The sequence below is a fragment of the Ursus arctos genome, unplaced genomic scaffold, assembly GCF_023065955.2.
Source record: "Ursus arctos isolate Adak ecotype North America unplaced genomic scaffold, UrsArc2.0 scaffold_24, whole genome shotgun sequence".
Classification (NCBI taxonomy): Eukaryota; Metazoa; Chordata; class Mammalia; order Carnivora; family Ursidae; genus Ursus; species Ursus arctos.
Window position 1 is genome coordinate 36979678 of NW_026622919.1, and position 70853 is coordinate 37050530.

The 70853-nt window shown below is 47.5% G+C and overlaps 2 protein-coding genes across 2 annotated transcripts; both read right to left on the reverse strand.

The window, feature by feature from the left end:
* Nucleotides 1-31226: 31226 nt before the first annotated feature.
* On the reverse strand, nucleotides 31227-32942 carry LOC113268976 (C-C motif chemokine 7-like). Its single transcript, XM_026517617.4, has 3 exons — nucleotides 32815-32942; nucleotides 31944-32061; nucleotides 31227-31332 (listed from the first exon to the last, which is right to left on the reverse strand). The coding sequence occupies exons 1-3, from the start codon at nucleotides 32888-32890 to the stop codon at nucleotides 31227-31229; spliced, it is 300 nt and encodes a 99-aa protein (XP_026373402.1). The 5' UTR covers nucleotides 32891-32942.
* A 7878-nt stretch (nucleotides 32943-40820) lies between these two features.
* Nucleotides 40821-42755, reverse strand: LOC113268978 (C-C motif chemokine 2). The gene is made up of 3 exons (XM_026517620.4): nucleotides 42597-42755; nucleotides 41692-41809; nucleotides 40821-41324 (listed from the first exon to the last, which is right to left on the reverse strand). Exons 1-3 carry the CDS (start codon nucleotides 42670-42672, stop codon nucleotides 41213-41215), a joined length of 306 nt encoding a protein of 101 aa, XP_026373405.1. The 5' UTR covers nucleotides 42673-42755; the 3' UTR covers nucleotides 40821-41212.
* Between the last annotated feature and the right edge of the window lie 28098 nt (nucleotides 42756-70853).

A 70853-nucleotide genomic window follows, 5' to 3' on the forward strand; every position in this document is an offset into this window, starting at 1 on the left:
TTAAGGCTCCTTTGTGTCTTGTCATGGTTTGGTAGCTCATTTCATTTTATTGCTGAAAAATATTCCATTGCACGTTTGTTTATCCATTAATCTATTGAGGGACATGTTGGTTGCTTCCAGTTTGGGGCAATTCTGAATAAAGCTGCTACAAACGTTTTTGTGTAGGCTTTTGTGTGGACATAAATTTTCAACTCATTTGTGAGTGTGATTGCTAGATCATATGGTAAGACTATGGCTAACTTTATAAAAAGCTGCCAAAGGGTCTTTCAAAGTGGCTTTACCCTTGTGCATTCCCACGTGCAGTGAATGAGAGTTCCTGTTGTTCGACATCTTAGTCAGCATTTTGTCTTGTCAGTATTTTGGATTTTAGCCACTCTCCTGGGTGGGTAGTGGTATCTAAGTGTTTTAATTTGCAATTCCCTAAAGACATATGATGTTGAACATATTTTCATATGCTAATTTTACATTTGCATCTGTTCATTGGGGAGGGACATTGGTGAGATCTTTCACCTATTTTTAAATCGGGTTGTTTGTTTTCTTATTATTGAGTTTAAGAGTTCTTTGTACGTATTGGACACAAGTGCTTTAATGGATATGTGTTTCACAAAGATTCTTTTCCTGTCTGTGGCATGTCCTCTCACTCTTTTAATGGTATTTTTCACACAATAGTTTTTCATCGTAATGAAGTCCAATTTATCAATTTCTTGGATCAGGCTTTTCGTGTTTTATCTATGAAGTCACCAAACCCAAAGTCAATTTTCTTCTATGTTATCTTCTAGAAGTTTCATAGATTTGAATTTTACATTTAAGCCTATGATCCATTTTGAGTTAATTTTTGTGAAAAGTTTAAGATCTGTATCTAGATTCATTTTTTTTTTGCATGTAGATGTCAGAACCATTTGTTGAAAAGTTTTCCCTTTCTATTGAATTGCCTTCGCTGCTTCAATATTGATTCTTTCTATCCATGAACATGGTATATATCTCCATTTATTTAGTTCTTTAATCTTTCATTAGGGTTTTGTGGTTTTCCACATGTTGATGTTGTACATATTTTTCTTAGACTCATCTCTAAGTACTTTATTTATTTTTGGTGTTAATATAAATAGTATCACATTATTAATTTCATACTGCAATTGTTCATTGTTGGTATACAGAGAAGTAATTGAGTTTTAAATATTAACTTTGGGGGCGCCTGGGTGGCTCAGTCATTAAGCGTATGCCTTTGGCTCAGGGCGTGATCCCAGCATTCTGGGATGGAGCCCCGCATCAGGCTCCTCCACTGGGAGCCTGCTTCTTCCTCTCCCACTCCCCCTGCTTGTGTTCCTTCTCTCCCTGGCTGTCTCTCTCTCTCTGTCAAATAAATAAATAAGATCTTTTTAAAAATAAATAAATATTAACTTTGTAGTCTGTAACCTTGCTATAATTGTTTTTTAGTTGCAGGACGGTTGTGTGTATGTGTGTGTGAATATGTGTGTGTGTGTGTGTATGTGATTCTTTTTCTACATGGACTGCTTTTTATGTTTTTTACCAAAAAAGGCAGTTTTATTTCTTTCTTCTCAATCTGTTTATCTTTTTATTTCCTTGTCTTGTCTTATCACATTAGCTAGGACTTCTAGTGTGATGCTGAATAAGAGTGGCTAGAGGGAACATCCTTGACTTGTTCCCAGTCTTAGAAGAAAAGCATTTTTTCATGATTAAGAACATCGTTTCATCATTTCAGCATCAGTAAGTATGATGTTAGCTGTAGGCCTTTTGTAGATGTTCTTTATCAAGTTGAGGAAGTACCTCTCTATTCCTAGTTTGCTGAAAGTTTTTTCATGAATGGATATTGGATTTTGTCAAATGCTTTTTATTGGTATCATCATACTGATATCATCATAAGATTTTTTTCTTCCTTAGTCTATTGATGATATGGATTATATAAATTGATTTTCAAATGTTAAAGCAGTCTTGTGTACTTGGAATAAATCCTACTTGGTTGTGCAGTATAATCCTTTTCTTATGTTATTGACCTTTATTTGCTAATACTTTGTGGAGGATTTTTGCATCTACATGCATGAGATTGGTCTATAGTTTTCCGTTGGTTCTTGCAGTATGGCAGCTTTTTTATTGCTTTGGGGACAGGTGTATACCTGTCCAGGTATATACCATGTAGCACTGATCCCTGTGGGGCTGTGTTGGCTAACAGGTCAAGTTTGCATATATTTTTCATTTGGAAATAAAGTCACTGCCTTACAAAATACCCTCAAGACCTTGTTAATTTCTCCTCTGAGCTGCCATAACATGGAAAGTGCATCAATGCACGGATGACAGAAAGAGTAGTGAAAATCATAGTTCTTGGGAATCAAAAAGGGTTAATCAAATGAAGGGAATTAAGTGTCATGTCCTGAATCTAATCCTGATTTAGCCAATAACTAGCCAATGACTTGTCCAATGTGACCATGGACAAACCTTTGCTCTGTGATTCATTGTCCTCATCTATCAAGTAGGGGTTTTGACAAGTTCAGGGATGGCAAATAGCTTTCAATCATGTATTAGCTTGATAGATTTCTGGTGGATAACCAGAAAGGTTTGTTAGAAAAACCCACCAACCAACCAACCAACCAAGAGCAAGGCCTTAATTTAGGTTACCATGTAATGCCATGATTGATTACTGATGTCTGCCATGGGTACAGCAATGGGAAGTGGTACTTCCTACGTAACATAATTTCTATTCCTGGGTTAAATAATATTTAAGCTCTTCCGTAACTTAATTTGCCTATGATTATATGCAAAGGATCCAATCAGAAACCAAGGAGACTAGGATTATTGGAACTGGCAGGGCAGTGTTTTCAACTGTCAGTCCTAGGACAGGCAGAGTAGCATGGTAGTTAAAATCTGGATTTGGGTACTAGGATCACTAGTTAATATCTGTGTCAGAGAAGACACAAGTAATCTAATTTCTTTATAGTTTAAATTCCTCACCTATCCTTTATTTTTCTTATGCAGAAATGGAGATTACTGTGAATATCAAATCACCTGACAACAAAAACTTACTTTGCAGAGTGAGTGGCATATGGTAAGTGTCCAATAAGCTAGCTGTTAGCAGTAGTCAAAGAACATGAGTGTCATGTCTAGAACAAGCTAGGAAGGGACTCAGAGTGTGGTTCTTGTTCTCTTGCACAAGTTCTCCCTAAAGTTGCTTCCAAACAAAGATATGTGGTAGGGACCGGCCTCCGGGAATGCCTCTGCTGTAGATGAGGAAAGAAAGGAATCTCCCAGAAAAAGAAAAGAAGTGGGGTTCTAGGGTCCTGCATGAGCCAGGAGAAAGGAATGTTATGGGGCCTCAGAGGAGTTGGGGGTCAGATCCCAGGGTTGACAAGCCAAAGGGCACCAGGGTCTTAATTCTACAGGGAGTTCAGAGATCTTACCCAGTAAGTCATGTTGATTATGCAATTTCCCTTTCTTATTTCTTTTTCTAAACCAAATTCGAGAAATCCCAACATAAACAGTTAAAACGAAACTTTAGACCTTGCAAAGTCAGCAGCTGTTCTATCCAGCAGCTTGGCTCTGTGGTTTAAGGAAGTGGTCATTCTGCCTCTTCTCTTTCTTTTCTCCACGGTGCTTTCCCAGTGAGCATATTCTTAAAGCAGCTTTGGCACCCCACCTGCTGCTCAGGGGCTGTGAAGGAGTACCTGTGACTAGCAGGCAGGAAATGAGCCCCTTGCTATGGAAAGAGCTCTGAATTTTTAGGTGGTTCTCGAGGGATGCGATGAGATGGGAGAGCATCCTGGGAAATCAGAATTACTGTCTCTGTTCTCCAGCTCTGTCCCAAGTGCCCCCAATGGTCACAAAATTATAGGATGCCTCGGAAGAGACATTTACATTGAACGTAGTCCACTTCTCCCCTTTACAACGAGAGAAAGGATTATAAAAGTGAAATGATGTGTCAGGGGTTGTACAGCTACATGACAAACCAAGACTGGTGAGTGCGCATGTCTGGACGAACGTCGTGATGCAATCCAAAGTTAGAAGACAAGAACCAGGCAGGAAACTGCAGAGAGGTGCCGAGAAAGCCCAGGGACCTCTAATGTCCCTGTCCCCCGATCTGCCTGTAGTACCAGGAGGCTCTGGGCAATGGTTCATAAGATATGCATTAACGACTTCAATATAATGACTCAGAATCTTTGGAGATGAGGTCTGAAATCCTGTTTTTGAAGTGCTCAAAGTGATTTTTTTAGCCACATTCAGTTCAGGAGCCATCAACCTAGCTCAAATGTCTCATTTACAGTTGTGTAAACCAAGGCACAGGTGGGAAAATGATTTGCTGAGAATCATTTGGACAATTTAGTAAAGAACCAATGCCAAACCTCAGAGAGGCAGTCACCATGCCTAATTATGCAGTGAGCCTCTTTTTTTGGTGCCTGGTACAGGCAGGGTCTTATTCTAGTGGAGGCCCCAGGATCTCCGATGTTTTGTGTCTGAAAGTCTGTTTTGCCAGGAGAAGGAACTGTGGGCCCTGCTGGAATGATGAAGATTACTTGGCAGGTCTTAGCAAGAGCAGTGTGAACAGATTGTATCTGGGCTTGAAGACATGGACCTTATCCCACCAGGCTCTTGATGTCTTCATTCCCACTCAATGCCTAAGATCTGCTTGACCGAGGATATCTTCTGAGACTCAAACTCCATGGAGCTGACTGGAACTTTAGGATAAACTCCTGAACGGTGTTTGGGAATAAGGGCTGGGTGTGAGGAAGAGAGGTAAGCAGGGTCGTTGGACTTAATGTGAGGGCAAGACTGTGCTATGTTGGGAACTAGGACACTGTCTTGATAATAGTGAGCTGTTCAGTTGCTCCTGGGTCTTTGCGGGAAGCCACTGGGATGTGGATAGAAGTCTCCGAGCCTGCTCTGCCGGCTACGTGAGGGGCATTTGCTGTGATCCCAGGTTCCTGGCAGGCTTGATAGTGTGGATTCTTTTTTTTTTTTTTTTAAGATTTTATTTATTTATTTATGTGACAGAGAGACAGCCAGCGAGAGAGGGAACAGAGCAGGGGAGAGGGAGAGGAAGAAGCAGGCTCCCAGCCAAGGAGCCCGATGTGGGACTCGAACCCAGAACGCCGGGATCACGCCCTGAGCCGAAGGCAGACGCTTAACGACTGCACTACCCAGGCGCCCCTTGATAGTGTGGATTCTAGGTACTGCCTCGCCTTACTCTGTCTCTGCTGGTGACCATGGACGAGTGTGGCACAGCACAGCATCACGTGGGGTGCCCTTTACCAGGCTTCCAGCAGCTTCTTCACTCATCACTGAGTGCAGGGCTCTGGTACTGCTCCAGTCTTTCCTCACCCGGGCTGTTGGGCTTTTTATCACCAGGAATACCCTGGTCACCATGGCAGGTCAGAGACATGGAGATTCTTAGAGAAGCTCTTAAAGGCCCCTGTCTGGAGTGTCACATGTCACTTCTGCCTAAATTTTATTGATCAAAGTGGGTCATACAGCTTGCCCGTCTTTGAGATGGCATGGAAGTCTAATCCTATCCCGCAACACAAGAACAAGAACTGAAAACTTCAGAGCATGTCTCTGGTCACCACCACACGCTCCATGGTATCCACATTAATTTATCAGCTGCTGACCTTGGTAAAGAAGCGACTGTTCTGTGTGATATTCCTCGATTAAACAATTTCTATTACTTCACAGTCAAAAATAGTCCACTCTTAAAATTTTTTTTCTAATTTTAACCTGAGGCAGATTGGTGGGTCTAATTTCATCATCTTTGGTGCACCTCATAGCATTCTAAATTAAACACAATGTATTATTTTTGTCCCCCTCCCCCACCACTGACTTTTATGTGAATGTCAGGGAACTTACTAATGACTACCACTCCACCTTACCCACATCAACCCAGTAAGAGGGAACTTATTATAAAGTCTTTAATGGATACAGGTGTTAATTGGTCCTTAGGGCATTATTTTGACTTCGTTATTTATGAAGATCACAATTATGCAGCCTAAGAACTGCTACGTTAGTAACAATCGAGCACCGAGAAGGAGTCACTGTGCCATAAGATGTTCCACGTCACATACACAACAGTCACCTGTTTGCTTATATCAGGTTTTTTTTTTTTTTAAGTGGGACCATGTAGTCTAATTTAAGAATACATATTATACTCCAGAACGTTCTGGACCAAACAGGCTTTATGATCTTCGTATCAAAAATAACAGCTGGTTTTTATTTTTTAAAGATGAGAACGCAGAACATTAAGTCCATGTAGAAACTTCAGGTCGGCATAATACACACGATTGTATTCCGCCACGTGAATGTATGAATTGTATGAATGCAAATGGGAAGCACCCCCCGCAGGGCATCCGCCAACACAGGTGCGCGGCAGTGGGGGGCCAAATCGTCAGCCCCATCCCAGAAGCTCCCCTGCGCATGCCTGGGATCGCCAGTAAGCGTCTCTTCTCGCAACTTAGAGCTCCCAAGGGTTCAAGTTTAGCTGTGCGGTGTTTAATTCAATTGCTTTTCCCCTCCCCGATCTCTGAAGTGGCTCTCACCATTCAGAATGGCAGGGTTCCGATATGACTCTGATTTGCTTACCCGGGGTTTGCTGCCATCCATGGGAATATGGTGCTTCCTGCCCCAGCAAGTCGGGTCTGTCATTTGTGGAGCACGCTTCTTTCATTCATCTCCAGCCTTGCCAAGACTTGTCTAAGAACGACTTCTGGAATGTTTCCCAGGCCCAGATTCTGACATCTTCCCCAACTCAGAATAAGACACCAAAGGACTTTTAATGGTTTTTAATGATTGCACACTCTTTGTAGGAAACATAAAAAAGAAAGAGAAGTGCCTAAAGGAGGGCAGAACGTGTCTGTGTGTAGAGTGACCAACTAGGTCCTGGTCAAACCTGGTCAACCAAACCAAGTCTGGAATTTCTCGTTTTTAGCACTGCAAGTCCATTGTCCCTGGAAATTCCGCGGTGCCCTCTCAGGAGGGACAGTTGGTCACCCTATTTGTGTGGGGTTTTTTTTTTTTAAGATTTATTTATTTATATGAGAGAGAGAGAGCACACATGGGGGGAGAGGCAGAGGGAGAGAATCTCAAGGAGACTTCCTGCTGAGCATGGAGCCTGATGCAAGGTGGGGCTTGATCCCATGACCCTGAGATCCTGAGCGGATCCAAACCAAGAGTCCGATGCTTAACCAACTGAGCCACCCAGCCCCCTCCACATTTGTGTGTGTGTGTGTTTTTTTTTTAAGATTTTATTTATTAATTTGACAGAGACAGAGACAGCCAGCGAGAGAGGGAACACAAGCAGGGGGAGTGGGAGAGGAAGAAGCAGGCTCATAGCAGAAGAGCCTGATGTGGGGCTCGATCTCAGATCGCCTGGATCACGCCCTGAGTGAAAGGCAGACGCTTAACCGCTGTGCCACCCAGGCGCCCCTACATTTGTGTTTTAAATATTAAGATTGAAAAATAATAATAAATACTAATGTTGAACTTGGGCTGATATTTTTGTTCATTTTATTCATTTCTTCTCTCTTCATTTCACTGTGTGTACATATACATATGTAAACGTATTTTTGTATATATGTGTCTTTGTTTATTTACACACACCCATATATCCATTTTCCCATGAACACGTACACAGACATGATGTACATATGTTGATATTCACAGTTTTTTTTTAACTTAAAATTGATCATAGACTCTTCCAAGTCATTAAATGTCCTTCAGTTGCTTAAATTTTAAAGGCTCCATACTGGTCCTATATATGAGTGTGTGATATATATGTAATAAAGCTTTTCATTATAGTTGGGTATATATATTATTTGTTTTTGCTTTTTAAATAATTTTAATTAACATTATGATGAAAAAGCCAATTAAAAAATCTTGACCCATATCTTTATTTCTGTAGCTGTAGAATTAATGTATCACAAGGTATGAAATGCTGAAGCTTTGCATATTGCCATATCACTTTCTAGAAAGTTTTACCCTGGATAACATTTATTATTTATAGTAAGCAGAATAATGGACACCACTCTCCAGCCTCCAATTATTCTCCACTCCTAGTCCCTGGAAACTGGGAGTATGTCACCTTACGTGGCAAAGGGGTCTTTGAGGATGTGAGTCAGGGTACAGACCTGGGAGGTGGGAGAGTACCCTGAATTCTCCAGCTGGGCTTGATCTACTCACATGAGTCCTTAAAAGTGTGGACACCTTTTCCTGCTGCTTCAGTGATTTGAAATGGAAGAAGAGAATCATATTGAGGGGGACTTGGCCCACATTACTGGCTTTGAAGATGGAGGAAGGGGGCTCTGCCAAGGATTATAGCAGCTTCTAGAAGCTGGGAACAGCCCTTACCTGACAGCCATCAAAAAACGAGGGCCTCAGTCCCATGACCCAAAGGAACTGAATTCTGCCAATCACTCAAATGATCAGGAAAACAGACCCTCTTCTAGAGCTTCTGGAAAGCTACACAGCTCTGCCGACATCTTGATTTTAGTGGGATGAGACCCATGGCCTCCCTCTGACCTCTAGCACTGTAAGATAATAATTTTATGTTGCTTAAGTCGTTATTTTTGTGCTAATTGATTATGACAGGAATAGAAAAGCAATACCTCATTCTTTAAAAGTGTACGACACTTTATTAGTAAAACATTATCATGTCTACAGGCAAAACTAACCTACAGTGATAGGATTCAGCCTAGAGTTTCCCTTCTGCAGATATTAACTTGCAGGGGCGTGAGGGCATGAGGGAGACTCTGGGGTTTGGAAAAGTTCTACAAATATTGACCTGGGGGGTGGATACGTGGAGTGTCTGCACGTATAAAATTGACGTAACTTTATCAAACTTTATGGCAGGAACGTATTACCTCGATAAGAAGGAAGTGAAGAGGATATTCAGATTTTTATTATTGGTTGGTATGTTTCTGGGCATGCTCGGTGGCTCCTGTTTTTATCCTGTGAATTCTCTGATCGTCTCTGTCTCCTTAGTTCAGGAGTTCAGTTATTTTTCTTATCATAACTTCTACCTTCTGCATATCACATGCGTTGAGAACATGGTATCACCTCGCAAAGATACAGCAATTATAGAACAGGATACATATCCCTGACCTCGGGATTTCCTTTTCGAAGAAAACAGAACTGAGGCCTTGCAGGACAGCAGCTTTGTGAAGCTTCTGGGACTGTCCCTGCCGATTGCATCACACAAGACTGACCCACACACAACACGCAAGGCCACTATTGTGCTGAAAAAGTCCCGGATATATTTATTCTCCAGCGATGTGGCTTGGTACAAAAGCCAAGAAATAGAAACAGCAGTAGAAGTCCATTATGAGGATGACAAGTGAGTTTGTAGAAATGCAAACATAGTCCTGGCCTGTCTCCCAAGGAGCTATGTGACCAAACTAGATTCGGTTCGGTCCACCCTGCCTCATCTATATAATACGGGGATGCTCAAAATCAGGGACGGCGAACAGTTTCAGTGCAAGAGTCAACCCAACAGGGCAGTGGGAAAAACAGGGAGGCCTCACCTTGCTCTATGAGAAATAGTGATGTGATTCTTTACTGAAGTCCTCCGTGGGCACAGGGTTAGGGATGACCCCAGCGTGGGGACATGTGGTCCATTTCTAGTCCAGGAGATACCTAGGCTCCCCTCTATTTTATTTTTCCATGATTGTCTTCTTGCAATGGGTCCTGTCTGAGACCCAGACATCTAGGAATCGGCTGGAAAGGGTTCCTTGCTGCTTTGCTCTAGGACCGGCAGGATGGTGGTCACAGTAATGAGCTCTGGAGCCGGACTGCCAGGTTTTGGATGCTTATTTCCACCTCTGTGTCTCAGCTTCCTTATCAGTGAAATGAGTGTGAGTTAAACAAGTTGACACAGGGAGAGGGCATTGAATAGTGAGTTGTTGGCCTACGGTAGGTAATTCATAAGGTAGCTGTTATGCATATTCATAACAAGTGGGTGCGGTGATCAGAGGAGGCACTGGGTGTGGGCTATTGGACCAAAGTGTTGCCCTGGCTGTTTTCATGTTTGCTGATGAGGACTGATGGCAGAAGTGACCCTCAGCAAGACCTGTGCTGTCCGTGAGGAAATAACGAGTCTCCCAGATATAGGGAAGAATGGGGGTCCTGAGTCTTCACATGGAGAATGCTCTGGACACAGAAGGAATGGGAGACAGATCCCCAGGGAGAACAGACACTGGGAAGCACCACGGACAAGTTCTGCAGGGAGATCAAAGATTGTGGCCAGCAAGTTTCCTTGATTTCGCAATTTTGCTCCTTTGGTTTTGGTTTTAATTTGGATTGGGAAAAGCTAAAATGAAACTCAAGATTTTCCAAGTTTCTGCAGCTGCTCTGCTCCCAGGGAGGTGGTCACCCTGCCCCCTCCCTCTCTGTCCTCCTACTTTGTACTTAGCTGAAGCATGCGCGACCTCGTGCTTGTCCTCTAGGAGCTGGATGGTGAGACTGCGGTCTAGGCAATAGGTCAGTCTCGGACAGGGATAGAGGAGCACAGGAAAGAAAGGCGTCTCTTACAGTGGAAGCTCATCTCTGTCTTCTCGAGGGAACGTCAAGGTCAGGGTCAAGTGGAAGAATATCTTAGAATTAAAGGTCTTGGCTACCTTTCACAGCTTTACCCCAGATTTATCCAGAGGTCACAACATCATAGCAACAGTAGGGAGAGATGTTATGAGAAAAAGGTGAAGAGCTTTCTGGTAGGTTACAAAGGTAGCCCATGATGAGTCAAGAGTGGTGATGACCAGTGGCGTATGGGAGAATCAAGCAGGTCATCAAGACTACCATGCAAGTTCAACACAGAGCAGGCAGGACTGAAAGATGAGAGCACGAGGGAACCTCAGGGAGCATCCAGTGCCTGGTCCCAGACCAGCCTGTGCTGCAGCGCTCCAGGAAATCTAGGTAAAAACCTGAAAGAGGCATTTTTCCAGAAGGCAGTGTCCTAACCCAGCATCTCAGAATAAGACCAGGTGCAAGTGAACTCTATTTGCAGTTGTGCACGTGGAGCCCACCTCACCCCTGCCCGCCCTTGCCATGCCCTACCTTCTGCCCCAGGCCAGAGTGATTTCTGAGTATCAGGACACATGGTGACGCCTTAGTCATTTGTATCGCAACTCACTGTGCATTCCTACCCTTGGTTGGAGCTTCAGGGTCCCTCTTGATTGGTGTTCAAAGATGAGATCTTGGTGGCAGAAGGCACACAGAACTATTGGACCTGGCAGGAGGTTGCAAGAAGGTATCTGGTTGCTAAGTGCTCCCAAGACTTTGGGTATCTTTTGGCGGCTTTGATAAAAACTCTGTCTGGGCTGGCAATGGCTGAGTTAGGAATGGATTCATAGTAACCCAGGCCCTGAGTGTAAATTTGGAACACTTTTCCTTCCATCCCTTCCCCAGCTAATGCATGTGATAATGTTTTGCCAGAAGACATGGTTTTTAGAGCTGGGGGAACTTATGAGGTCACGGGCCAGATTCCCTCACTTCCCACCTGTGACACAGCATCAGTCCCCATTTAATGGAAAGGAAAACTGAGCCCCAGAAGGGGAACTTGATATGCTTCAGTACATGGCGGAGTCAGAGCTGCTTCTGTAATCAGCACCAATGTCTCCTGCTGCCCAGGCCAGGACTTTTCCAGTGCCCCAGCTTCTGAGTGTGCTGGTATCCGTGGCAACCATCTCTCCCTGAGACTGGCAGGCATGAGTCCTGCTAGTTGCTCTTTACCTTTGGTGAGGAGGCTGGTTTCCATACGAGTAGGTCCCGTTTTGGAAAGAGGAGCTGGCAAAGTTCATGCACTATGGTGGAATCTTAGGGGGCCACCCAAGAAAGGCAGATGCTGTCCCTTAAAAATCATGTCCCTAAACCTCTGTAGTTAGGGTTCAGAGGATAGTGATGGAAGAAATTTGGGTCTCAGGTGAGCATACTCCTAAAGACCACCTTACAATATTGGGGAGCTGGTTCTAGGACTTGAGTCCCTGGCCTTCCCTCTCTGTCCCCTACTAAATATCTTCAGTAAGTCCCAGTGTTTTCCATCCTTCCTAAACTGCCTCCTCTCTTCCACCCGCTCCATTACTTCTTGCCTGAAACATGACCGAGACCCACACTTGGGCCGTCCCTTCCACACCCCATCCTGCCTACAGCCGCGCCCACTTTCTTTTGCTCAGACACACTTCTGATGATGGGATTTCCCTTTCCTGTGGGTCAAACACCTCGGTGTCTTCCTCTCATCTGCAGAATTGCACCCAAATTGTCCATCTTGATGTTCCTCTAAGATCCTCTAAAACATGACTCCGAGCTTGCATCCTAAACTTTCTAGAGCTTTCTCCTATTCCTGGACCAAATCCCAGCCAAATTCTCCTTCTCACCTCCTCTTCTCATTGGCCATCTGAGCCATTGCTGAAGACCATTCTCCTCTCACCTCATCCCCTCCTTAAGACACATCCTGTTATGCCTCCTCTTCAGTGAAAAGTGTCACTTAATTATTAAGTCTGTTGTCCCCTAGCCCTCCTCTGAGATCTCAGAAGATCAGCATTTCTCTGGGGCTGAGGAGAGATGAGTGGGATCATTAGAGGTGGGGAGAACATTCTGAAGGCCATTGCAGTAGATCGGTGGGAGACTTTTGTTAGCAAGAGGGAGAAGTGGTGGGCAGCCGAGGGAAGGGATGGATGCGAGCTGGTGCTGGGTGCTGGACCAGCCCTGCTGGTCTTGAACCTATGTGGAGATGGACCACGTCAAAAGGCCACTCGTCAGAGCATGGGCCCCACTTCCTAAACCCGCGAAGGTGTCTGGGTTTGTCTCAGCCTCTGCTCCTCTGGCTGCTCTGCCTAATTTTTATAGAGTTGCGATCCATTATTTTATAAGAGGCGGAGCATTAGGGGGGAGGCAGGGGAAGCCTTTCCCTTGGCAGGGTCACAGTCATGGAATGATGAAATGAGATCTGAAAGCTGCAGCGTAGGCACTGGGCTGGGGATGACTTCCAGGATGCAAGAAAGGGAAGCCGTGGGCTGGGACACGGCACATTTTCCACCCAGTGCTGGGGGGTAGGGGTGATAGAAAGGGGAGGTGTAGTCAGCCCCAATCTAAGACCAGAAGATGTTCAGTGTTGGTTCATCTTCAGGGTTCCGCTTCCTCTTCACTGGAAAGCCCATGCTCCAGAAAAGAGGAAGGAGGGAAAGTGGTCACAAGAGAGAGGAGCTGCGCCTACCAGGGGCTCAGCGCTATGCCTGGATGCCAGCTGGAGGTGTGAGACAAACCCTGCTGGCTTTGCTAGAACCCAGGACGGTATTAAGTTAGAACTTTGGCTGGATGAAGGATTTCAGGAATCCTACAGTTATAAGGGTCTTGGATCTTAGCATCAGAGGATATCAAACAGGGTGGCAGATAAAGATTTCGGAGAGCTGTGGTTTTCCAAGTTCCCTGTAGCTGGCAAAGCCTTTCCCCAAGTGAGAATGTAGGGGGAACCCCAATCCACCAGCCAGGGCAAGTGGAGCGGTCCGTCTGATGCAGAAGTTGGAGGCCCCTGTCCCTCACAGCCAGAGCTCGGGGCAACCGCGCCGCATGAGATGCACTGATCCAGTAAAAATCCTCTTCTCCCGCACACGCATCAAGACAGGGTTTAGAAGGCCATAGTCATTCAGGAGCTGTGAGGACAGCCCCCTCGCGCTTTCCAGGTGCTGAGGATTGGCTCCCTCTAGTGGACGGGCTCCCTCTAGCTGCAGACGCGGGAAACTGCGTACTCCCGGGCACTGGAACACCGCAGAGAACACTGGCTTGGGTGCATTTTAGGGACATTTGTCCAGATACCCCTGCATTCTATGATCACCCCTGCTTTTGACTAGGATCCCCTGCCCCAGCTGACACTCTTCATTGAAGATCTATGAATGACACATGGATGTGGAAATGGCACAGGGGCTCGGCCCCAGGGGGACTGGACACCTCTTGTGGATGTCACATCCATAGGTCAAGGGCTATGGTCTTCAAATTGTGCAGCCTCTTCCCTCTAGGAGCTTCCTCAAGATAAAGGCCCAGAGCTCCTGTCCTGGGACCAGGGGAAATGCTTACTGTGTCTACTAGATAAAAGCCTGTGCTCGTCAACCATAGGATGTGGGAAAGGATGAGGAGGAAGAAGCTGGAGCTCAGTTTCCCCTTCTGGAAATGGGGCTAATGCAAGTTGTGAGGGTTAAACGGATCGATGCATGAAAAGTGTTTTGAAGAGGCACTTCTATCGTTGGCGATTTCCCGCGTCTGCACCGACAGTCCACTAGAGGGAGCCAATCCTCAGCACGGAGAAGCCAGGCTGGGCTGTGGTCACAGCGGTCCACGAGGATCGTCTTCTGTACAGTGTCCTGTGTGCATCGAGGGAGAGTAAGTTTTGTTTTGTTTTGTTAAGATTTATTTATTTATTTGAGAGAGAGATGGGGGGGAGGGAAGGAACAAGAGAATCTGAAGCCGACTCCCTGCTGAGTGTGGAACCCAATGTGGGGCTCGATTCCAGGACCCTGAGATCATGACCTGAGCCGAAATCAAGAGTCAGGTTCTTAACCGACTGAGCCCCCCAGGTGCCCCAAGTAAGTTCCTGATAAGTTTACCCATCATGACTTTTAGGGACTTCAGAAGAAGTTGCTGGGAAGGGACTCCAAGTGTGTAAGACAATGGAATTCTCACAATTCCTCCCCAAAACTGACTCATGGTTTCACACTGAGTGTGAAATGTTGCTGTGGGCATGGTTTTCCAGGAATGCCTGTGTTGTGGAAAAGGAACCATGAGGAATGCCAGGTAGAGGGAGGAGGTCCTAGAGGAGTCTGGGGATGAAGGAGTGATGTCCGAGTCATGGCTGAGTGAGTGTTGGGTGACGCCAGGCAGGCGGTCTGTTATTTTCACTTTGCGGTATCCGCCCCCAGACTTCAGCTCCATGGCCTCTGGGGAGCTTCTGCGTGAAATGTTAGTCCCTTCTCTCCGACCGCCTGGGGTTGGCAACTGTCCCATCGGGCTCAGCTGCCTTCTGCAAGGAGGCGCTGTCTGTTATCCTTCTGTGTTCTGTCTCGGTGACGTCCTGGCCAGCACTCACCTAAGGCAGATGCGATTTGAGTTGCTGCTGGTGCATGGACAGATGGAAGTCTGTGATCAGGGATGACTCTGGCGGGAGAGGAGTCCCCTGTCCCCTTTGGAAACAGAGCTCCTGGCTCCCCACCTGGTCCCTAAGGAGCCAGAATGGTTCGGTGGGTGTGCCTCCTGGGAATCCAGACTCCCAGCTTTGCTTTATGGCTCCGACTCAGAGTTCCCCTGAGACCACGCGACTGGGGCAAGAATTGAATAGGGCCTGAGAACACATTGTCTTCACCTTCCCTTTTCAGGTGGAAACAGCGAGGCCCAAGGACAGAAGCAAAATCCTTCAGGCCACGCAGGGTATGTAAGTCCTCTGTGCCCCAAAGCCCACGTCCCAGAGCCCATGTCTTTGGCTGCATTGTGTTCTCTCGATCCCAGGGCCTCCGTTCTCCCTCCATGGGAGAGAACCAGCTGGCATTTGCTCCCAGCCTTTCCCAAAGTTGCTTGGAACTCCTAGGAAGGAACGTTGTCCAAACTCATTTTCCTGCAGAGTTCCGCCCTGCAGCCGCCTTGCGGTAAATAATAAACAATGATGGCTGTTTCTGGTGCGTTTGCGCTCCATGCCAGGGACCGTGCAGTGAGTGCGTGTTCTCTACTTTAATCCTCCTGATGAGCATCTGAGATGAGTGCTCTTACGCCGCTCATCCTAAGGATAAAAGAATGAGGCTTAGAGAAGCTAAATGCTTTCTGCACAGGCCTTTGAACTCTGCCGAACACACACCCACACGCCTTTGTTAGGGTGCTGTTTCGCCAGCATCTCAAAGGATCTGCTAGCGGTAGGCGTGTTGATCTCCACTTGACCAGCGAGGTCTAGCGATTTGCCCAAGAATACACAGCCAGTCCGGGGCAAACCAGAGCGGAAGCAAGTCTAGGGAGTAGAGTAGGGGTCCCAGGTCCCCCTGCCCCCAACCCTCACACTTCGAACTAGAGTCTTTGGGGGAAGATATATACCCTAAATCAACTAATAAATATTGCTGTATGCCCGGTTGGTAAAAATCACAGATCCAGGTATCAAGAGGTGGAAGTAGGAGTGACTCTACTTCCCATCACTCCTAGTGACTCACTTGGGGGAACTTGTGTTTCCTATCCCTGCAACTGAGAGCTCTGTGGGTTCAGAAGTCCTGGTTCCCTGAAGAAGAAAAACCAGGGTTTGCAGCAGGACTCCCATTAAACCTCAAGCTATGGCTACACTCTGTCTCGTTAGGCTTGCAGCCTAAGAGATCCACAGGCAAGGAGAGGAAGGAGTCACCATCCCGGCCCGGTGATTAACCCAGGCCATCAAGAGGAGGCGGAGCTGTTTTTACCCGATGGGGGCAAAGGAGACTCTGTTTGGCGCCCAGGAGACCCACTTGGGTACCTGTTGGCACACCGTCCCCCAGTTTGGGTGCTGTCACAGCCTGAAAGGAGATTGATGACCAGGGACTGAACTCCTCGGGAAGGAGGGTCTGAGTCAACGCTGAAGTCACGCCACTTAGACCAGGGGAGGTATTGGCTGAGGTCGAGGGAACTCCAGAATGAGTGTTCGAGGAAGGAGTAGTAAGCATCTAAGATTCAGATCTTAGTTTCAGTGTGTATGTATGTGCGTGTTCCAAGCAGTTCTCCGAAATGTGCTGGGTGTTCTGCAATTCGACTCACTTCTGACACCATCTACCTGGAGATAGCATCAGATCTCACAGGTGAGGGATTCAGTCCTACAAGACGGCACACACCAGTTGCAAGTGGAGGTTTGTCACCCCTGCTCCGGACGTGCTGGCTAGATCAGAGGTTCTGATGACCCCCCTCCTCGAGTTTGATTAATGTGTACAGCGGCTCACAGAACTCAGAGAAACACTTACTTATGAGGTTACTGGTTTGTTATAAAAGGATTCACTCAGGAACAGCCAGCTGGAAGAGAGCCATAGGGCAGGGTATGGGGAAAGGGCAAGGGGCTTCATGCTGTCTTATAGGGTACCACTCTCCCCAAATCTCCACGTGTTCAACAACCAGAAGTCCTCTGAACCCTGTCCTTCTGAGGTTTTATGGAGGCTGCATTACATAGTCGTGATTGATCAAGTCACTGGCAGTTGGGGATGCCTGTCAACCTCCAGCCCCTCTCCCCTCCTTGGAGATCAGGGGTCTGGGACTGAAAGTTCCAACCCTCTTGTTGCCGGGTTGGCTCTAGGAGCAGCCTGCCCCCATTCTTGGGTGTTTTCCAAAAGCCACTGCATTAACATAACAAAAGACATCTTTATAGCTCTCATTACAGGAAACTCAGAGGGTTTTAGGAGTTCTGTGCCAAAAATAAGGTTGAATATCAAATGTATATTTCTAATTATAAATCACAATATCACAGTATTATTTACAGCCCGAAGACCAGCAGCAGCAGTGAGGAGGGGCTGCTAGTTCACCCCGCTAGCCTTCCTTTCACAAGTTGCATGAGAAAAAGAGTCTCAACAGATTCCCAGAGGAGTTTTCTAGGACCTTTTGTATAACTGAGTGGGTGAGCAGCACCAAGCTGGGGCGTGGTGGATTCCCTGGTGTGCTGCCAGATCCTCCCACCCAGGACTGGCGTGCTCCTTCCCCAGCTACCAAGTGTGTTGGCAGCCAAATGCTCTAAACTGTTCCTTTGTAGGAACTGCCCTTGGCTGATGAGGGGCTGTATTGCCTGGAGTCATGCCCTTTTCCGGGAGCAGCCTGCCTCAATGACAGATTGATGTGGGGTATCAAAGCCTGGGTCTTCCTGCCCATTTGGGTTATCCCAGTTCTAAAGCTTCCTGTGGGATTGGCCAAGACCTGCCCTGTGACTCCTACAATGCGAATTCTGTCTGTTGGGTCCTGCTTGCTGTATACCCTCCAGTACTCTCTGCAGGACAATTGCCATCAAAGAGTTGGCTCCATGAGAAACCATCTGATGATATCGCTGGTTCTGGGTTGGGCACCTGTGTGCCGTCAGAAGACTTAAAGACCCCCAATACTTGGCCCCCACACTTTCATACTCCAGTGGCAGGTGATGCTGTGCCCAGTTAGAAGTGAGTTGAGTTTAGGATTCTATTCTTGAAAGAATAGGTAGAGGGTCTGGCATCAGGGATGTGAGCAAATTCTATTTAGTTTTTCACAAATGGAAGGTACTTCTTCCCATCTGCTCTCCCTTCTTGATCCCCTCTTCAAGACTTGTCGGCGACCAGCGGGTCTGCTGACCCCAGGGAGGTGTCCTGTGGCCACATCGTTGGTGGTCTGCAGGTGCCTGCCTCCTGGACATGCTGACATTGGAAGATGTCTCCCTGATTGGCGTTCGGGGCTGAAGTCCGCTAGGTTGCAGGAGGGGCAGGGAGGCTTGCTGTCCCTGAAGTGAGGTGCAGTGATCTCTCTGAATGGGAGCCATTCTGCAGTAGTCCCTAGAACCTCTCTGCTGGCTCCTGGGGTCCATGCTTTCATCTGAGGCTTTCGCAGAGAAGCTTCTGAGAAAGGCTCGTTCAGAAAGAGAGTAGGTGTGCCCGGGACCTCGGCCTGCCTGACTTGGGAGCATGAGTACAGCCTTCCCTGCTCCAGTGGGTGGAGATAGTCATGTGTTCCAAGAAAAGTGCTCTCAGAACAGATTTTTGTGAGGTCTTTTGTTAGATTTCTTAGTTCCCTCCCTAAAACTCGATTATTCTCAAATGATGGATGGGGTAATCAAGACCCCAGGTAACATAGTAAGGGAGATAGACTCTGGGGATAAAATGGAGTTCACCTGTCCTCCAGATCAGTGTTCTTCCTAGTGCCTCAAGCTGCCATTTATATCGCCTTGTGCCATAGCCACCACACATAGTGACCCAAGGTTGGCTTCAGTGTGAACGGTCCCCCTGGAGCTATGCAGCGCAGCGACCCTGCTGGATGGAACACAAAGGAGTGGGGCATCGGCCCCCCAGACTGGCGCCTCAGACCATGTGAGGTTACACCATAGGGCACCTATGACCCTTTCCTGCGAGGGTGACCAGATGCTTTGGGATGGTGTTAATTTACATATGTTGTCCCAGCATGATTATTAATGGTGCCTCCTTTTATTCTCAAATGTGTCCTAACTGGGGTGAAAAAAATGACATGTTGATATGACATGTTCATCTTACTTCTTACCATATGAGTGGAGCCCAAACTCCTCACCTTCCTAGACTGACTGGCCCCAACCTTCCTTCCCAGATTTCCCCAGAGCTGCACCTCAATCCTAACCCTCACACCTTCCCAACAGGCTTCCACCCAATTTGATAAACACATCACATTCTCGGCATTTGCTCAAATTATACCTGTGTCCTTTCTGCCTAGCCTGAAATACCTTTTAAAAAAGCCCCAGCACTTGTCCATCCATCAAGACCTGGCGTAAGTCCCAGGATGAAGCCTCTCTCAGTGCCTGTAAAGCCTTAGTTTCAATAAATGTCTTGCCAAGGGCCATCTAGACTTCCTCTGATTTCCCAATGTTTGTATTGTCTGTGTACTTGTGGCCGGAGGGTGATCGGGAGAGGAAGGTCAGGCACAGGGAGAAGCGACAGGTTGCAGCCCCGGGCCACTGGAGAGGCTTGGGACAAGTGTGAGGTTGGTCAAGGAAGCCATTGTGATGAGGGTCCTGCTGAGTAAGTGGCTCAAGTACATGGGGTCTGGGAAACCATTCTTGGGGACCACAATCAGAGGGATGGAAAGTGTGTGTCTGGTCCTGTCAGTTTTACCCGAATCTCATTGAAGACCAGTTGAGCCAAAAGGTCATTTGTCAGGAACACAGCCCCCTCCCCCACAACCACACCATTCACCCCTACTTCCATCTTTCTCCCCACCCCCAGCTCAATATAGATTCCCCACAAATATTGCAACTGGGGACTGTGATGAAAAATAACTATTTTTATATATTCCTAAAATAAGATTTACTTTCCTTTAATTTTATGAGTCATACCCTTGGTTTATAAGAGCAGTGTTTTCTTAAAAATACAAAACATCTTCATATGGACGATCCTTGCCAGGACTTCTATAAGATTCTAGGGAGGTAGGGAGGAGAGGAGTCACATTACTCATACTTGGCAAGGATGGAGTTGGGCTCACAGAGCAGAAGGGACCTGACTGAAGCTTTATATTTTAAAAAGGACTGATACTCATGGCAAAGAAGTTTTAAAGTGTCTGTAACTTAAATGCACTGTGTTTTATTAAAATGATTAAACAAAAGCCATTCCTTTTGGAATGTGATGAGATTATCTCAGAATGAATCTTAAGAAGACCAGGGAAAATGAGTCAAGCGTTTCTCAGGCTCTGGTTTGGCTTCAAAAAGGTGAATGTTTATGGCTTTGAAGTTTGGGATCTCGGGTCGAGTACTTCACGGCGTCCTAGACACACTTCTCTCTGGGACCATTTCTTTGGCCTGTTTGGCGGGAGAGAGGGGAAACAATAAGAGGGATCCTCTTCAAATATTGTGTCCATCCAACTCTAAACCTTTCAGGACCATCTGCCATGGGACAAAGGGGTTGCCATGGGAGAGAAGGAAGGGGGCAGAGGAAGGAAGGGAATCTGGGGGTTAGCTGTCCCTCTTGATAGCCCAGTAAAGCCATCCTTGCTCATGACTCAAAGAAACTAGTGTAAGCTGAACAAGCCTCCAGGCAGAGAACTAGGACTGAAGATTTCCTGTTGTGAAAATTCATGGATTGGATTATAGAGGTCGAACTCTCTGAGTCCACGACCCCAAGTAACTCTGACACAATCCTTGTACTCCTGCCCCTGAGAAATGAATTTGGGGGGCTGGGAGAGGGTGAGTTTTTTCTACTTATATCACAGCTTTCTGTGGCTGGTGATTCTTCTGTATCTCTGTGGTCACTGGATAGAGGACCTCCTACTGGCCAAATTAAAGCAGCTGATCATTGGGATAGAAGCTAAATTTGGGGGAGAACTAAATAGAAGGCATGAGCCACTAATGATATGTAGATATTTAAACACATGACTTTGTAAGAAAGGAAGGATATTTCAGAGAAGGTAAGGAAATGTAAGGGGTTCCAGGTAGAATCCATCTGCTCTGAGGTCCTGTGTCTCTGCCTTTGATTCAGTGTCTCCAGCTGGGACGCACCCCCACCAACAAAGGTATGGGAAAATCTTGGTCAATGCAATAAGCTCGCTCTAGTTCTGTCACTATGAGGAGCTGTGTGGCTGTGTGATAGTCATAGTACTGTTCACCAAATATTCTCCATTCTCTACTTTCCGGACAGTTGGTAGACCTGCATTTCTTGGTCACCTTTGGTTGGTTGGAACCATTAACTAGTTTTGACCAATAAGTGAGAAAACAAAGTAGCAAGTATCATTTCTGAGCCAGAGTTTGTAATTGTCCATGCAAAATCCCGAGAACTTTCTTTTCCTTTATCACAGGAAGCAGCGACATTCCCGAGAGCCGCTGCTCCTCGATCTAGAATCCCAAGTCTATGAGGCTAAAGTTCTAGCCAATACATTATAGATATTTGGTACAGTGAGACACCAACCTTTGTTGTTTTAAGCCACTGATGATTTAGGATTGTTTGCTACCACAGCATGCATTATCTCATTTGGACTGATACATGCCATAAATCTAAATCATCACAGGATGGAAAAATGAGTTATGATATGAACACCTAGACCGTTTTCCTGAACAGAGTCACACATGTCACCTTGAGATTCTACTGAGACCTCATTCCCTCTTCTAACCATTGCTCATGAAAGTCGTCTTTGAGTTTGGTAAAAATTCTGGGTCTACAATCAAAAGATTTTTTTCCTCTCCACTACTGACAAAAATGGGCTCTGTGTCACAGTAACAGAGGGTCTTTCTTTTGTGGGTCTCATCCCCGAGCACTGCAAGGGCAGCCAGACCATGGACGCACACAGCATCATTCTCCATAGTCATGTCAGGAAAGAATGTGGGGACTGGCCTCAGTGGCCTGGATTTCTAGCTCTGGCTCTTCCACTCATCGTGAGGTTGGGGCACATCTTGTCCGTTCATGGGACCTGTTTTCCCATCTTGAAAATGCAGGCTTGCAGCAAGTCTTTGCAGATTCTTGCTACGCTCATCGTTCTGGAGGCGGTCAGCTTTTCCGTGGGGTGAGAGGGGCTTACCTGGCTGGGCGAGCACCTGGTGCTAAAGGAGGCCACTGAAAACAGCAGGCACAGAAGCGCTGCAGAGACCTTCGTGCTAGACAGCGAGGATCTGAGCTTCAGTGTACCAGCTGGGGGTCTCTGGGCTGGTCTCAGCCTCTCTGCAACGCTGGCTACTCTGACCACCTTTGAAAAAAAGAGCAGAGAGGGTGGAAGCTTCCAGGGAAGCCTTTGCCTGTCCCAGATCATGAGCAAGTCATGAAGACAGAAGCGCTTAACTGCTGACCAAATCCCAGGTCCCAGGAAGTTAATAGGATGTAAGAGGAAAACTGGGGTGTGTCTGTGTGTGTGTTTTGGGGGGCACTTGGCACATTTGTCATCCATTCTGGGGCTCCAAGTGTAGAATGTGTGCATATGAAATGACTGAGCTTGGACAGTAATCTGAAAGGATCGTCCTTTTTTCTTTTAAATTTTTTAATTTAATTTCAAGTTAGTTCACATATAGTGTAGTATTAGTTTCAGGGGGGAGAATTTAGTGATTCATCAGTTGCATAGGACACCCAGTGCTCATTACATCACATGCCCTCCTTAATGTCCATCACCCAGTGACCCCGTCCCCCTCCACCTCCCCTCCAGCAACCCTCATTTTCTTTCCTAGAGTTAAGAGTCTCTTATGGTTTAACTCCTTCTCTGTTTTCTTCTTATTTTTTCTTCCCTTCCCCATGTTCATCTGTTTTGTTTCTTAATTTCCACACATGAGTGAAATCACATGTTATTTGTCTTTCCCTGACTGACTTATTTCGCTTAGCATAGTACACTCTAGTCCCATCCATGTCATTACAAATGGCAAGAGTTCATTATTTTTGATGGCTGAGTAATATTCCATTGCATATACACACCACATCTTCTTTATCCATTCATCTGTCAATGGACATCTGGGCTCTTTCCATATTTTGGCTGTTGTGGACATTGCTGCTATAAACACTGGGGTGCAGGTGCCCCTTCGGATCACTACGCTTGTATCCTTTGGGTAAATATCCAGTAGTGCAATTGCTGGGTCACAGGGTAGCTCTATTTTTAACTTTTTGAGAAACCTCCATACTGTTCTCCAGTGTGGCTGCACCAGCCTGCATCCCCACTAATAGTGTGAGAGGGTTCCCTTTTTCCTACATCCTTGCCAACATCTGTTGTTTCCTAACTTATTCATTTTAGCCATTCTGACAGATGGGGGGTGGTATCTTATTGTGGCATTGATTGGTATGTCCCTGATGCCATTTGTATGTCTTCTCAAGAAATGTCTATTCATGTCGTGAGAGGATCATTCTTAAAAGCTCTGCTTTCTCTGAAATGAAACATCTGTAGTTGGGGGGAAAACGGGAAACCGAGGGCGTGAAGATGAGGAGATCCAAACACCTCCCCCCCCCAGCCCTGTCCCTGTGTTCACATGGTGGTCTTTAGGACTTGGAGGCCAGGAAGGGGTCCTCAAACTTCTGCTAGCCACCCCCCCGCCGCCCGGATATGGAGAGATCTCAGTAGCTCTGAACATTGCCAGGCCTCTGGGCATCCAGGACTTGTAGCACATGAGAACTGCTCCCCCATGATTCAATCTCCTGGTCATAGGCTCCAGGACCCTGGGATTTTTACTGTCCTAGGATATGACTGGCTCCTTCCTATTGATCTTGACATCCTGGGCATTCTTGCCCCAGCTTTACTGAGCTGTAACTGTCAAATAACGATCCTTTATATTTAAGGTGTTCAGTGCAATGGTTAGATGTACGTGCATATTGTGTTTACTGTGACCAGGTTAGCTTAGAGGTCCATTAGCTCACATAGGCAACTTTCTCATGTGCTGGGAACACTTAAAATCTACTTTCTTAGCAAATTTCAAGAATAGAATACGGCGTTATTAACTATACTCACCACGACGTGCATTAGATGCCCCCAAACTTACTCATTTTATAACTGAACGTGTGTACACTGTGACCAACACCTCCCCAGAAAGATCAATCAAAACCACAATGAGATAGCACCCCTCACCTGTTAGGATAGTTGTCAAAAAAGACGAGGCATAGCAAGTGTCAGTGAGGGTGTGCAGAAAAGGAGACGCTCTTGCACTGCTGGCGGGAATGTAAGTTGGCACAGCCATGGTGGAGAGCAGTATGGACGTACCAGTGCATTTCTAAACTATTTGCTTAGCTGCAACCCTTTCCCCCTAAATGGAATGAAATAGCAAAAGCCTATACATCAAATACACTGTGGTGGAGGGGTCTGTTTGCAGCAGAATGGGTGGTCCCCTATGCCCTCACCTCCCCAAGGGTTCAAAAAACACATTTGGAAACCAGGAATCTAGTTCACTCACAGTTCCTGAGCACACATTCTAGACCAGGTGACTGGTAGCTAAAAATATCAAAGAGAAAAAGTAGATAGGAACCCAACATGTATCCTTTTTGTGCACAACACTAGGTCCTCTAATAAGAGATGGTGAAGGAGAGGTGGTCTTTAATGGTGTCAGTGTGGTGAGTTACAGAATTAAATATTGTCATGGAGACGCTGCAAGGGTCTCCTGGTTTTTCCTGCACACTCAAATATCAAATTGATTGATAGGTACAGGTCACAGAGAGGTGTGTTGAGAAGGATTCTGAGGCCTTGCCTTGGATAAGAAGAAGACAGTGTGTGGTTGACTGATGATGTCTGTCATGGGCACAGGATTAAGAGAGTGTCCTTACTGGATCCCATGGTCTCTAAGCTCCAGTCTAGAATAATTGGTCTACAACTACTTAAAAAGGAACCAAGTATAAGGAACAGCAGGGAGATTATTAGGAGAAGGAAGGGACAACTGAAGAGGGGGCAAACAGAGGGGGAAATGAACCACAAGAGACTATGGACTCCAGGAAACAAACTGAGAGTTTTAGAGGGGAGAGGGGTGGGGGGATGGGCTAGCCCGGTGATGGGTATTAAGGAGGGCACGTATTGCATGGAGCACTAGGTGTTATACGCAAACAATGACTCATGGAACACTACATCAAAAACTAATGATGACCGTGGTGACTAACATATCATAATAAAAAAATAAAATAAAACAAAATAAAATATATTTCAAAAAAAAAAAAAAGGAACCAAGTAGATACCAGAAAACCTGGACCTTCCTTATTCTCTCCTGCTCAACTCCAGGTGAGGTGGTCTAGTGTGCACTCTGGAATCACGGTCCTGAGTTTGGAGAATGGCTCTACCACTAACTAGCTTTGATGCCATGGACAACTTACTAATCAATCTCTGCTAGGTTAAGATGGGGAGAATCATGCCTATCTTAGAGGATTATTGTGTGAATTAAGTGAGTTTATAAATAGATATAGAATAGATACAGATATATAGTGCTCAGAAGAGTGACCAGGTCACTGTAGTTGCTTAGTAAGTGGAAGTTATGTTTATTATATTATTATTATTATTGTTAGGAAATGGGGGAGATTCTACCAGACAGGAGAGCTAGAAAAGGACTCCGAGTCTGCCAGATGGCTTTCTCCATATCTTCTCCCCAGTTTTCTCCCTGCTTCCAATGCTACCCCGGGGTTGGTTTCCAGAAATGCAAAATGCCTGAGTTGCATTTGTGGGAGATGCAGGGTCTCAAACCTTGTGCCCAAACAACAAATTTGGAATGTTCTTGACCTTGGAGGTGTTTGGCTGATGTGATTGAGCGATTACATTTCCTTAGAAGGAATAATTTCACAACTGCTGGGTGTTTGGAGGGCCTTATCAGCAAGTGACTTTCCACTTTTGTGTTTTCCTTTCAGGACTTTGGATTTAACCTGGACCACAGACACCTCGGTGAGAATGAATAAACTGAATCTTAGATGTCCAAGTTCAGCAGCTGTTCCATCCAGCTGCCTGGCTGTCTCTAACAGTGGGAGCAACTTCTCCAGCTGATTTGTCTTTCTTCCTGGAGGGTTTATTACTCAGAAGTGACCTAAGCTAGATCCACTACTTTCTCTGGTATGGTGTCTGATAAATGTGAGGCATTGGTGGGGAATGACTGAGTGATGGGAAGGAAATTAGTTCCTCATTGTGAAAACAAAATCTTAGCTTTCTGAGTGTTTTCCAAGGAAGGATGAAGGATCTGTGGAAAAGGATCCCAGGAATCTGGGCTCTGGGTTGTGTGTGTGTGTGTTTAGCTGCATTCTAGATTTCCTCTAATAATGCAAAGTTATACACAGAATTGGAAGAGACATTATTAAATTCATTCTAGCCCAATTTTTTTAAAAAAGATTTTATTTATTTTTAGAGAGAGAGCAGAGGGAGAAGCACAGGAAGAGGGAGAGAGAGACTCTCAAACAAACTCCGTGCTGAGCGTGGAGCCCGATGTGGGGCTTGATCCCAGGACCTTGAGATCCCAACCTGAGTTGAAATCAAGAGTCAGGAGCCCAATGACCGAGCCATCCAGGTACCCCCAAGCCTTATCTTAAAAAAAAAAAGAATAGAGACCTGGGGACCAGTGACAAAATCCCTAAGGCAACATGGTGTGTTTTAGGCTGAGCCTCATTTTAGAACCTCTATCTTGTGACTCCCCATCTTGTGAAAGCTTTACCACATCGTAGCCCGTGCACCCCCTTTTCCCTTGTGCAATACAGAACCAAATAGGGTGTGCTACCTCTCTCTCTCAAGGGTCACTGAGACCCTGTCTGCAGTTTCTTGTTACTTTTGGAGGAAGATTACCCCAAATATATGTCAGCATAAAAATTCTAACAATGTGTCTAACAAAGCTCAAGCTGTCAGTAGCCATGCCAACTTACTCAATGTACGCAAGCACGACATTGCTTCATTTCCTGTGGGTTCGCTCATTTAATCATCCCAACAAACCTACAAAGTAGGTATTCTAATTAAGCTCATTTTACAAGCGAGACAAAAGAGGCTCAGGGAAGGTAAGCAGCTTCCTCTTTCGTGAAGTCATTTATAAAAGTGAAACCTGCTTCTCAGAGTTGTCCTGAGAAAAGCCAAAGCTCTTTTGTTTAAAATATTCTGCATGCTTATTACATTATCTTGTATAATCCTCTTGGGGCAACCAGATTTGTCCTTTGTACGATGATGAAAATAGAGACAGGACGGTGAAAGTGTTTCTTGGCATCAGTGGTCACAGTAAAGCTAGCCTATGTGTCTTTGACAAGCACAGAAATCTCAGCAGCTCACTGTGACAGGTATTTCCTTGTTGTTCATGTCACAGCCTGATATTGGTCAGGCAGCTTGCCCAAGGCACTCTTTTCTGAGGAGTGACTCAGCAATCCAGCTGCTTGTAAATCATAACCAGCATCAGGAACACGTGACCCCCAAGTTCACTGAGGCAAGGGAGAGAGGGTCGATAGATTTTATTGGGGTCTTGAAAGACCAGGCATGGAAGCAGCTTCTACCCCCGCATGTGTCTCCATCCCGTGGCCCTAAGTCGTCCTATGACTCCAAGTGCAAAGAAGGCTGAGAAATGAAGAAGAACACATGAAGACTTGGAAAGTGCTAATAGTTTCTATGCAGTCTGTCCTTTGCTCACTGCTTCTCAACATAGGTTAATGCAATCAACCAATCCCCAAGAGAGACCAGCCCAAAGTCCTATAAAGTCATTGCATCCAACTAAATGTCCAGGATCTCTGGACAGCAAGTGGACCTCTCTGTCAGGTGAGGGCATAGATCTACTTTGTCCAGGACCTCTGAACTAAAAAGACCAGGTATTTGCCCCAGACATAACATATCAAGTTTGAAGAGGACAGGTGCTTGCAACCAACGCCTTCATTCATGGAGGGGAAGATGGCGCACCAGAGGCCAATTCTCTGTAGCGATCCTGCAATCCTTCAGGCAGATGTTGTATAAGTCCTTCACCCTTGGTTAAGCTTGATTCTGCAATCTGGGGAAGCTCTTTTGTCTTTTTGATCCTGGCTCCTGACTGCTTTTGTGGGGTCCTTCCTTCTACATTATTTCCCTTGGCCACCTCTGAGGTGGGTATGGAAGGGGCATATTCTCCTAGGTGGCTCTGCACTCTTGGAAGATGGCTTGCTACACTGTAGAGCTTGAAATTTGTTTTCATTTCAAACAGTCAATGGCTTCTTGTTTTCAGCACAGGCTCATTCATGGTTTTATTGGCAATATAGTCTAGTTCTCTTGAGAACGTAGCAGGCTTCTGATCTCTTTCCACTCAGCCAATTCCATCTGCCAGTAGCCACAGCCCGTTTCTTTCTAAATATACTTCTCAAATTATTTTTCTGCCTTTTCCTCTCTCCCCCTTCCTCTTAATGAGGTTTGAAATGGCAAGGCGACAGCTTCGATCTGATTTTTGCCCTCAGTCACTTCATCCAACTCAGAGTTGTTTTTTTTTTTTTTCTTGGATTTTTATCATTGAAATCTTTTTACTTTTTTTTTTCCTTAAATTAAGCCTTCTCTTAATGTTTGAGACCTATGAACAGATGACTTTTCCAACAATGTAAAATTCTGAATTTGTGGGCTGTATTCCATTTCATTTTTACTTTAAAACAAGTCAATGCTTTCCCTAGTTCATGTCCTTCTCTCAATACCCTGACCGATGAAGACAAAACCAACCAATGCATTACTAATGCATATTTTAAAAACTCTCTCCTTGGAGCTATAATTTCAGCAGAGAGAACCTGACAGCTTTGACACTTTGTAACAAGGTTCTCCATCCTTTCCACCTGAGATAGCTGTCTCACTGCCTGCTGCCAAATGTCAAGTCAATGCTACACATTTTAGGTTTCTACTGGTAACACACGATCATTGTACCAATTCCTCTATTAATTGGGGTTAAGATAAGCTCCCAACTTCAGTGGCCTAACCTAACAAAGAATTATTTCTTTTGCCCGTCACAGAGCAGGGTAGGCCAAGTGGCTCTCCTCCAGTGGCTTAAGGACATGGGTTGCCTCCATCTGAAAGCTGAGATTTTTGGAGCACGTTGCCTCCAAGGTCAGCATGATGGAGGAAGAGAAGCCCAGAAATATGAGCTGTTTATGGGGAAGTGGCTTGCATCATCTTGGTCCTTACCCAGTTGGTTAGAATCCAGTCACATGGCTCTAAATAAATGCAATGTAGGCTGGAAATGCAGAACAGCACATGAACATGTGGTGGGCATTTACAACTTCAGCTATTTCAAGGCTGGTGCATGCCCGACTGCCAAGTCTAGGAGGTGGTAAAGTTCAGACCAAAGGCACTCTTCATGTCTAAGCCAGAGGCACAGGTCAAGCCCAGAGACCACACTGATCTGAAAGAGGACATCAGGGTGTACCCTTCAGTCTTCTGCAGACAGGGCTGGGAACCAGTTAAAAAGTTGGAAGGGGCACCTTGCCCACCCAACACTCTGTATTAGAATCTTTGGTGATGGTACCTGGAAATCTACATTTTTATTAATGTTTAAGAGATGTTGATGCCAATATGCAAGCCATTGATCTCCCCAAATCTCCATGGATGGGGGCCCAGTCGGGAAAAATAACTTGCCCTAATTTACTAGGCACATTAGTGGCACACCCAGTCTGATTTTTGCATCCCATTAAACTCCATGCCCAGTTACGTACCAGCTTCTGTTCCTGGTTGTGGTTTGGAATTTCTCTTTAATGCTCTGTGTCCAAGGAGGCCCAATGAGGACAAATGAGTTCAGAATTCCTTGAAGATGAAAAGGTAAGCTTGACAAAGACAGTGTGATCAGATCCTTTTTGGCCCTGGGCCCATGGAAGCCATCTCTTCTTGCCCGTCCTACTCCTGACGCTCTGCTTAATATTTGCCCGCAGCACAGGGCTTGCTGTGTTTCAGTGCACTATACGATCTATTTCTCTCCTACGCCTTGTCGGCCTACTGTTGTTCCCCAACAGCATTTGAGATTTCGCTCCTTACTGATGTTTGGGAATGAGGACTGTTGGGCTGGAGAAGGGGCAGCGAGGGCTGTTGGACCTGGCCTGAGCATCCACGATGACAGCGAATAGTCACCAATGAATTGTCCACTTGCCACCACAGTGTCTGATTTCTCCTGACACCTTGAAACTTCTATTGGAGTTTTGATGCAAACTCTCTCTCTCTAAGAAGCTCAGCTTGAAGTTATCAAGAGTTTGCCAGTATGCTGCCTTGCCACACCCTCCTTGCTCATACCCTCCATACCCTCCTCCTACCCTCCTTGCGCTTCCTCAACCTGTAGAGATAGGAATCTTTAAGACATGTGGTTCCCAGATGTGGACGGGAACTTCTGAGGTCATCTGTTGATTCCCTCCCTGGTTCCTCAATACAGGTGATACTTGTATTATTCTGAATTCAAGGGTCAGAAGAAAGAAAACCAGCCAGCCACAAGACTGACACAACAGCTGAGGGAAGAGGCTATGGGGTAGGGTGTGGGATGGTGAGAAAGGAAATAATTTTGGAAAGGAAGAAGGTATTTGGACAAATGGCTGGAGCTGATGTCAGCTAGAGCTGCAGAGCTGGCTACACCTGGCTCCAGCCAACCAGGCTCTCCTTGCCATGCAGGTGAGCCCAGCCTGGGAGCAAGCCAGAATCCATCCTATGCCCATTCCCCCGGAACACAAGCCCGACCTTCGGAAACCGGCCCTCCTCTCCCTGGTACTCCCACCAGCTTTATCTTGTCCTTTAAAAAGGCATCAAAGTCAAGTTTTATCCAAAAGTATATTTTGTGTGAAAATTCAAGGGTTGTACATATAAAAATATTCAGTTCTATAATAATAGTATGGTTTTATAGGGACAGCCCCCTCTTAAAAATTAAATATAGGTATATTTGCATTGATTCATGCAAGGATCTTCACAATACTACAGTGAGGTAGAGAGAAAGGGAGCATCTTACAGGTTTCAGGGGGCTGAAGTGATGTGATGTGTCCAAGGGTTTACATTTAAAGCACATCCAATTCCAGAACACATTAAATTAAAAAATTAACAACTTAGAGGACATAAAGCATTACTTAAGAAAAACCATGATTCACATTATTACACAAATCTCATATTCCTTAGCATTGTAATAGAATAATCTCAGAAGGTGTGTTGGAAAAGGTAGGGAATATAAATTAATTGTCTCCTGGGTACTGGCTTGGCTTCATTGTGGGCCCGAGTGTTCACAGCTTTGGGGTTTGGGTTTTCTTGTCCAGGTACTCCATGAGATTCCGGACCCACTTCTGCTTGGGGTCAGCACAGACCTCCTTGGCCAGTTTGGTCTTGAAGCTGTGGGAAGAGAGGACAGTTAGACGGAGTATATTGAAGATTCAACCAGGGAGTGTAACCCATTCTATGGGAAACCTGCCTGGCCCTTTAGCCTAGGGTGACAGAGGAGGAAGGAAGGAACCTCAGGGGATGCAGCTACTTTGGCTGGCCCGGGTGGAACCATCTTGTCTCCTGGACGAAGGAACTGACATCAGAACCAACATCTGGACAGCGAGCTGGAAACGGGAAGTCTCTATTTTCTCGAATTCACTTTTCCCATAAAAAATTTCTGGGATTGGATTAGAGCTGGTCTAAGCATCTAGTGGTTAAATTCCAACTCAGTCTTATAATAACCCTATCCACTGCCTGGGAGCAGGACTCAAGATCAAGGGTTGGGTGCGCCTAGGTGGCTCAGTCAATTAAGCATCTGCCTTCAGCTCAGGTTATGATCTCAGGGTCCTGGGATCAAGCCCTGCATCTGGCTCCCTGATCAGCAGGGAGTGTGCTTCTCTCTCTCTCTCTCCCGCTGCCCCTCCCCCCTGCTTGTGCTCTCTCTCTGCCTCAAATAAATAGATAAAATCTTAAAAAAAAAGGGGGGGTGGTTGAGTGTGGGTGGTCATGGGCTTACTCACATCACGGCTTCCCGGGGACAATAGCTGCTGGTGATTCTTCTGTAGCTCTTCACCTTCTGCTCCGGGATCTTCTTAGCGGTAAATCGATAGCAGCAGGTGGCGGAGATGCTAATCCCGTCTGTTCAAACAACAACAACAAAGGCTATTGAGGGTGTGTGCTGGGACTTTGTATTTTTAAGGTGGGGAACAGTAAGGAGGAGAGTCAAAGGAAAGGGAAGCTGCCCCCCCTAAGTCCTGGGTCTCTGTCCTGAAACTCTCAGGCTCACTGGCACGGACTGTACAATGGAAGGGTACCACTGCTAACTGAGAGGGGAAGAGGAACTGGTGACAGCTCTGGGTGTTGTTAGGAGGGGCTCATAGAATAGTCCAATTCCTCAGGTCAGGGGGACCGCCGCTATGGGTCCCCCTCTAGGCTCTAAGCAATCCACGCCTGGTGATGAGTTTCCCAGATCCCCGCTGCCTCTGCGGAGCCCTGTCTCTGGATGCTGGGCAGAATGAAACACAGGCCAGATGCGGGGTCTCCTCCTTTCCCCTCCACCACATCTGGAAATACCCTGCACACCCTCCACCAGAGGCCCCCTCTTTTTGATCACCCCAGTTCCCCCAGACACTGTTACAAGGAGCAGGGGCAGGAACTGCACTGAGGGGGTGATCGTAAAGCTGCAGTCCTGGGGGGATTGGATTTGGGGTCCACTGCTGGAGTTCCCGGGAGCAACCCTGTGATGAGGCTCAGTCCTCGTCCTTCTCTGACTTCCCTGATCTCGGAAAGCAGTCACTAACAGGAGGCTGTGGGTGATCCTTCTGCCCCGGCGACCCATGAGAAGCCGGAGATGTGGTGATGGGCTTCGAAGGGAAAGAGAGAGGGGCTTACCTGGCTGGGCGAGCACCTGGAGGCTGAAGGCGGCGGCTGTGAGCAGCAGGCAGAGAAGTGTGGCGGAGACCTTCATGTTGGCAGGGAGCGGGGAGCTTGCGTGTGGCCGCTGGAGGTTTCTGGGCTGGTCTCAGCCTCTCTGCCCCTCTGGTGGCTCTGCCTGCCTTTTATAGGAGTAGACAGGAATAGAAAGAAAGTGAGTGGGTGACAAGCAGGACTCAGTTCTGAATGAATCACAGGGTGGAATGGCACATCTGCTGAGCCATTGCCCTGCCCTGGGGACGATATTAGTAAATCAGAGAGAAGGCATGATTGACCCTGGCCCGTCTTCCATCTGAATTCAGGGCTGGCATGAGGTGCAAGCTCTGCCCGAGCAGTGGGTGATCTAGAACTCTTACTAAGCGTTCTGCTTTTTTGAAATGAAACACGTTATGTAGAAAAAGAAAGGAAGTAGGGTTACTAAATCAAAGAGATGTAGGGGATTTCCCCAATTTTCCTTTCAGATAGCATCTCTAGGACGCCAGGTTCCAGAAAGGCAGTAAAACTTTGGCTGGGCTTTAAAATGGACGAAAACAATCCTTTACTGCTTTAAATCCTGCTGGCTTTTCTAAAACCCAAAGAATACAATAATAGAACATTAGCAGAAAAATAGGCTTCAGGATACTTAGAATAATACCTGAAATTGTAGTGTCTATTCTAGTCATCAGCTTCTGTGTGACAACCCCTCTGAACTCAGTGACTTAGAGCAATGGCAATGATTGATTTGGCTTTTGGATATGGGACTTGACTAGTGTCAGCCAGGCAGTTCTTGCTCAGGGTTTTTTTGTTTTGTTTTGTTTTTGTTTTTGTTTTTGTTTTACATCTTTGCAGTTGAATGGTGTCTGAGCTGGAAGGTCTTAAACAGCTGAGGGTTAGATCAGATGGAATCTTCTCCCCCCTCACCCCCATCTCTCCAGAGGTCCCTCTGCAGAGCTGGATATGAATATTTTACAGGACCGCTTAAGGCTCCCAGGTGCAAAGTAAGAGAACACAGACCACAGCTCTTAATTCAAGGAGCATAAGAGAATTTGCAGACATGTTTTTAAACCACTCTCTGTTCCACAGGCTACAGGGCACATAGTAAGATCATGGAATGCTGTGGGTTTTAAAATATCTGATTATCTAGGAAAATGTCATTCTAAGTAAAACAACGGAGGGGAAGCCACATTTATGAACAAAATCAAAGTGGGCCTGCTCCGACCGACGCAGAAACAGGAGTCTTCACGTCCCTTCCCCTTGCACGTAGCTCAAGGATCCAAAGACTAGGTTTTGAAAACCAGTGGTCTGTTTGCCCACCTCCAGCTGCCCCGCTCTCCACACGCACGGACTACGAGCTCATCAGCCACTTGCTGACGGTATTCATGAAAAAGGGGCTTGATGAGAGGCCCTTGGCTTTGTCCATCTTTTCTACTGTCTTTCAGGCTTTATTTCCGCTCTGATCTTCATTATTTCCTCCCTTCTGCTAACTTTGGGCTGAGATTGCCCTCTTTCTGTTTCTTTGAGGTATAAAATTAGGGTTTTTTAATTTGAGATCTTTCTTTTTTCTTCTTTGTCTCTTACAGTTTCTGGCTTAACGTCTGTTTTGTCGCTATAAGTATAGCTACTCCTGTTCTCTTTTGTTTTGTGTGTGTGTGCTTTTAAGATTTTATTTATTTATTTGAGAGAGAGAGTGAGAGAGAGCACGAGCCGGGGGGAGGGGTGTTGCTGAATAGAGGGAGAGGGAGAAACAGACTCCCCGCTGAACGGGGAGCCCGATGCGGGGCTCGATCCCAGGACACCAGGATCATGACCCAAGCCAAAGGCAGACGCTTAAAGGACTGAGCCACCCAGGTGCTCCACTCCTGTTCTCTTTTGGTTTTCATTTGCATGGAATGCCTTTTCCATCCCTTCATTGTGAGCCTGTGTGTGTCCTTCAGGTTGAATTGAGTCTCCTATAGGAAGCTTATAGTTGGGTCTTTTTTTTTTTTTTTAATCTATTCAACCACGCTATGCCTCTGCTGGAGAATGTAATCCATTCACAGTTGGTGAGTACTGGCTAATGCTATAAATTAAATATATAATAAATATATTTATTTATGCTATAAATTAAATATATAATAAATATTAAAAAATATAAAAATACTGTTTTCTATTTTGTAGTTCCCTTGTTCCTTTCTCCCTCTCTTGCTGCCTTCCATTGTGAATTGATGATTTTCCATAACGGTATGCTTTGATTCCTTTCTCTTTATCTTTTGTGTATCTCTTGTAGATGTTTGCTTTGAGGCTACCATGAGGCTCACATAATACATCTTACAGATACAACAGTCTGTTCTATGCCTATTGCTTAACTTGGACCCCATGCAAAAACTTCACCCTTTTATCCCTCCTTTCATGTTTAGGTTACAACTTAACCTCTTTGTATATTGTGTAACCATTAACAAAGTATTGTAGTTATAGTTATTTTTAATACTTTTGTCCTTTAACCTTGATAGGAAAGTGTTTAATATAGTATCCTATTATAGGGGCGCTTGGGTGGCTCAGTCGTTAAGCGTCTGCCTTCAGCTCAAGGCGTGATCCCAGAGTCCTGGGATCGAGCCCCACATTGGGCTCCTCTGCTGGGAGCCTGCTTCTTCCTCTCCCACTCCCCCCTGCCTGTGTTCCCTCTCTCGCTGGCTGTCTCTCTCTCTGTCAAATAAATAAATAAAATCTTTAAAAATATATATATATGTATCCTATTATAGTATTAGAGTGTTCTGAATTTGACTGTTTCCTTAGCTTTCCTAGCGTGATGTATATGTTTTCATGTTACTAATTAGCATCCTTTCCTTTCAGCTTGAAAAACTCCTTTCAGCATTTCTTGAAAGGCAGGTCTAGTGGTAATGAAATCTCTCGGATTTTGTTTGTCTTGGAAAGTCTTCAGATTTCCTTCAATTCTGTAGCAAAACTTTGCCAGGTAGTGTTTGAGTTGGCAGTTTTCCTCTCTCAGTGGTTTGATTATGCCATCCCATTCTCGCCCTACTGTAAAGATTCTGCTGATAAATCCCCTGATTACCTTTCAGGGGCTCCTTTGTAAGTTATAAGTTTCTTTTCTCTTTCTGCTGTTAAGATTCTTTTTGTCTTTGGTTTTTGACAGTTTTATTCCAATATGTCTTTGGAGAAGGGCTTTTACAGTTGAGTTTGTTTGAGGACCTATGAATTTCATGAACTTGAATATTGAAATCATCCCCCCGTATTTGGGAAGTTCTCAGACATTACTTCTTTAAATAAGCTTTCTGCCCCCTTCTCCCTCTCTGTCCTTTTGGGACGCCAATAATTCAGATTGTTTCTTTTGATGATATCCCATAGATCATATAGGCTTTCTTCAGCATTCTTCATTCTTTTTTCTTTGTTCTTCTCTGACTAATTTCTCTGACTAGGCTTCTTCACAAATTCTTTCTCCTCCTTGGTCCACTCTGCTGTTGATGATGTCTATTGTGTTTTTCATTTCCTTCATCGTATCTTCAGCTCCAGAACTTCTTTTTAATGATTCTTCCCTCTTTATTAAACTTCTCATTTTGTTCATGTTTTGTTTTCCTGATTTTGATGAAAGGTCTTTCTCTGTTTTCTTGTAGCTCATCGAGCTTCCTTAAAATGGCTATTTTAAATTCTTTTTCAGATTAAGTCTTGGATCTCCATGTCTTCGGGGTTACTGGAATTTTATTGTGATCCTTTGGTGGTGTCATGTTTCCTTGATTTTTCATGTTCCTCGAAGTCTTCTTTTGCTTCTTTGAATTTGAAGTAGAAGTAGTAGTCCCCTCCTCTAGTTTTTACTCACTGACTTTGGGGGATAACTTCCTTCCATCAGCCCTGCTAGTGATTTTGAGGCTTTCTCAGAATTTCTATATATATGTCCGTTCTATGCTTCTTGCTTCCCCTTGTGACAGAATTCTTAAGCTTGCATGCCTTCTCTCGATCCTGCAACACACCAGGCCGAGTGCTGACAGTCTGCCTTCCTCCCTCAAGGGCCGAGATAAAGCTCATGTTCGTGGTCTCTCCCTGGATCACAGCTGCAGGTGGCTTTCTGTGCCTGCCCACTAGCTGTCTACCAAAGCTTGCTCTTGCCCTGGTCAGGAGCACTCAGAGCGAGATAGCCACAGGTTGGGGGTGTTTGGGTGAGGCTCATGGAGTGCTGGGTGCCCAGGGGCCATTTAGGGGGATCCACCGTGAGACGTCTCCAGTGGCTTGTGGGCGGGCTTCTTGACGGAGTCTGTGGTGCAGTTAGTAGGATCCATGTCCCTTGAATGCCTTCAAAGTCTTATCTGCTGCTCTGCCAGCTCTTCTTCACTCCCTCAGTCATGCAGCTCAATGAGTCAGTACTTTGGATGAGGCAGGAGACAAATGGATCTCTTTGGCACCTTCCACTTAGCTGAGGAGCTGGGGAAGCCCTCTTCAATGCATTCAGACTTGATTGTTGTTGTTGTTGTTGTTGTTGTTGTTGTTGTTGTTGTTCCAACAGTGTGCTAAACTTCTCCACTAAAAACGTGGACTTCCATAGATGCTCTCTTATCTGTAGGTGATTGTCTAAGATGGTGTTCTCCACGGGGCTCCCAGACCACAGCCAAGAGAGGCCCCTGCAGTTTCCACAGCCAGGACTGATATCTGTATGCTTGGGGCCCCATGGGTGGGTAGGTGACTCCTTCCTTGGCGTATGGTGCCAGATCCCACAGCCCCCCAAAGGTACTTTTGCCCATGGACAGGTGCAAAACTGTTGTTGTTTAGGGGAGATATGAACAAGGGACATCTTATTTGGCCATCTTACTGACTTCAGTCCTCTTTCTATTACTATTTTGTGATTCATAGATAGCACCAGATTATTGTGTATCATTTTATTCCTTTTTTCCTTTCATTATGCATTTTTTAGTTATTTTCTTAGTGGTTGCTCTGAAGATTACCATTATCATGTATAACAACCTAGTTCAGACAAATGCCATCCTAATTTCAATCGTATGAGAACTTTGATCCTTTGTAGCTCCACCCCTCCCACTTCAAAACGACAGTGGATGGAGAAAGGGGCCATGAGCTAAGGAGTGCAGGTGGCCTCGAAAGGTAGAAAAGGCGAGGAAACAGATTCTCCCCCACAGCCTCCAGGAGGAATGCAGCCTTGCTGACTCATTTAAACTCTGAACACTAGAACTAGAAGGTCATATATTTGCATTGTTTTAAGCCATTAAGTTTATGATAAATTGTTATGGTAGCAATAAGAAACTAATAGAGACTTTAATATCTGAAAGTGGGGTACTGTTAAAACAAATACTAAAAAGATGTAGAAACAGCTCTGGAATCCAGCAGAGACAGGAAGGATTTTGAGTATGCTAGAAAAAGCATAGATTTCCTGGAACAGACTGTTGGCAGCTACAGGAAATGAATACACCACACTTGGCATTCCTTCTTCAACCAGGGCTTCTTGCCAATGCTTCATGCTCATCGTTTCATCATGCAAAGAGCAAGGACTCACATGCTTAGCTGGAGAAAAAAAAAATGGATTGAAGATTTCCTGAAAATGAATAGATGTGGCTTGAAAAGGGAATGTAAGCAGATTACTTTTGGGCTTGAGCCCACGGATTGACCCTCTCTTGGTCTCACCTCCTTCCAGACCCTCCACCTCAAATCTGCCTGGCCTTAGAGGGTCTGATGCTCAGTAATTGTTTGGGGGTGTACCATTTGCTTGCACTCCATTCCCTCTGCCTCCTGGCATCTGCTGCAACTAGGGATTTAGTCCTGGTTAGCAAACGAGGCTGCAGACTGGAGGAGTAGAGGAGAGGCAGGGAGGGTTGTTGGACATGGCATGTGGGTCAGTGATTTCCATAGAAAGCAGCCAGTAAATTGTCTGCTGACTGATGTATCAGGGCGCTCTGGGGAGTGTTACCTGGAGCTTTGATGGAATCCCTCAGCCTGAACCAGGGACCCTGGACTTTTTCCAAGACATGCCCCTCCCCCGATCCTAGAACCTAGATTCTGCAGAGTTCCTATTTGTAACACATTATCATCCCATTTTGCTGATGGAATACTCAATCTGCCCTGAATGACAGAGTGAGTCATTGCCAGTGGGATTAGAACTGGAGTGTTCCTGCCAGCCAGGGTTTTCCCCAGCTGCCAAAGGCACTGCCTGGTCTAGCCTGATACAGCAGCCATCTCCCCACCAGATTGGCCTGAGGAATCTGCACATTTACCATGTGGAATTTATTCAATAGGAGAAGATATTGGGGCACCTGGGAGGCTCAGTTGGTTAAGCGTCTGCCTTTGGCTCAGGTCATGATCTCAGGGTCCTGGGATAGAGCCCCACGTAGGGGCTCCCTGCTCAGTGGGGAGTCTGCTTCTCCCTCTCCCTCTGCCAGCACTCCCTCCTCCCCTGCTTGTGTGCCATGCATTGCTTCTCTCTCAAATAAATAAATAAAATCTTTAAAAAATTAGGGCAAGATATCTGCTTTCTTCAGTGGAAGGGCTGTCTGTGTCTAGGTGGATTAAATACCTCATAGGGAGGTCAAATGCCATGCAAGCGAGTGTAGACCTTGGGTGGACATTCAGGAAAAAGAGGCCCATCCATATAAATGGATGATCCCAAGCTCCTTGGATTGAAATGGGGATAGTGGTGGAGAGAAGTACATTCTCATTTCAGGGGAACTGTCTCCTTAGAATGTGGGTTGTAGAAGGGACTTCTATGTCTTAGGTCACAGCTCCTTCTCCTCCATCTACAATGCCAGCATTTCACTCTACCTAGTTCATTCCTCTCCAAAGCTGCTTCTTGGGCTCCATACTCAGGCACTCATCATCTCTTGCCTGGGTCATGGCAGTAGCCTCTCCCTTGTCCATACTTCTCCAGGCTTGTATGAAGCCAGTAAGTGACATCAAACTCACTTCTGACCCTCTGAACATGGTGTATCCTTCCTCATTGGCCCAGGCATTTTCAACATCTCCTTTTAACCTATGAGGTTGAGTACTGACTTACCACACTGACATTCAGAACCCTTTACTCCACCTTCTTTTCCAAACTTCCCCATTCCTTGACACAGACAGGACCCCAGCTCCCATCTGATTGGTTTTCACCCTTTTTTATGTACACGCCATCATCCTTTCTACCTTTAGGTACTTGCTTCCACTCTTCTTTCTCCTCTCCTAAGATTTTATTTATTGATTTGAAAGAGAGAGAGCGCATGTAAGCATGAATGGGAGGTGGGGGGGAAGAGCAGAGGGAGAGGGACAAAACAGACTCACGCTGAGCACAGAGCCAAGGCGGGTCTCCATCTTGTAATTCTGAGATCATTATCAGAGCTAAATCAACAGTTGGACAACGCTCAACCGACTGAGCCACTCAGGCAACCCCCCCCCCGTTTGTAAGATTTTATTTATTTATTTATTTTTGAGAGAGAGGGAAAGAGAGAGAGGCAAACAGAGTTCTTTCTTCTCTTCTAAATGATACTGTATCTTTTTCTAGAAAAATCTCATGCATTCAGGGATAAATTGAAGTCCTATCTTCTTTATAAAATCTCAATCTAACCATCTTATCAATGATCATTTAATCTCTCCTTGATTTCCCAAAGTTTGCAGTGCCTATATTACTCTAAGTTGGAGGGTTTCTTGGAGGGGGAGACGTTGGGGGCAAGTATCCGAGTTAGGGGGTATTAGCATTTAGATTATGGGAGAGATTGAGGGCAGGGGTCAAGGGCTGTGAGAAAGGAGATCGAGGTGTTGATGAACAGGTGACAAGGGTAGCTGGGATCTGGGCAGTTCGTCTCGGGGACTGGAGTGGAAGGGCTGGAATGCCTGACTGGGTCCTGCCCTGAAGATTCTTCTATAGGCACTCAGATGAGCCTACCCAGTGGAAAAGACCAGAGCCAATTCACATTGTCACTCCTCCCAACACGAGCCCACCCTCTGCAACCATACTCCTCCCTCATCGCCAAGATTATGCCAGCTTTTGAATTCCCTTCAAGAAAACACCAAAAGTCAGGTTTTGTACAAAAATATATATATTTGTGTATTGATCAGTAGTTACAGAATATACATTTCCACAATAGCACTGTAAGCAATCCTTCAGAATTTTAAACATAGTCTCGCATTAATGATCCTTGCAAGGACCTTCACACCAGCCCTGGGGTGGAACTGGGGCCCCCAGAGGAAAGCAGTTTGTTTCCAAGTCTCCATATTTTAAAAAACACTAGTATTCATGGGAGATAAATTTAAAACATCAATAACTTAAATAAGATTAACATTATTTAAGGCATCGTATCAATAAACAATGTTCATACTCTTTGAAATTATAATAAAATAATATCAGAGGGCATTTAGGGAGAGTTAGAAGAAAATAAATTAGTTTCAGATTCTTCGGTTTCAGAGTGAGTATTCATGGCTTTGCAGTTTGGGTTTGGGTTTTCTTATCCAGGTGTGCCATGGAATCCCGGACCCACTTCTGGTTGGGGTCAGCACAGATCTCCTTGTTAAGGATGGTCTTGAAGCTGTGGGGGAGAGAGGATACAGATAGAGTTCCACTGAGATCTCCACCTAGGACTCCAGCCCATTCTGCCCCAAAAGGCTGCCATGGGAACGAGAAGAGGAAGGCAGGTGGAAAGAGGGCACCTAGGCGACTGTCCCAGTTGGCAGCCATCCTGACTTCCCGCTAAAGACATTGGGGGGGTCTGCATAAGCACCCAGATGGAGAGTGATGTTGGGAGTCGCTTTTTTGCCTTGTGGCCTCACTTTTCCCATTGGGTACCTTTGGATATTAGATTAGATGTCCTATGTCTCTGACTCTAAGTTTGTAAGGCTTTGTCCTTGCTCCCTGAGGAAGAAATGGACCAGGGAGGGCTGGGGTTCTCAACTTACATCACAGCCTCTTTGGGACACTTGCTGCTGGTGACTCTTTTATAGCTCCCCAGCCTCTGCATCGAGATCTTCTTATTGGTGAGTGTATAGCAGCAGGTGACTGGAGAACTAATTGCATCTGGAAATAAAACCACAAAGAAAAAGTGTTTCAGGATGGACTAGATTCTTCTGATCCTAATCATAGCAGAAAGGAATAGCAAGGGGAAGGCAAAGGGAAGTCAGGAGTAGAGGTAGGACCCGTCAATCCCAATATTTCTGCCTATGCTTCAGAGCTAGAATGTCATACTAACTCAGTTTCCTCTGCTTTATAATGGGTGCATAGCATTAATAACAAACAGAGGGAGGGGGGAACTGTTAAAACTAGATAATTCCTGGAAGTGTCCTTAATCATTAATCCTGGGAGGAACGAATAATCCAAATATTCAGGGTCAGGGAAGATCAGCTCAGGGTCCCCCTCTAGGCTCCAAGTTTTGTGTGTCCCTGACCCCCGCTGCCTCTGCACAGCCCTGTCTCTGGATGCTGGGCAGAATGAAGCACAGGCCAGATTCGGGGTCTCCTCCTTTCCCCTCTATCACATCTGGAAATACCCTGCACACCCTCCACCAGAGGCCCCCTCTTTTTGATCACCCCAGTTCCCCCAGACACTGCTACAAGGAGCAGGGGCAGGAACTGCACTGAGGGGGTGATCGTAAAGCTGGAGTCCTGGGGGGACTGGATTTGGGGTCCACCGCTGGAGATCCCGGGAGCAACTCTGTGATCAGGCTCAGTCCTCGTCCTTCTCTGACTTCCCTGATCTCGGAAAGCAGTCACTAATGGGAGGCTGTGGGTGATCCTTCTGCCCTGGTGACCCATGAGAAGCCGGAGATGTGGTGATGGGCTTCGAAGGGAAAGAGAGAGGGGCTTACCTGGCTGGGCGAGCACCTGGAGGCTGAAGGCGGCGGCTGTGAGCAGCAGGCAGAGAAGTGTGGCGGAGACCTTCATGTTGGCGGGGAGCGGGGAGCTTGCGTGTGGCCGCTGGAGGTTTCTGGGTTGGTCTCAGCCTCTCTGCCTCTCTGGCTCCTCCGGCTGCTCTGCCTGCCTTTTATTGAGGGCTAAGAGGGTGGAGCTAAGAGAGAAAGTGTGGCCCGGGGCAGCATCATTCTCAATGAATGACGAAGTGAAATCAGAAATGTGCTGAGCAAACGATGTGTCCTGGGAGGTTTCCAGGAAGTAGGAGGGAAGCAGTGAGTCTGGACTGGGCACTTTTTCCATCCGCTGCTAAGACCAACAGAGGTGGGGCGGGGGTGTACAATTATGTCCAGAGCGACCACAGATGAGAACAAAGCAGATTATTCTTAGGAACTCCACTTTCTCTGAAGTAGAACCTCTGGAGTAAAAGAGGAAGCCAGGAAACACAGGTCACGAGAGATGACAGCATCTCCAGCTCCCCCCGAGCCTACCTTTGAGCAATGGCCCATGAGGTTTCCAAGCCAGGCAGGGGTCCTGATGTCTTGGTGGGCTCCCCAGCAGCGTACAAACCCCATTTGCTTCTTGAAATCGGGGATGGTGACACAATCGAAGCTTCAGAGAATGGTAGGAGTTTGTAACCATAGAACTGAGTTCTAAGAATCATTGGGTTTAAGACTTGGAAGAAGCCAGAGACATCATGCAGTGCCACAAAGAAATTTCCATGTCATACTCATACAGTGCTACTCTGTGCTGGGACTACCCTAAGCCCTTTCTAAAGCTAAGTCTTTCAATTCTCCAACCCCACCCAGGGGGTATTGTTAATTCCCATTTTATCCACCAGACAACCGTGGCACAGAGGGGTTAAGTAACCTGCCAAAGTTCCCAGTGCATCACCCCCGTGACACATCTTCCAACCAGCCGCCTGGTGGGTGCCCTCTGTCAAACTGGAGGCATCTAAAGGCGAATCGAGAAACATTCCTTATGGTTAAGTCACTATGGGGTTAGGAGTCTGTGGTTAGCAGCTCAGGCAGCAGTGGGCAGCAAGCGCATCCCCGGCTGCGGCGGCTGGCATCCCAGGTCCGTTCTGGATTCCCAGGGAGCCCGAAGGAGCAGAGGGACAGTGTTACAGGATTAAGAGGCCTGCCTTAGGCTGCAGCTCTGCCTCCGATAGCCTCAACCCCAGAACCACAGTCATAAAACCTTAAAGACCTTCACAGGGATTTCAGTGAATTCCTTTCTTTTGCAAATATGATAGGATTTCTTGAGACCTGTTAATGGCTGAGCCAAGCCTAGAATTCAGGTCTCAACTCCCTCATTCCACCGCTTTGTGCTTCTGAGATGGCCTTTGCCCAGCAGGCATGGAAGGATCTAGTGACTCTTCTTTCTTAAAGGGGCCTGGAGACAATGCCTACAAAATGCATGGAGTTTCCCAGAAGAAATACTTGCCAATCACTACATTTGCAATAAGAAATGGGTCCTACTGAGCACATGACCGTGTCTGGTCCACAGTCAGTGGTCGGTAATGGCAAGGAAAAGGGAGAGTCGCTGGTTTGAAGTGCCTCCCAGCAGCCACGCCCTGTGTCCAGGTGCTTCCCAGCATTGCCTCAGTCCTCCAAACCACCCAGCTTCCTTGAGTGGAAACCAGAGGTAAATAATTTGACCAGGATCTCATGGGTAATAGCAGGTGGAGCTGGGCTTCCCACCCAGGACACTCTGATTCCAGAATCCTTACTCCCTGGTGCGAGGCTTATGTCTCATGATGGATGTTGGTTACCTAGAGAATCTGAAAGCAGACACTCTGCAGAGAGACCATTCTAGACTCTTGGGTATAATTCCAAAAATGCAGAATGAAGAGAGAACAAGGCAACATGGATGGGTGTTTTGCTTGTACCTCTCCTGGAGCCTTATTTTCATTCTGCTTGATCTCGCTAGTCCTCTAACCGCCCCCCCCCGCCTTCATTGAAACCCCTCTGTGTTTGGCTCAGTCCTCTGCCAATGGCTCAATCCATTCTTCTTGGATGGATGCAGACTGTGCAGTTTCACCCATGTCTTCCCAGACCACCTCGCTTTAACTTCCCTCATATTAATGGAAACCCTTCCCTAATCTCTCAGAGTGTCCTCTGCCATAGGCCAGGAGGACTGTATCCCGTTTCCCTGCGGAACCCACCCATTCTTTGGGTTCTGTCCAGGTTAACAGGTTTAAAGATGATGAAATCCTGGTTCAGGCACGGCATGGTCAGTCCTAGGACCCTGGAACCAAAAGAGCTGGAGAGATGGCACCCTCCCACGTCTTCTATGTAAGGAAACCGTATTCCGGGGGGGGGGGGGTCACACAGGAAATCTTCACTTTTTAGGGTATTTAGATGGGCCTCTGACTCTTTGAAACTAAGTCTCTACTTCCAAAGAGGGTCATCAGTTTTAGAAAGTGACTTGGTCTTTGCAAGTGTGAGACAGTAAACAGATCCAAGATGAGAGGGTAGGAATCAGAAGAGAAAGTCTCTTGATAGCTATCTCCCTCCCACCTCCGCTATCAAGCAGGGATGCTCGCTTCAGCTGGAAGGTCATTCACGGAGGAGGAGAAACGAGTGGAAATTCCCACTCTGAGGCAGCTTTGGAAGTTCCCGGATCCCATGGCAAATAATGCGTTTGGCTGGAGCCCGCATTCCAGATGCTGGGCCTGGAGCCAGGGCCATCTCACGTGGGGCTGTGCTGGGAACGTCCCAGTGCAGGATCTGGGTTGGGTCCCTGCTCAGGAGCATGTGAGGGAAAGGCCCAAAAAAGGCATTGAGGGAGGCAGGGTCAAGGTTTGGCAGCTCCCTGAAAAATACAGTCCCCCGGGCTCCTGCCCGTCCACTCAAAGGAATGGAAAAGTTCTTCTTGGTGAATAATCTCTTTTCCTTCCTTCCGGTGGGCTGGCTCCCCACAGGCAACATCCGCGTGGACCTTTGTCATCACCCCAGCCTCCCACTCACTGTCAGGGGTGACAGAAAGAGGAACTAAGACTGAGCTTTCTAGAAATATCAGAAGCCAGCACCTAGCCCCCTGCCTCGGCTCTCTTCTGCAGGTCCCTTGCTTCCCCCTCCCCGTCTAGCACGATGCCCCCTTGCCTGTGTTTGCTGTACCCTCCCCCCCCTCCCCGCCACTCAGGCCTTGAGTGAGACCTACAGTGGGCTCTGCACCAGTCAGGTCCTTCCTAGACACCTCCTCCAGGCCTCCTTCCAGGTTAGCTCTTAGCTCCAGGGAGACCAGAGCTGATTTTCCTGGGACCCCAACTCTGTGACCCCTGCCCTTTCAAAGACTAGAAACATGTTCGTTCGCTCTTTCTTTCTTTCTTTCTTTCTCCCATTCTTTATTCTGGTACAGAATGTCAGAGAAGCACAGGACCTTAGAGATCATCTCCCTGTTTCCTTGCTGAGGAAAGCGAGGCCTTGAAAGAGGCAGTGGTGGGCCTGGGATGGCATGGAAGGCTGAGGCACAGGGTGTGTCCATTTCCGGGCTCTCAGGGCAGCACCCTTGTTCATAGCCTGCACTGTCTCCCTAGCACAGCACTCATGCAGTTAGCACCAGGAAGGGGACTAGAGTAAGCCAACCAGACATGAAGCTTGTTTGCCAGAAGACATGATTAAGTATCCATGGGGAGTGGGCTGAGTTTAGTTCAACCCAAGCTTCCATCAGGTACACATTTCCTGGATGTCCTGGGATGGATCTGCCCCAGGTTTATTTGCATGCAGGAGTCAAGGATACCACCTGGGGGGCAGGGGGGGGCACATGGTGATGGTGGGAGGATCAGGGAGGTGGAGATAGCCTTTGGAAGAGAGAGGAAAGATTCACCTGCAGTGACCTGGGTTGGTTGGGGGGAGGGAGTGGTGTCCCGGCTAAGCCAGGGGCTTGTCACTTAGACTCCCCTCTGGGCCAGCCCTCACGGAGCAGCACCGAGCCCAGCAGTGAAGGGCTGCCATGGGAGAGGGGGAGAGTGTAAGTGAACTGTTGGGATAATTGCAGCGTGAGTCACCGTAGCCCCTCTGAAAGACTGTAACCAAGGGGAGCAGAGTAGGGAAGAAGTCACTTTCCTCACTTGGGGATCTCATTGCCCAAGGTGGCCTGAGCAGTGTTGGGGGGGGGCTGGGGATCACATTTGAGGTGCCCGTGTGAAGGTGCTGACCTGGGGGGTGGACCTTGGGGACACAGAGGTCATGAAACAGAGAAACATTTTACAACCTTTACGAATCTTTGGTTTAAGGGAGAGCCTAGAGACAAACAGCAATTGCAACTGGACAGATGTGGGGCTGTGTGTCCCTGCGAAGGGCTCTGGGAAGGGTACATGGTGGCGCCTTTAAGATGGGCACTCGGGTTGGCAGATTCTGAAGTTTGGGGATTGTTCGATGGGGCAGGGGCGCATTTTGGAGCAGACTTGCAGCCACTGCAAATTTAAAGCCCTTGCGCATCCCTTTGGGATTTAGTTTAAGTACCGATTCTGATCTCTGGTCTCGGGTGGGCCTGAGATCCTGCATTTCCAACCAGCTCCCAGGTGATGCTGATGATAGTGGGCTACGGTCCCGCTAGAACAACCTTAAAAGGGCCGAGTGTGGGATATGCTCGTCAGGTATGGGGAACAGTGAGCAGTTCATGCTGTCCAGACCAGGGTTCTTATCCAGGGCTCTTGGCTAGGCTTCGAGAACCATCTGGAATTGTCTTCCACATTTATGTGATTGTGTATTTCTCTAGAGGGAGAGACCATAGCTTCCATCAGATTAGCAAAGGCATCCGTGACCTCCAAATAATTAAGTACCACAGAACCTACCAGAAATAGAGAGTTCGGGGTCTTCACCCCAGACCCGCCGAATCACAATCTGTAATTTTACGATGTAAAGCTATATATTTTTTCCTAAGCTGTCCCTCCCACCCCTCCCAGCCCGTGTTTGGGCAACCCCCGGCTAAAGCGTAGGGTACACGAAGCAGGGGCCGTGCTGGCCAGGCTGGGTGGGCCCAGCGGAATAAGGCACAGATAGAAAAGAGGAAAGAAACAAGAGGAGAAAGGGTGAGAGAAGGGGAGGAAGAAGATGCCACCTGGACCTGTGAAAAGAGCCCCGAGCGGTGTCAGAGTTGAGGGCCAGAGGCCTGGCTCTGCCTCTGTCTGGCTGTGCGGCCTTGCACAAGTCACTTGACCCCTCTGGGCCTCTTCTGTAAAGTTGATTAGTAAGACAGCTGTTCCCAACGTTGTCATGAGACTTGCATGAAATCATAAGCCAAGGGTGCTTTGTAAGCTCCGTGTAAAGAGCTGTGTCACTCTAAGGACCTGAGCAAACGACAGCGGGCAGGCAGCCTTGGGCGCCCGTGCCCGTCCCCGGCGGCAGGTGCACGTGCTTCTGCCTTCACGTCCGGCTGTGAAAGCCCACTGCGCATGCGTATTATAATGCCGTGAGGTTTCGATTTCCTAAGCTCTTTCTCATCCTTGTTCTCTTGTCTGCCCGGACAGAGAGAGAGCCTTGGGCGGCTGACAAAAAACCAGGAGGGGGGAGCAGCCCCAGTCATGTTAAAGCCTCCGCTCCTCACACAGCCAGCTCTCACTGGAAGCTCACGTTCTGACAGGCCCCCGTCTGCCCTCAAAGCTCGTGTGGCTCTCTCGGCCTCCCTCTCTGCTTCCAGAGCTTTCTGTGCCCCACCCCACCTCGAGGCTCTTGCCTTGCTGGATCCCAGCCCCCGCTACAGTGTCTTTCATGCAGTGGGTTCTCAGTCAACACCATTTGAACCTATAACCAGTCCAGGAATCTCCGATCGTTTCCCCCAGATACCTGAATTACAGGACGGTTTCGAATCAGACAGGGAAATGAGTAGAGAAACAAGACTGTTGGTTTCCCAAGTTCCCCACTGCTTTTATTTGGGGAAGAGGTAGTGGCAGGGTTGGGGTGACAGCGAAGAGGCACTAGCCAAGAGTGATTTTCAGGGGCCACGTGGATCCTTCTTTGGGGACCAACTGCTTCTCTCTCAAGGTTGCAAAATGCTGCATCCTGAGAAGGGAAACTTCCCCTGCCACGAAAGCTCCTTGTTAGCTCATGGTTTCAGCTGGCACGCTGGGGCGGCCCCAGCTTGCCAAGCTCTGGCTCCATTCATAAGCTTCTTCTGCATTTACTGTAAGTCAGAGCCCGAGAAGAGTCTGAATGGGCACGCAGATGGTATTTGCCTGGGGAGGGGGGAAGAAGTTGAGGGGGACAGTTTCGCAAAGCACGCACATTTTTTTCTGACTTAAATGCGAGGATTTAAAACAAAGCGTTACCAGATCTTTCAACTTTGCAACTTGTATATTGCTCAAAAAGATAGCCAAGGGGTCGAGAGACACTGTACAAGCACTGCTCTCCTTGGAGCTGTTGGAAACGGGGTGGGAATGGCAAGGGAGCAGGAGGCAGACACAGTCTCGGGCAAGGACTCTGGTTTGCGCGCTCACTCCTGCGTCCCCAGCATTAGTGCCTAGCGTTGGGCGCATCCACACCTATGGGATGAATGAACGAATTCGGGGAAAATCAGAGGTGCAGGGGCCATCGAGATTCCTCCCTGAAAATCCCTGCCTGGCTTAATTTAACCTGGGGAAAAGAAACTTGCCCGGGATTTCGGTGCATTCCCAAATCAGGGCAGACAAGCTGTGTGGATGCCTGGGTGTGCTGTGGGCGCCTGCTGTCCCAGTTCGACTTTTTCCAGTGAGACTGCCAGTGACTTTTTTCGCTAGAGGAAACATTTCTTTGTTTAGAGAAACCTTCCTGAGGCCGGAGAGGTAGGCACTCATTGCCTTGTAGATAGGCACTCGTTGTCGTGGGGGAAGGGAGGAAAGAACGTTTGGTGGCCAAAGGGAAAGACTGCCCCTCCTAACACCCCTTGCTCTGCAGAGCTGGACATGGGGGAGAAAATGGGTTCATCTGCTTAAGGACCAAGGACCTCCTAAGGGGAGAGGAACCGAGGCCCCTTCTTTTGAGTCCAAAGTGAGTAGACACTCTCCATGTTGAGGCGGTCATCGTGCTTGAAGGGCATGGCCAAAGCTGCCAGCATAAATGGGAGGTGCTGTGACTTTGGGGGCCCGGGGTGGCAACGTGGCCAAGACTGGAGGGGGCCCTGTGAGAGCAAGGAAGAAGGACAGGCTTTGGGTGGCTTGGGGACAGTAACCCACAGTCTCCGGCAGTGCCGGAAGCAATGGCAGCCGAGAGCCCTGGCTGCCGTGCTTGAAATTTAGCAGCAGGATTTGGCAGCTGGAGTGAATGGGTCCCCAAGGTTCTTGGGAACTATGACCAAGTTGGGAGGGGACGCTTAAGCCCAGACTGCGAGATTTCCTCTTAATCTGGGCAATTTGGGGTTCTGGTGATTAACTGAACATAGTAAAGGAACTGAGAATGATTTGTACCCCAAGATGGCAAAAAGGACTATGTCAGCTACACACGCACATTTCTTCGCTGTAGACATCTCACTGTTCCAGCATCTCACATGCTCCCAACATTGTTAGGATATACTTATATCCCCGAGCTATGACACGCTTTGCCATGACACAATTCTGACTTCATGACAAGGATTACCATTAGTTGTAAGTATTTACCGAAGCCTTCTAGAATGTCTGTGCAGTTAACGAGGAAAGATTTCCGAATTGCTGGCCAAGTGATTATAATTCCTGGCATGGGTTTTATGATTCATTAAATGCCGTGACTCTGACAAGAGCACTGCAATGTAGATGAGACCGGTATCATCGCCCCCATTTTACAGATGTGACACTGAGGCTCAGAGGTTGGCTTGCTCAGGGGCAAGGTTGCTGGGAAGCAACAGGGCTAGGACTGAAACCCAGGAGTTCCCACTCCAAGGCCAGTCTTCCACACGCCCTTCCAGTCCTTTCCTTCTGCTTATTGTCCTCTCCCTTCCCCCTAAAGCTCACCTCTGTCCACCATGTCCATGGAAGCCTTGGTAAGGAGGTGGTGGATCAAGGGAAGGTAAAGATGAGGGGGTGTGGAGGAACTAATAGGGAAGTCCTCCAACAGGCACTGGATCCCTCTTCAAGTGAATTCATCACCACATCATTTCAGCCCCTGTGCTGTGGCTACTCTCTGGACTTTGTCATCTCCCTGAACTTCTGCATTTCATGGAGCTCAATTTAGTAATCCACTTCTTACCGCAGCCTACCACTTCCTTCCCCTTCAGCAACTCCCCACGCTCTGTGTCAGCTCCTCCAGGACCCTCTGCCCCTACCTGGCTTCCTTTCCTTCCCAGCTTGCTAATTCTCTCATTTTCAGGGGGTTCTGTCTCCCCATGGGCCAGCGCCACAACACGGGCCATCCGACGGCCCCCTAATTCTTGACGCTCGGACAGTCGGGCTGGCTGGAGTCTCGCTGTCCTGGATGCTTACGCCGGCCATGCTGTCACATGCGCTTCGTTCTCTCCGTCCTCCGAGCCCTGCGCAGGCACAGCACCCCTCACCGGGCCCTTGCGTCTCAGGCTCCAGGCTCAGGACGCAAAATACCCCTTGGGGTAGCAGAGACTGTGCAGCAGTTAGAACTCCCTCCGTGTGCACGCCCCGTGCCCGCAGCAACCGTTCTCATGTTATCACCTCCCTTCTCTACTGCATAGAGGAAGAGCTTGTCCCTCTTGTCCAGGGGCACGGAGCCATCTACATCCTTAAACTCCTGCAGACTTTTCCAGAACCTGGCGTTCTCCACGAGCTCCATGCGATTCCTGGCTCTCTCTTCCTACTCTTCCCTTCCCTTCCCCCAATCAGCATGCTCAGGTCTTCATTGTTCCAAAAAACGTATTTCCCTTAACCCTACCCTCCCTCAAGCAATACCGTTCTCTTTCTTTCCTTCTTTTCCTGGGAAAAATTCTTTAAAAAAAAAAAAAAGACCTTATTTGTTTATTTGAGAGCAAGAATGAAAGAGAGAGCGTGAGCAGGGGGAGGGGCAGAGGGAGAAGGAGAAGCGGACTCCCCAGTGAGCAGGGAGCCCCGATGCAGGACTATTCCCATGACTCTGGGATCACGACCTGAGCCAAAGGCAGACGCTTAACCCACTGAGCCACCCAGGCGTCCCCAACCTGAGAAATATTCTTGAATAACCAATCTCTATTTGTGGTCTCTATATTCTCACCTACAAAAAATTCCACAAGCGCTTGCCGCGTACTTTCTCATCTGTCGCTCAGCTGAAACCCTTCGGTCTCATCAGGGACCTTCTTATCGCCTCCTGCAGAGAAGTCTCCACGCCTCTGATCCCGGGGGATCTCTGCTGGCCGTGTTACCGCCATCTGCAGCCCCCTCTTCCAGGAAACGCTGCCCACCGTTGTGTCTGAGGCTCTGTTCTCTTCTCGTGTTACTCCTGCCGCTTCCTTGGACACTGTTCCCCGGTTCCTCTGCTCCGTGCATCCCTGGATACCACTCTTCACCAAGGGCTCATGCTTCTACTCCCACGCCTCACGCCGGTTTGCAAACTGGTGGCCCACAGCTTGGTTCTGTTTGCACAGTGATTAAAAAGTAGACAATGAATTGCTAACGTGTAAAATCGGGTGGTTTCTCACTTAGAATTTTGGGCATCTGGTTTGTCTTGGTAGCATTGCCTCTGGCAACACAGCCCACGTTCCCACGTGGCAACAACCCAGGAGAGCGGAGCGGGGGCTGTCCCTTCCGATGGAGCATTGGCTCCTGGCTTCACCGGAGATGCCGCGCCCCCCCACCCCCAGCTGCTGTTAACCTGTTACTGGCTTCTTCCGCTCACATATCTTCTCTGCCTGGTCCCCGTGTTACCCTGGGTCTAGACTCTCTTTCCTCTGGACTCCCACATTTAAACTCTCATTGTCCAGTAAAACTCTGCGGGCAAGCTCTAGACTTGTATTTCTATCAACCTACTGGGCATTGACACCCAGGTGTCACTCACTTCCAACAAGGACATCCTTCCTTCTTCTATTTCCCCTTTCCCTTCCTCTCTTCCTTCCTTTCCTTCTTTCAACCAAGATGCATTAAGCCGCCATGACAGATGCAACCTCTCTACCCGAGAGGACTTTGGGGAATCAGTTTGGTTGGAAGGTAAGGTATAGGACTGTGTTGGGGATGTGCTTGCATACGAGACACATTATTTTTCCTTTAGTTTATTCATTCGGGGTGGCTTTGGGCAGAGAGTCTATGGAGAATTTTGTTTTAAGTTTTTCTTTAACTTCCAGTTAGTTACCATACAGTGTGGTGTTAGTTTCAGGCGTACGATATAGTGATTCAACACTTCCATACATCACCCTGTGCTCATCGCGACAAGTGCGCTCCTTCATCCCCATCTCCTATTCCGCCCACCCCCTGCCCACCTCCCTTCTGGTGACCATAGGTTTGTTCTCTATATTTGAGTCTGTTTCTTGGTTTGCCTCTCTCTTTCTCTTTTGAGTCTATGGAGAATTTTTGAGGAGGGGTTTAAAAGTTCCCCAGATCATGCCTTGATGCTGTCGCTGGGTGCCTCTGCTGTCGGGTACCACGCTGAGTGTGAGGAGGGCAGATACATCCTGACCCCCAGGCCCCGGTCTCCTGCTACTCCCAGACCAGCCTCACCCACCAAGAATTCACCTGCCTGCTCACAGAGATGGCCAAGCTTGAAAGCAGTCCTTTAGATTTCCCTCCTCACCGCCTGTCACATCCGTTTGGCCTCTAAGACCTGTCCATTGCAGTCAGGAGGCATCTTTGGTAAGCATTTCCTCTTCCTTGTCCCAAAGGACCCAGCTTCGTGGGACCCACCTGTTCTATTTAATAGAATAATAAATTCTATTAAAACAATCGAATAGGATTTCCTGCCAAATAGAAGCTGTACCATTCGGTCCAATCTTTGTACTGATAGCAAATCGATCTATCCCAAGCCACCCATCTGGTCTGTCAAGAAGTTTCAGCAGCTCTCTGTGGTGACTTGATAGAGTCCAGCTCCTCTCCAGGGCCCTCAGGAGGCCCGGCCTGGCTGCAGCATACCTTCCAGACCACATCTCCCCACTCACTTCTTTCAGTTACTCCAGGCTGTAGTAACACCTAATGGCTCATTCTCCCAGAAGGCCTGGCACGCATGGTTTCCTCTGCCTGGAATGGTTGCTGGGCCTTCTCCAAGAAGTCTTTCCAGACTCCTTTTGACACACAATCCTTTGTGTTCCCTTACAACGTTACACTTTTCTTTCTATGACAATGGATGCACCCTGTATTGTAAAGTTTCTTTATATGTTTATCTTCTGTACAATGCTGTAGCGAGGACAGGCAGGATCTATGTAATCTCTGACTTTCTCCCAGCAGCTAGGAGAGGGCCTGGCTTTCATTCATTCATTCACCATGCATTCATTCATCTACTTAACAAGCAGTAATTAAATGTCTAGTCTGTGCTAGATAGGAGCTCTGTACGAGGCACATGTTCCCTGAACACATGAACTGAGAGCCTGGGAGTGGCTAGCGCTCAGCTAATAAAGGAGTTAAAATCTGAAAAAGTCTGGCTTGTATGTTTTGAGTGTATTTTGACTGGATCTGAGCTGCACTGGGCATCACCCCAACAGAATCGTCCCACTGACTCAGTATACCTTGGCTGAGTGGTTAGCTCTTTGGGTCCTCAGTTGTAGAAGGGAAATGATAAAATTCTGAATCTCTGTGTAATGCCGAGGTTCCTTTGTTCCATCACTTCTTACTTCAAGGGCAGCTGGGGAGGAAGGGAGTATCTCAGTTCTGGAAATTCCCCATCGGATGGGCCATTCGGCTTCCTGCCCGCAGGTCAGAATTAGCATAATTTCACCTCATACCCATAGCAACCCCGCAGGAAGAGCAGGTCAGGGACAAGCATGTCTTCACAGAGAGAGGTCAAATGACCTGCCCAAGGTCAAACGCAAGAAGGTACTGGAGCAAGGTTGGAAGGAAGCAGGTCTTCTGCGTCTGCGTTCTGAGCCGGGTTGCGCTCTCCGGCGCTGCTTTGCCGGGCGTCCTGGCAAGAAAGTGGGTCCGGACACCCAGATTAGACACCCCCTGTGGCCTACGGTAGGCTCTGCTCTCCCATCTCGGCCCAAACCGCATCCTCCTCATTCCAGTTTCTCGGATGTGTTTTGCAATGTCATTCTTCTTCTCTTCCTCGCTCTGGGCCAAACATCAAGATCCTGGTTCCCTTTCTAGTCATCAGCTTCTGCTGCTTGGTTTTCCTTCCAGTGGTTTTTACTAGTTCTCCATTTCTCTTTCTCTCTCATTTCATTTTTGTCTCCTTGGGACTTGTCATCCTAACGGACAGTTTCCATTACATTAGACATCCCATTTTGGAGGATGACATAAGTTTTTCCAGGAGCTCTATGAGTTTGTAAGCCTTCTAAGAAAAAGAAAGTCATAAAAACCCCTCTCTCTTCCATTATTTGCATCTGGCAAAACAAACAGGACTCGCACCTGGCGGGGGCCTGCTGGCCTCTTAGCCAGGCCCGCGGGGAAATCAAAAGGCCGCTCTGACTCTAGACTCTTTTCTCCAAGCCAACAGGAGCTCAGAGCTGCTAACACCCTGAAAGTTTCTGGGGCCACCCTGCCTCCGGTGGGTGCAGCCACAGGTAAGAGGGCTGTTTGATGCGAGCATTGCAGCTCTGGGTTGAGAATAGAAGGGCATCTTCGGCACCTCCTCCCCGTCTTGTGGACCGAGGCTCCTGGAGCCTGAAGGAAGCAGCGTCTTACTCAAAGTCACACAGCAAATTAGTGACCACTAATTTGGGCTGCCACCCAGGTCTCTGATTCCTCTCCTGGGAAGGAGTCTTTCCTCTCCCACAAGGTTCTCGGAGCAGCAGGGGACCTCTCGCAAGTGAGCTGCAAACTGGATTCTGGATAAATCTCTCACAGCCACTTACCTCATGCCTTTAAACTTGAAGAAGTTGCCTGGGGGGGGGGGTCATATCTCTGGGTCACATGCTGGTCACAGAGCTCTTTACCCTCATGGTTTTGGTCACCTGAAGCATTGGTGAGGGAAACTGAGGCATGGCCATGTTAACTGTTGGCCAGCCACATGCCTGTCCCCAAACTGTAGAGCCACCCGCCCGTGTCACAGAGTGGGGAATGCTCCGAGGCCAGCAGATGGGCCATTCCAGAGAAGAGCCGTCCTCAAGGCTGCCTCTCCCATTACTATGGTGGCGGTATGCGGCACCTACCAGCTGGTCAAACCTGTTTGCCTGTCGCCTCTCATTTCCCAGGTCCACACCGGCCTGGGGTGACAGGCACTCTGTGTTCCCCTTTGCCAGGTGAGAACTCAAGGTTCAGAGAAGCTAAACACCTCAGATAGGGCCATGTAGCTAGAACCCGACAGAGCCAAGGCTCCGAATCTGGGGTTTTCTGCTCTCCTGCTCTCACGCACAAATTCATAGTAATAAAGCTGATATGTCGTAAGCATCTTCCACAGCCTTGCTTCCTCAGATCCCCCCAGCAAGCTGGGGAAGTCACCCTCACTGACGGTCACTGGTTAAGTAGCCGAAGTGGGCCAGACGTTCAGGGCACGTCCCGCGGCCTGGCCTTGCCCAGGCCCCCAGGCCCCGCAGAAATCCCCAGCTGTGTCCCCCGGGAGCCCTCCAGGCCGACAGGCCAGGCCAGGACTGCCTGACCAGAGGTCTCTCTCTCCATCTGCTGACTCCAGCTGGGCCTCCCGGAGAGAAGGAAAGGCTTTCTGTCGGAGCAGACTGGGGTTTCCTGTCAGCCTCACCTCTTTAGGAATCCCACTCTCCCTAGAGGGAAGCTTAAGCCAGGAGTAGGTAAGCGGTGTTGACTGGACAGCGGTGCTCTTAGAAGAAGACTGCATTCACCCACGCACGCATGCACTCACTCGTTCCCTCATCCCTGCATCCTTTAACAAGGCTCTATCAGAGATCTAGTCTGCGAAAGGCACGATGAGCTGTTTGGAGGTCTTGGGATTGGTAGAGCATGGCACGTGACTTCGGGGAGTTGATTTTGGTTCAGCAGGTTGCATAAAAAACTGTCAGTAGTCCTGGGCTCTTCTAGCTATAGAATTGTCCCCGTCCAGCCCCCTCCTTGACATCTTCTTCTTCGGGTTCTTAAAATGCTTTTCCTGGTACAGCCAGGCTCCTGGCTGGGCTCCAACCCACCCTCCACCCCAATGCCGAAAGACTGAGATGCCAATCCGATTGTGTCTCTTCCATGCTGAGAATCCCTCGATGGCCCCCTGTGTCCTCAGGATAAAGTCCAAGCCCCTTAGCATGCCTATCTGGAACTTGGTCATGGCTTGGTCCCTTCGTCTCTCTCTAGCTTCAACTGCCCTTTCAGGCTTCAGGCACCCTGGCTCCAGAAAGGCCAAATTGGTTTGTAGGGACTTCCCCCCACTCCCTCCACCAAGATCACACTTCTGGGTCTTTGCACAAGCCGTTTCCTTTTTCCAGAGGATCTTACCCTTCTTCACCAGCCAACTTCTACTCATCCTGCAAAACCCAGCTCAGAGGGTTTTCCTCCTGGAAGCCAAGGCTAGAAAAGATGCCCTTATTCTACATTTCTACAGCATCGGTGTTCACCCCAAACAAGTGTTTATCTATTCTATTGGTCTTGCTTGTCTCTCCCCTCTCCCATTTATTTGGGGGCTCCTGGTTCTCCATGCCTGGACCAAGACAGTGCTTAATAATGTTTGACCGAATGAATACAAGGGAAATTCCAAAGAGAGAAACTTATTTATCCTCCAGCTCCAAAGCAGCTTGCAAAATGCAGCCAACTTGGTCCACCCTCGAGGGTGTCTGGAGCTCAGAAGGAAGGAATGTGTCTGGAGAACAAAAGGGTCACTTTCAAGCCCACAGATCCGGCAAGAAGAAGGAGCAGCTGTTAATCATTGTAACTGGGAAAGTCCACACGCTTTCCTGTGGCTTAACGCTGCAACAGAGGTCCTTGGACAGATTTCAAGAGGAAAATAACAAGCTATTTGACCTTTCCCTCTTGCTAGCCAGAATTTTTCTCTCTCTGCTCCATGGCCAGGGTTTCAATCGAGGATCATTCTGCCCTTCCCACTCCAGGGCAAACTGAAGGCTGGAGCTTGCAGAACTAGCCTTGTGCACAGACGTCTTGCTGGCCCCGGGAACTGGGATCCGTGTACTTGCCATCTTTCAAGTGTCTTGGAATTCAGAGAGAGCCACTGAGCTCCTCAACTTCCTCATTGCCGCCCTGCCATTCCTCCTCATTGCAGAACAGCACGGTAGAGGGAGTGACAGTTATTAGCAGGCTTACCATTTCCAAGGAAATTAGAAGAGGTGGGATATGTCTGCTGGATGCTTTACATCTTAATTCATGAAAATAATCAGAACATCCCATGGGATAGATACTGGGTCTTCAACGACTCATTAAACAGGGGTACTTCCTGCCTTGGTGAAGTTTACCTCTAATTCTCTCGGCAGATGTAAAAACTGATCTGGGGAGAAAAAGAGACTTGGTCAAGGTCATACAATCAGCTCAAATCAGAACTGAAATTAGAATCTAGGGCTTCTGACTCTTGTGTGGTCTTTCTATGGCACAATCTTGAGAAGTGACAGCCTGTGACCTCACCATCTAGCCGTCTGACATTGTGCGGACCTGTCTGGGCACATCGTCCTGACTCAGACATGTCACATGTGCACCAGAAGTGACTGGTTAGTGTAACCCAGAGGCCCACGTGCGCCTTGGCCTGCATCCAGCTAGCGCCCGTCTCACCTGCCCGCTGAACCCAGACCTCACCAGCCCACCTGTAACTCTGGAGATTTGGCCTGCTCGCCCCATATCCCTCTCCCCAGCTTCACCTCCCAGAGCCCAGACTTGGTGCTGGATGAGACCCCCTGTTCAGAAAAAGTTGGTCTTAGTCTTCGGCTTTTTGGTTTTTTTTTTCCACATCCCTACATGAATGGGTACAAGATACCCTTGCAGCTGAGACTCATGTGAACACGATCAAACTTTGGGATCCAAGCACCTCATCCACCAGCGGGTCCCAAGGGCCTAGAATTCTCCTTGTTGGGGTGTGTCACTCAGCTAAAGCACATCCCCAGTTTTGGCATTCTCCCTTTGTGATTTTTCATAAGTCTTTGTAACACCGTTCTCTGAATATACCTAGTGGTTTTCTTTAAAATGACTCATTTTTTTTTTCTTGAATAGATGTGTTTGGAAAGGAAACATTTTATAACTGCTATAAATGTGAAACCAATATTTCTTGCTATAAATGCAATCAAAATAAACATTGTTTTTCAGTTGGAACTGGATGCAATTGTCTGCCTGATGTTCGGAGCTCTGAGCTTACTCTCTCTTGTTGAAGAGAGGGAGACGGGCAGAGAGAAGGGGGAGGATGTGGTAAGTGCTGAGGCTTTCTTCTTGATTGGATCAAACAAATTAAAAGACAGCTGAAAGGGGAATGCCCTTCCCTGCTGGAGATTTACTGCTGTTGAATGCCGTGGTCTAGGGGAACGGTGGGGTAGGGGGTCATGCCTGACACGGGTCTCACCCAGGCTAGTTAGCGGAGTGACTCTCACCCATGAACACAGTATGGGGCTCACGGAGCTGAGGCCGCGACAGCAAGGCCTAGTGAGGACTCTCACACCTTGGTGAGGGCACTTGGGGTAGAGTTAGCTGACCTGGGCCTCACCAGGGTGAATGGCCAGGCAGAGTGTGGGGACAAGTGGGCTGAGGGCAGGGCGTTCTTGGAGAACCGAGGTGGTGATAATGGCTGATGGGGAAGCCCCAAGTGAGACTTGGCTCACTTCCCATCTGCCCAGCTGTGGCTCTGGGCAGACTCTGGGAGATCAGGGTGGGGGGAGCTGGCTGCTGTCCCCTAGAAGGGGACTTGGGGAAAGAAAAGCCTTGCCAAAGACCCTCTGTGTGGCTGGGCAGAGGTCCTCACAAGAACCTTGGGGAAAGGCCCCGGGACTGGAGGACTTCCTCTTATAAGGACAGAATAGCCCCTATTTGCTGTGCATTTCACAAAAGAGAAGGGAAACTTCCCAGAAAAACCACATGAGATGTGCTGACGGTGGGGCAGGGAGGTGAAGGAGGGCCACAGAGAGCAGTGGATAGAGGGAGGGTCCGCATCCAGCGTCAGGAAGGGAGACGCCGGCACATACCAACGGGACCCCACTCGTCAGGCACAGAGGCGAGGATTGGACAAGCATTAGCTCCTTTGAACCTCACCGTTTAATCATTACTAGTTAACACAGGAAGAAATGGAGGCACAGAGAGGTTAAGCGCTGGCAAAGATCGCACAGCTGGGGAGAGGTAGAGCCGGGAGATGGGCGAGATCTTCTGCCTCCAAGTTGGGAGCATAGACCCGGCCTGGTTCCCACATGGTCTGCCTTCCCTCGGAGAATAGCTGAACTGTGAGCAAGCGAGGCTGCTGCCTCTAACAGGTGTAAGTTCATGACCCGCTCTGCACACGCATTTATGCATCTTACCTTAATTCTGTGAAGCAGCTCCTCTCTGCCATTCAGGGTCAGGGCGACAGAGGCTGTGAAGGTGGCGTTCGTGCACCGAGGTCCCTCTGGCCTCCTTCTCATTCTAACACGGATCCAGACCACCAGAGTACCTGCGATTGCTCCATCCAGTGCTCTGGGTGGGGAGAAGCCCCAAGAGACTGGGCACCTGGATGGCAGCTGGGAGGAGGGACCGTGTGGCTGGGTGGCCTCACCTCCAGCCACTGGGCAGCTCCACAAGCTGGGCTGGAAAAAGGCCAAAGCAGTGACCTGCCTTCAGGCTCAAAGGACAGGCTTATTCATGGGGATGATTCTGCCTTTTAGGGATGATAAACACGCATGGGACTTTCCCAATTTCAGGGTCTAGGAGGAAATTCCAGACTTGCTCTTGAAGGCTGAGAAAACAGAGGGACTCTGGCCCTTTGGAAGTGGGGACAGCAGGGGAAGTGGGGGAGAGGTGGGGGGCACGCACAGAGGAATCAGGGTGTGGCTAGGATGCCTGGCCGACGCTTCTTTGGGAATCAGTGAGGAGAGGGCAGCAGGGCAGGAAACTTCAGGAAGCTTGCTGTCATGGCTGAACGTCAGTCCCTGGCTCTGTGGGGCCATGAGTGTGTGGCTAGGTCTGGCGGCCCTGGTGTTGCTTCACTTTCCTTCTCTCCTCCTGCAGAGAACCTAGCCAAGGATGTTTGTGAGAAATGACCTGAGAAGACAACGTCCTACTGCGCTGGTCCCATGACCTTCCCCGGGGGGAAACCCTTCCCATATTTCCATCTCCACAATGGCAGTGACCCATGTGCAGTGGCCTGCAAGCATCGTGCGGGCATTGGCGTCCAGGGTGCCCATTGTAGAAACAGCACATTGTCCTTTATTAAGATAGGGCCGTAAGAATGTTCACAGCAGCTCCTTTAGTTATAGGACAGGAAGCAGAGCCTGGGGCAGAATGTGTGTGTGTGTGTGTGTGTGTGTGTGTGTGTGTGTGTGTGACAGAGAGAGAGAGAGAGAGAGAGAACCATTCAAGCAGTTAGTAGGTGATGGAGGTAGACCCCACCCCGCTGCACCTGCTAGAGCTCCCCAGCAGTGGGTCTGGGGATACTGGGGATAGTAGGTATACTGGGTGACATACAGTGAAAATTCGGAGCTGGAGTTCTCAGGTTCTCAGTTCTCAGAGTCTGGGTGGGAAGCAGAGGGAGGGGAAGCTAGGCAGCCTGGGGAGCAGCTCCTGGGGGGCCAGGCCGTCCACAGGCCAGTCCAAAGGGAAGCCCCCTCCAGCAGGGACAGCTCCTGCATTGAGTAACTGAAAGGACTCTGGTGCAGAGGAGGGGCCAAGGCGCCCATTGGGAATGGTGGACAGACAACCCGTCAGCGCTATTTACACACACGGGGGGCTTTCCAGGGTGAGGGCTTGCACCCTACAGGGTGCACCCTACAGACTGAGGTAGGATGAGCTGGTATGGGTTCCTGGCACTTGATACATGGCTACGAGATGCAAAAATATGCAAGGAAAGAAAGAAACGATCACCATTTGCTTTTTTTTTTATTCCTCCCAATACCTGCAAGAAATCCATTTGCAGCCCCGGAGAAACGTTGACTGGTCGAGTGTCCGAGTCCGCACAGCTGGTGAGGGGCACATCCAGGGTCACGACGTTGTTCTTCCTGACCTGAAGTATGTCTCGGGGCGGCTGTCACCTTCCTGTGTGTGTGCGTGCATGTGTGTGGGGGAAAGGATAAGACAAACTCACTAATACCTGACCTCTGGGACAGGCTGTGAACAACGCGAGGGAGGTGCTATGTGTCCTGAAGGGGTCCCCTCATCCCACGTACGGTGGCCGCTGCAGAGAGAGATGGCGAGCCTAGGAAGGTATGCCCACTGCGGGAGGACGGAGGGTCACGCGTACCAAACACTGAAAAAATCTGCTTGGGCACCTCTCTCTTCCCCTAAGCCCTTGTCCAGACTGTCGGCGACCAGGGCGGGCCCTGGGACCCAGGCACATCCACTCTCGAAGTTTCCTCGAGTACCTGGTGCAGACTAGAGCTTCTCAACACCGAGCTGGTCTGAATCACAGATCAGAGCCAAGGCTTCAAGAGGAGAGAGTTGACCAGAAAGGGTATTGACTTTGACCATGTTCAGTGGGATACATTTGGATTCATTGGTCATCACCTGAGTCTCTCCAAGACAGTGAGCACTGTGTTAGATGCAAGGATGGGGTGAAATATTAGATGAGGAATACAGAGAAGAGAGTAGAAGTACGATGAGAGGGTTGGGGATGAAAAGGAGAGAAGTGAGCGGGACTCGAGTCGATTGACCTGTGTCATCTGAGTCAGGGGCATTTCATTTAATACTTGCAATGTTCATGTTCAGTGTGTTCTGCCATCGTTCTCGGTTTTACGGATTGAAACCTGATGGTCGGGAGCTTGAATGACTTGCCCGAGGTGATCAGGTAACATGAGGCACACCTGCGGTCTGCTCCCATGACTGCTTAACTACAACGTCTGTAGTTCGGTCCCCTCCTCCACTCTTTCTCCCAAGGCCTTCTGCACACATCCCTTCTCCAGAGCATTCTACAGAGCTGACTGTCCATTCCATTGTAGTGACAGGTACCTCAAAGCCACCGACGCATCGAGAGTAAGCCTTTCAATCTACACAGTATTGGAGATGGAGACCTGAGCGGGTAAAGGAAGTGGACTATGTCATTGGGAAAAGAAGTGTCGAGCGCCCTGTCTTATGGTTTGGTGGTTACGACCCAGCCTCAGAAATACGGCTTCAGTTCAAGTCCTCCTTTTTTTTTCCTTCTTCTTCTTGATTTGGTCATGCAAGTAGTAAGGCTATATATAGCAGCCTTGAGTACGACACATGCATCTATTCATTGGTTTTTCCATGTCTCCAAGTCACCGGGTGTGGCTTGGTCTACTTAGTTCCAGAGGCCTGAAACTACTGAAAGAGTCAGGTCAGAGGAGTAAATTTAACCTCAAACCAGATTATTGGGTCTGTGGGACGTAACCTCTTTTTACACTGATGATTCACGTATTGAGTCAAAGTTGGGGTTTGGGGCCTTCTAGAGCCAAGGAGCTTAGTTACTGTGTCTTCTCATCTCTTGGAGATGGTTCTGTTTTGATTGAGCTGGGTTTTACAAACTGCATGTAGAAAATTGAACACTTGACATTCTTTCCTTCCTTCCTTCCTTCCTTCCTTCCTTCCTTCCTTCCTTCCTTCATTTTATTTGAATGTGTGTTATGCTTTTGCCATTATCATGATGAACAAGGAAGACCCCCTGCCCTCAAGGTGCTGAGGGTCTGTGGACCCCCAAACCACTTGGCGTACCCCACATTATACCTACTGCAATGAGGGTTTGTACAGCACCCAGCATCCAGATTTGCCAAAGGAGGAAAACTTCAGTTTTGAATTTTCAGAGCCTGGATACGGCCTTTGTGATGTAAGAGGGGCTTACTTTGGGATCTAGCTCTTTTCTGTTGAGCCAAGAAGCCTCAGGGGACCACCATATCCCTGCTAGAAACAGGTAGGCAGTCGGGACAGGTGTGTGTGTGTATGTGTGTGAATCAGGAAGGGGGGTGACCAATCTTCTTGAGCTGAAGCCCCCTGACGAAGAGAACATGCTAAGTCTCCTGGGACCCACCCTCCTGTTGTCAGATGCTCTTCCCTCAGAGATGTTGTGAACTCAAGGCGTGGGGCTGTTGAGGATGTCGCCTTTAAGACAGTGGTGGCTGTGGCTGCCTTTGTAGGCCTTATGGCACCTCCAGGCTCTTTTTACACAAGAAAAGAACACGATGTTAAACCACAAAGGATTTTCTTTTTTTCTTTTTTTTTTTAATATTTTTTTTATTTATTCGACAGAGATAGAGACAGCCAGCAAGAGAGGGAACACAAGCAGGGGGAGTGGGAGAGGAAGAAGCAGGCTCCCAGCAGAGGAGCCTGATGTGGGGCTCGATCCCATAACGCCGGGATCACGCCCTGAGCTGAAGGCAGACGCTTAACCGCTGTGCCACCCAGGCGCCCCCACAAAGGATTTTCTAATAAAGTGGTTGAAGGGAAAAAAAAAAAAAAAAAAAAAGCTTACCGGGCTTCAGAAGGGACAGAGGCCAATCTCTTTTAGTTGGAGCTCCAAGAGCAGAAGAATTTCCTGATTTCTTGTCTCGGTTTTTAAGGCCACCTTTGTGGCTGTCTGGCCTATGGTGTGTGCCAGCTGTTCGATGCTGTGATTTCAGAGCTGGACAGAGACCCTCCCTTTCTGACCCCCTGTTCTCTCCCTGCCAGAGTCGGATACACACAGTTCTGGAGAAAGGGCAGTTCACCAGTAACTAAGAGAACCGTGAATGGTTAACAGAGGAGGAGCCCAGTCCACACCATGAGGGTGATGAGGGAGATTAATTTCTTCTCAACAATAACTGTTCTCCCCACTGGTTCCCAACTCAGCCAGTACCCACACCAGGCAAGAGTAGAGGGAAGGGGACCCTCTCCTTCGTTGGGCTTTTGATGTGAGCATTCTGTGCACGTGTGCACATGTGCGTTGGAGGTGGAAAGAGCTACCACGCTAGTGTGCCTCTAGAATCCCGAAGAAGACAGAGAAGCAAGAGTCACTAGGAGGCCAGTTCTTTCCGTGGGCAGGTACTGGCTTTCAAGTACGGCTGCCAGTTGAGAGAAATTTCTGTACCCACACAAAATTTCCCACACCCTAAAATGGGTATATTATTATTTGCTTTCACTTAACCACAACCTCCCCACTGCCCCAGGCCTTGGTCTCTGACTTGGAATGACAGACAGGATGACGGATATGAAAATAAAGATGAATCATCCTCAAGTTTTGCTGTTTTGATGGATAAAATATCTGGTGTGCGCGCAAGCGCCGATCCGTGACTCTGTTTTCAACCAACTCATCAGAGCGCTCTGAGCTCGCATTCCAGAAATTAACTTATCTCTCCACAAGAAAGGACATGTTACCATGAGAGTCTATAAGGGCTGTGCTTAGACGTCAATGTTCCATGAGACAGAAAGGAATGAGAAAGGGGGTTGACCGGGAGACGGTGCGATAGAAAATATCACTGCTACCATTGACTTTTATACAACTCTCTGAGCCACACGGATGCTCTGACATCCTATGCTCCAGGCCTGACCCCTTTCATGAAACTCCAAGTTTCCAGAATGACCTGAAGGCTTTCTAAAAATGCAGATTTCTGGGATCTTCGCCAAGATCCATTAGATACATGGCAGCAGGGACAGCAAATTTTGCACCAGCCACCCCACCGTTCCAACGGCTGAACAAGATAATGGTCCATTTCTCAAGTCACAATCCAGTATGGGTCAGTAGGGGTGGAGTTCTCTATTTCTCTTGGTTATTCCAGGACCCCAGACTCCCCCATCTAGGGCTCTACCATCCCTTGTAGCCTCAGAGACCACAAATGAGGGAATGAGTGGGGGTGTGGAGAAGGCACACCTGCTCTTAATTGCTGCAGCAAAGAGGTGACCATGTTACTTCCGTTCACCTCCCATTCGTGAGAACTAGCTCCACATCTCCATGCTTGGCCCAGGGAAATAGAGTCTAATGCCCAGAAGGGAAAGGGAACTTGGTGACGAGTTGGCCAGTCTCAGCCATTATCTGGGATGGGGACATACGTATTACTTATTACAAGCATCCTTGGCAACTCTAACAAAGATGGCATGGAGCCCATTTTCTTGAGAAACACTTATCCACAGACACCTTTGTGGGTAATAGCAAGTGGGTGCTAATCCACTTTCAGATTGTGGAGACTGGCTCGTAGTGGGAGAAATGTAAATACACAAAGCAAACATCCAGAGTGATCCAGGGTTTCCAGGATGGTGGCTCTTGTCTGCCACCATAGCTCCCGAGCGTTGGCTCGAGCCCACAGTTCCAGATTTCAGGGACTGAAGGAGTCCATACATCTCCCTGGGACTTGCGTTCTTCAGCTATAAAGTGGGAATGTGAACACATGACATCAGATAAGTCAGTTGAAGCGCCTACTACGTAACCCGTCGTGCAGTAGGTATACAATAAATGTGACAAGTACTTAGCAGAGGGTGGTCAAAGGGTTACAAACTTCCAGTTCCAACATATATACGTTATGGGGTTGCAACAGACCACATGGACACTATTGTTAACAATACTGTATTGTGCCTTTCAAAGTTGCTAAGAGAGTAGATATTACAAGTTCTCATCACAAGAAAAAGAAAGTGTAACTATGTGAGGGGATGGGTGTTGCGTGGAGTCACCGTGGCAACCATTTTGTGATATATACACATATCAGATCGTTATGTTACACCTTAAACTATATAAGGTTATATGTCAGTTGTATCTCAGTAAAACTGGGGGGAAATTATAGTGAAAATGAGGGTTTTAAAAAACTTGTATCTACCACTGTGAGCTTGATAGTTTCCCAATACTTAAAGACTTCGCCGATGAGATTGGTGGTGAGATCAGTGAATTTAATTCTTGACACTATGTAATAAAATCTATCAACATTTGCAATGTCTGCATAATTCCATAAAGCGATACTTTCCAAATGACCAATGTTTAAAGTTTTCTTTTTTCTTAATTTGGTGAATGCTTTGATCACAATTCAGCATATTTATGAAAGAAGGTTTAGTCTACTTTAAACTAATGAGCAGATTTTATTTATTTTACTGGAAAGTGTCAGAATGAAAAATAAACAAACAATCAAAGTTCTGGACCCAAATAAGCAAATACAGAAAGGATTGATATGGGCCGTAGGAGCCAGATCAGATCCTCCTGGCTGTTTTGTTATGATGCTAAATTGATTCAGTGCCACATAGCACATGAGCAGTTTTTGGAAGACCAATCTTAAAATGATTGCGTGCTACTTTTCCAAAATACAACAAAACAAAACAAAACAAAAAACCCAATAAAAAATGTTTCGTGGATATAATTCTGGCCATCTGTTCACAAAGGAAATGGGATCATTTTAAGTGAATTTTTAATTTTAACATAATGTTTCTTAAAAGGGACTGTTAATTGGGCAGATATCCAAAGAGTGTCTGAATTTCTTACGCTTTCTTAAAATTAAAAATTCTTTTTGTAGTTTTTGACTTTCTTTTATTTTTTAATGTTTTAGAGCTGTTAACACTGAGCTTTGCAGCCAAGCGGACCCAGGTTCAAATCCTCAAGCTACAGCCTACCAGCCCTGGGGAAGAGCAGAAAGTCTACTTAACTTTTCTCGACCTTCATTTTCTTATTTTTACAGTGGAAATTGACAACAGTATCTCCATGATGTGATTTTGAGGATTAAATGAAGTACGTTTTTATAAAGCACTTAGCATTAGGCCTGACCCCTAGGACGTACTCAGTGAATGTTTGCTGTTATTTTATGTACCACCATCAACTTTGCTGACAGATAAGCAGTAATCATCTATCCTGATTGTTATCTGAAAGGACATCCCTTTGATCAAGAAGGCCATGCTAGTAGCAAAATAGCATAAAAAGAGTAAAGGAGCTTCAGAATAACCAACAAAATACTGTATAAACTGTGTTCAACACAGGGAAGCTTCTATTTCTATGATAGGGACTAAGCAATCTCAAAGACCAAGACAGTCAATAGTTAATGTACATTATAATTAGAACTTACCATCTCTTATTCCACGTGTAAAATACTCCCTATCCATTAATTTCTCAATGATTAATTTGCATTATGTAATCTACAGACGAAGTTTTCCATACTTCAAATGTATTTTCCAATATATAGAAATCATTTTCTCCCAGATCTCTTTAGGTAAAATTGACAAATACAGGTAGAAGAAATTAAAAAAAAAAATGTATGTAGCAGAGGGCTGGGCTTCTAAGGTTCTAGGAGAATGATGAAATTCATAGTCCGGGAATAGAGTTGACCCTTCTTATTCAAAGGGTGACCTACAGACCCGCAACATTTTCATCACCTGGAGTTACTAGAAATGCACTCTCAGGCCCTACCTATGATCCACTGACTCAGAATCTCCAAGTTCACAAGACCCACTTGCTGTTCCGCCATTTGACGAGATACGCACACAAAGAGAGATCACCTCTGGCCTCTTTGGCCTGAGTCCCTGCATTTGAGGAAGATAAGGTAAGAGTGGGGTGTGAGGGGTGGGGGCAGCACAGATGGCCTGGAGGAGAGCAGATGGTGACCATCCTGCTGGGAAGTTGTGATTTGCATGACCTCACAGACCTATCGGGCTGTCCTTGACCTGCCAACTGAGAGCGCCATTTTAGGGCGATCTTTCTCTATGTCCTTCACCCAGGTGTTTGGTCCATATCTTGCTGAGACCCCTCTTTTATTATTTCTTAGAAAAGGTGTCTCTTCTGTGTTTGAGGTTGAAGGATGACCAAGGACAGACATGGGCCCCTAGAAAAGTTGGACACGGACTGAGTGTTGGGGATTTTGCATCCTAACTGATGATGCCAGGGCTCCAGAGAAAATTGTGGCTCAAAATAGTTATTATGGAAGGGTGCAGATATGTTAACTGATAAAAGATTGAGAACAGATTGGACAAGATGCTGAAATAATGGAGGGGAAACCCCAAAGTATATATCCTTTGAATTGTGTGTGAAGAAGTCATAGCCCTCTCCCACGGGGCTGGAAGACAGCAGAAGTAAGCAATCACAATAATAATAAATTTAAGATCTCTGTCTCTCCCAAGTTATCTCAATGCTGATAACCAAAATAAAAACAAACAAAATAGCAACCTTTGATTTGTACAGAGCTATATAATTATTTAGCAAATATTTTATATTAATTTACTTTTGCAAATATTTATTGAACATACATCGTGTATCAGAAACTGGGCCAGGTACCAGGATTACAATGGTGAACAAACCACACATGGCACATCTCTATGGAATTTGCACTGAAGTGGGTTTACGCTGTAGTGGTTTTGCCTAAGTTTTATTGAGCGTATATTATGTGCCAGTCACTGGGCTAGGCACAGTAGGCCCCTAAGGAATCCTCATAACAATTCTCTGAGCTTGGCACATTTATTATCTCTTTTACCCAGATAGGGTTGATAGGAGTACCCAAGACTCAAAAGTTCAGGTGACTTTCCCAAAGGGATTTAAATCGTTGTCAGTGGGCCAATGAAGAACCCAAGTTTTTTTTCTTTTATAATAATTATTTTTTATTATGTTATGTTAGTTGCCATACAGTACATCCTTAGTTTTTGATGTAGCATTCCATAATTCATTACTTGCGTATAACACCCAGTGCTCCATGCAATATGTGCCCTCCTTAATACCCATCACCAGCCCAGCCCAATCTCCCACCCCCCTCCCCTCTGAAGCCCTCAGTTTGTTTCCCAGAGTCCATAGTCTCTTGTGGTTCATTCCCCCTTCTGTTTACCCCCTTCATTCTTCCCTTCCTTCTCCTACCGATCTCCCTGCTATTTCTTATGTTCCATAAATGAGTGAATCCATATGATAATTGTCTTTCTCTGCTTGACTTATTTTACTTAGCATAATCTCCTCCAGTCCCATCCATGTTGCTGCAAATGTTGGGTAATCTTTCTGATGGCTGAGTAATATTCCATTGTATACATGGGCCACGAGTTCTTAACTGTCAGATGCTCATCTGTTATGAGCTTGATCTGTACCTATTCTGTCAATTACAGTGGCCCCGAGCCTTGAAGACTCAGTAGGGCTTGGGAGGCAGAGAAGAGCATTCCAGGAACTGGAGCTTGAGTAAGTGGGTGAAGGTAATGAAGTGACAGTACCCCATGGGGATGGGGATCATTTCTGGAATTAGGAGCCGAGGCCTCTAGGTGAAGTCTGCCTTTCAGAAATGACAGACATTGCCCAGGGTGGCTAGAGCACACCATCTGCAGGCACCATGGCCGGAAAGGTGGGATTGGTCCAGACTGGGGAGAGATTTGGATGCCACTCCAAGAAGCTGGTCCTTTCTCCATTAGGCAACAGGGAACCATGAACACATGAAGGGGTGAGGAGGCCAGAGTGCTACAGAAGGACGATCACTCCCACAGGGAGATGGAATATATTTTGGCACAGTGTGGAAGGGCTGGTGAGCAGTGCAAGAAGATGAAAAACTGGTTAGAAAGCCATTGCCATACCCACTCCCGGCCTCCCCGCCCCGTCGGATAGTGAGCTAACCACTTCGTCCACGCTGTCCTGTACATGTGCATGCCCAGGAAACCTGTCGAGATGCAGATTCTGATTGGACGGGTCTGGGATGCGACATGAGATTGCATTTCCGACAAGGCCCCAGGTGAGGCAGATGCTGCTCCTTTGGGGACCACACCACGTGTAGCAAGATGCAGTAAGTGGTGACAACATAGGTAGGGACACAGAGCCCTACTAGCTGTCTGTGATTTTGCTGGGCCCTCTGCACTCCGTGTTCGTCCAGGTGGTTAGTAACCAAGAGGCAGTTAGGACTGTTACTCCTATCTCACTATAAAGGAACTGGACCTCCGAGGCTTAGGCAACTTGTGTTAAGTCACATAGACACTTTAACCCAGTCTCTCTGCAACAGAACAAGGGAAATGCAGACAGAGAGCCTATAAACTTCTTATTAAATTTACGTTCTTTCTGCAGAACCCTTGTCACCACATATTAACCACGAGAAAGATTCAATCATTACTCACATCCAGAAAAGGAAGGAAGAAGCAGTTTTCTCTTTTTATCTTGTGACCGAGAGGGATGCCTTTAAGGAGCGGGCCTGCATGATGGCAGGTGAAGATAGGGAAGTCTTCGAGATCGGTGAAGCAAGCGTCTTTAAAGACTAATATTTGATGCAGCATTTTGCTGCTGTGGGGAGGAAGCAGCCACGATGAGCCACAGTGGGTGGGCAAAAAGCCATTT

Bases quoted from the DNA above. Each gene is read 5' to 3' on its own strand.
- LOC113268976 (XM_026517617.4), bottom strand. From the start codon at position 32,890: ATGAAGGTCTCCGCCACACTTCTCTGCCTGCTGCTCACAGCCGCCGCC. The intron at 32,062-32,814 runs GTAAGCCCCTCT...TTGTTTGAACAG, and splicing joins CCAGGTGCTCGCCCAGCCAG to ACGGGATTAGCATCTCCGCC. The intron at 31,333-31,943 runs GTGAGTAAGCCC...CTCTTCCCACAG, and splicing joins TGTCCCCGGGAAGCCGTGAT to CTTCAAGACCAAACTGGCCA.
- LOC113268978 (XM_026517620.4), bottom strand. From the start codon at position 42,672: ATGAAGGTCTCCGCCACACTTCTCTGCCTGCTGCTCACAGCCGCCGCC. The intron at 41,810-42,596 runs GTAAGCCCCTCT...TTTTATTTCCAG, and splicing joins CCAGGTGCTCGCCCAGCCAG to ATGCAATTAGTTCTCCAGTC. The intron at 41,325-41,691 runs GTAAGTTGAGAA...TCTCCCCCACAG, and splicing joins TGTCCCAAAGAGGCTGTGAT to CTTCAAGACCATCCTTAACA.